Source organism: Brachyistius frenatus, unplaced genomic scaffold (genome assembly GCF_029030835.1).
Source record: "Brachyistius frenatus isolate BFR_SWC_R1_liver_20210118 unplaced genomic scaffold, ASM2903083v1 Contig_455, whole genome shotgun sequence".
Taxonomy (NCBI): domain Eukaryota; kingdom Metazoa; phylum Chordata; class Actinopteri; family Embiotocidae; genus Brachyistius; species Brachyistius frenatus.
The window spans coordinates 30,675-101,687 of NW_027211054.1; the positions used below are offsets into that span (position 1 = coordinate 30,675).

The 71,013-nt window shown below is 42.1% G+C and overlaps 6 protein-coding genes across 6 annotated transcripts in view; 2 read left to right on the top strand and 4 right to left on the bottom strand.

Moving 5' to 3' along the window:
* slc5a9 (solute carrier family 5 member 9) overlaps nt 1–7,524 on the bottom strand; it is a 21,613-nt gene extending 14,089 nt beyond the window's left edge. Inside the window, exons 1-3 of the mRNA XM_069725871.1 lie at nt 7,504–7,524; nt 830–948; nt 202–273 (exon numbers count right to left, since the gene is read on the bottom strand). Of these exons, the coding sequence (XP_069581972.1) occupies nt 202–273; nt 830–847 (90 nt within the window). The 5' untranslated portion in view covers nt 848–948; nt 7,504–7,524. The remainder of the gene's footprint in view (nt 1–201; nt 274–829; nt 949–7,503) is intronic.
* A 3,336-nt stretch (nt 7,525–10,860) lies between these two features.
* On the bottom strand, nt 10,861–13,874 carry ndufa11 (NADH:ubiquinone oxidoreductase subunit A11). Its single transcript, XM_069725869.1, has 4 exons — nt 13,763–13,874; nt 12,774–12,866; nt 12,093–12,215; nt 10,861–11,049 (listed from the first exon to the last, which is right to left on the bottom strand). Exons 1-4 carry the CDS (start codon nt 13,839–13,841, stop codon nt 10,937–10,939), a joined length of 408 nt encoding a protein of 135 aa, XP_069581970.1. The 5' UTR covers nt 13,842–13,874; the 3' UTR covers nt 10,861–10,936.
* An 807-nt stretch (nt 13,875–14,681) lies between these two features.
* On the bottom strand, nt 14,682–20,149 carry mrpl55 (mitochondrial ribosomal protein L55). The gene is made up of 3 exons (XM_069725872.1): nt 19,908–20,149; nt 17,726–17,939; nt 14,682–15,005 (listed from the first exon to the last, which is right to left on the bottom strand). The coding sequence occupies exons 1-3, from the start codon at nt 19,961–19,963 to the stop codon at nt 14,856–14,858; spliced, it is 420 nt and encodes a 139-aa protein (XP_069581973.1). The 5' UTR covers nt 19,964–20,149; the 3' UTR covers nt 14,682–14,855.
* A 1,708-nt stretch (nt 20,150–21,857) lies between these two features.
* On the bottom strand, nt 21,858–45,764 carry LOC138637318 (desmoglein-2-like). The gene is made up of 14 exons (XM_069687354.1): nt 45,674–45,764; nt 40,320–40,445; nt 39,338–39,493; nt 37,433–37,571; nt 35,250–35,419; nt 34,683–34,817; nt 32,954–33,139; nt 32,266–32,807; nt 29,218–29,360; nt 28,526–28,747; nt 27,571–27,807; nt 27,190–27,323; nt 25,780–26,100; nt 21,858–25,654 (listed from the first exon to the last, which is right to left on the bottom strand). Exons 1-14 carry the CDS (start codon nt 45,728–45,730, stop codon nt 22,379–22,381), a joined length of 5,844 nt encoding a protein of 1,947 aa, XP_069543455.1. The 5' UTR covers nt 45,731–45,764; the 3' UTR covers nt 21,858–22,378.
* A 10,870-nt stretch (nt 45,765–56,634) lies between these two features.
* On the top strand, nt 56,635–59,856 carry ttr (transthyretin (prealbumin, amyloidosis type I)). Its single transcript, XM_069687355.1, has 4 exons — nt 56,635–56,738; nt 58,455–58,594; nt 58,677–58,812; nt 59,636–59,856. Exons 1-4 carry the CDS (start codon nt 56,673–56,675, stop codon nt 59,741–59,743), a joined length of 450 nt encoding a protein of 149 aa, XP_069543456.1. The 5' UTR covers nt 56,635–56,672; the 3' UTR covers nt 59,744–59,856.
* Nucleotides 59,857–63,850: 3,994 nt separating this feature from the next.
* Nucleotides 63,851–68,724, top strand: LOC138637312 (transthyretin-like; the record flags this gene model as incomplete). The annotated part of the gene is made up of 3 exons (XM_069725867.1): nt 63,851–64,014; nt 64,097–64,232; nt 68,504–68,724. Coding segments are annotated over 3 exons (408 nt in total), but the record flags the coding sequence as incomplete, so codon positions are not given.
* Nucleotides 68,725–71,013: the final 2,289 nt, after the last annotated feature.

Below are 71,013 nucleotides of genomic sequence, written 5' to 3' on the forward strand. Positions count from 1 at the left end.
TGCACTGGACTGATGCGGAGCAGTAGGCTGCAGCAAATTGTGGAATCTCCTTTGCTGACATAGCTGTGAGGCAGTATTGGGGAACAATGCATCAAATGCAGGTTAGGTGCTCTTTGTCTTGATATCTGGCACACACAATATACAGTCTAGCATGTAGTGTACCAAATATAAATAAACATGATGCAAACATTAATTACTCACAGGCCACCAGGTCATTGAACGGCCGGCCAAAAAGTAGCCGCCCACAGTGCTTCGACTGGCTCGCATTGATGACTACAGAAAAGACAGAGATGAAGATCAGGACAATCATCTCATGAAACATCACACATTCACTTATGGTGGTCCTGTTACGGCCTTTTGGTTCTTTTTCTTGTTCAGATGCTTCCTGTTTCCCCAGATTCTCTGTTTGTGCCTGGTCTCCATCTTTCTACACCCACTTCAGATGAGGATCTGATTGTGTTTTAAGACAAATTTAGTTATACGTGCCGGAAATTCCAACGGGGCTCACTTACTTTTTCTCGTCACTGTATTCACAACAACTGCAATTGGCAGCTTGAATCAAGGAGGAATATATGACACCAACATTAGATGGTACATATTTCTAATAAGGAAAAACCTCGTGCTACTATCCTAATACAATACTAAACTTCTTAGGAACTTTTCTATTTAATTAACATTTGCAAAATAAAAAAAAATAGCTAGTAATTCATTTGACTTAAGTGTTAGCTCTCAAAATCATCATCACCTGTTCATCCCAAATAGTTGAACGTATTTTTAAGTTTAAAAATGATGACATCAGTGTAAATGTATAATTTGAGCCACTTCTTACCCAGATTCCAACGACCATGACAATAATAAAGTAGACGACCACCACAGCGATGTCAGCAGCATGTACCCTGAGACCACCGGCAGGAGGTTCTGCAGTGGAGAACCCAGTGGAGCTGCTGCCTATACAAAATAGAACTTTATTATGGCAGCATGTCGTTGTCTTTAAGAAACACACCGAAACAGACACAATGCGAACGCTTTGGATCCTTTAAACTTGTCAGAATTATCCGTAGTGTAGAACAATCCCAGTTTATTTCAACCTGGTGTGTTTCCCATATATCAGAGCAAAAAGCTCTAAAACTAGATTTTAACACAAATAATTTTAAACATAATTTTTTTTCAATCTGACTAAAATTAAGCTTTAAGTAGAAATCTCCAGGGAAATTTGTCATTTAGCAGATTACAATAAACAAATTATCCTTTAAAAAGATAATCAATATAGGAGAGTATGATGGGAACAATGTTGATACTTAAGGTAGGTAGGTAGGTATTTACTTTATTAATCCTGAGGGGAAATTTTTTCGCTACAGCAGCATACAGAAGCAATAAGATACTAATATAAATAATAGACTAAAAATAATAGAATAGAATAGAATAATAGAAAAGCAATAAAATAGCAGTAAATAGCAGTAAAAAAATATAAAATGCACAGTATATACAGTACATTATATATCTATATATATTATATACAACAAACCAAGAAACACAGTCAACAGTGTTATTGTACTGTGATGGATTTTGCCAGAGGTGAGTTATTGTACAGTCTTATTGCAGTGGGCAGGAATGATCTCGTGTATCAGGAATGATCTCCTGTATCAGGAATGATCTCCTGTATCTGGAATGATCTCCTGTATCTGGAATGATCTCCTGTATCTGGAATGATCTCCTGTATCAGGAATGATCTCCTGTATCTGGAATGATCTCCTGTATCAGGAATGATCTCCTGTATCTGGAATGATCTCCTGTATCTGGAATGATCTCCTGTATCAGGAATGATCTCCTGCATCAGGAATGATCTCCTGTATCAGGAATGATCTCCTGTATCTGGAATGATCTCCTGTATCAGGAATGATCTCCTGTATCAGGAACCATCTCCTGTATCAGGAATGATCTCCTGTATCTGGAATGATCTGTATCTGGAATGATCTCCTGTATCTGGAATGATCTCCTGTATCTGGAATGATCTCCTGTATCAGGAATGATCTCCTGTATCAGGAATGATCTCCTGTATCTGGAATGATCTCCTGTATCTGTCCTTGTGACAGCGAAGCTGGAGGAATCTTTTAGAGAAAGTGTCCCTGCAGCAGGTGGTGGAGAGGGTGGACAGGATTATCCAAGATGGATAATAGTTTGTTCAGCGTCCTCCTCTCCACCACCTTTTCCAGACTGTCCAGTTTGTAGCCGATGATGGAGCCGGCCTTCTTAACCAGCTTGTTAAGTCTGTTGGTGTCACCGGCTCCAATGCTGCTCCCCCAGCAGACCCCAGCGAAGTACAATGCACTGGCCACAACAGACTGGTAGAACATCTCCAACATCTCGCTGCACACATTGAAGGATCGAAGTTTCCTCAAGAAAAAGAGTCGACTCATCACCTTCTTGTAGACAGCGTTGATGTTGGTCTTCCATTTCAGTCTGTTGTCATGGAGACACCAGGTACTTGTACTCCTCCACCATGTCCACCTCATCTCCCAGAACTCTCAGCGGTTGTGGAGCCGTCGTCTTCCTCCTGAAGTCGACCACCATCTCTCTGGTCTTGGCCACGTTCAGGAGGAGGTGATTCCTTCCCGCCCACTCCACAAAGTCCTCCACTACTGCCCTGTACTCATCCTCCTGTCCATCCCTTATACACCGTCCACTGACTCCTCCTCCTGTCCATCCCTTATACATCCTACCACTGCAGAGTCATCAGAGAACTTCTGCAGATGTCTTGACTCTGAGTTGTTCTGGAAGTCAATGGTGTAGAAGGTGAACAGGAAGGAGACAGAACAGTTCCCTGAGGAGCTCCAGTACCACTGACCACCGTATCAGACAGCACACTGCCCAGACGGACAAACTGTGGTCTGCCTGTCAGGTAGTCATTGATCCAGGAGACGGTGGGCGTGTCCACCCCCTCCATCCCCCCACCACCCGCAGCTTCTCACCCAGCAGCAGTGGTTGGATGGTGTTAAATGCACTGGAGAAATTAAAGAAAGTGATTCTCACAGAGTCACCGGTTCCATCCAGGTGAGACTGAGCTCGTTGCAGCAGGTAGATGATGGCATCGTCCACTCCCACACGAGGCTGGTACGCAAATTGTAGAGAGTCCAGTGAAGATTTCACCAGCGGTCTGAGGTGGGCCAAGACCAGCCTCTCCAGCACCTTCATCACATGAGATGTGAGGGCAACCGGTCGGTAGTCGTTGAGGCCAGATGGAGTCATCTTCTTGGGGACAGGAACCAGGCAGGACGTCTTCCACAGCACCGGGACCTCCTCCTGCTTCAGGCTCAGGTTGAAGAGGTGTTGTAGGACCTCAGCCAGCTGGACGGCGCAGGTCTTCAGGACCACGGGGCTGATGCCGTCAGGTCTTCAGGACCCTGGGGCCGATGCCGTCAGGTCTTCAGGACCACGGGGCTGATGCTGTCAGGTCTTCAGGGCCCCGCGGCTGATGCCGTCAGGTCCTGCAGCCTTGCGCTGGTGGATTCTCTCCAGCTGTCTCCTAACCTGGCCAGTCGTCACAGAGAGGGGGGTGAGGGGGGGGGGGGTCGAGGTGTCGATGGAGGAAGAGCCCTTTGAGATTGATGGCTCTATGCAGTTCACCAGGGGGCGCAGAGGGGAGAGGGGGAGGCAGCAGAGGTGTTTTGGAGGTGTGAGGTGTGGAGGAGACAGATGAGGGTGGTGAACTAAACCTGTTGAAGAAACAGTTTAGTTCATTTGACCTCTCCAGGTTCCCCCTGGCTGTTCCTCTCCAGGTTCCCTCTGATTGTTCTTCTCCAGGTTCCCCCTGATTGTTCCTCTCCAGGTTCCCCCTGGTTGTTCCTCTCCAGGTTCCCCCTGATTGTTCCTCTCCAGGTTCCCCCTGATTGTTCCTCTCCAGGTTCCCCCTGATTGTTCCTCTCCAGGTTCCCCCTGATTGTTCCTCTCCAGGTTCCCCCTGGTTGTCTCTCTCTCCCCTTGAACCCAGTAATCTCCTTCATACCGGTCCACACCTCCCTCACATTGTTCTGCTGGAGTTTTGCCTCCAGATTCCTCCTGTAGGAGTCCTTGCACTCCCTCATCTTCTCCTTCAGGTGGCGCTGCACTCTCCTGAGCTCCTCCCTGTCCCCAGACCTGAAGGCTGCTTTCTTCTTATTAAGAAGAACTTTCAGGTCACTGGTGATCCATGGTTTATTGTTGGGGAAGCATTTTACAGTCCGGGATGGTACGGTGGAGTGTTCACAGAATTTGATGTATTCTGTGATACAGTCCGTCCTGCTGTTGATGTCCTCCCCATGTGGTCCAAACAGCACATTCCAGTCCGTGGACTCAAAGCAGTCCTGCAGGGCGTCTTTAGCCTCCTGTGTCCACCTCCTCACAGTCCTGGTGGACACAGGCTGCCTCTGCACCAGAGGAACATACCTGGGAGTCAGCAGGACCAGGTTGTGGTCTGATCTACCAAGGGGGGGAAGGGCAGTAGTACTGTATGCATCCATGGCATTAGCATACAGTAAGTCCAGAGTTTTATTGTTCCTTGTGGGGCAGTTAACATACTGGTGAACAGTTGGCAGAACTTTATCCAGACTGGTTAAAGTCTCCAGTAATTAACAAAAATGCACCGGGATGCTGAGTCTGCAGTTTAGACACAGTGGAGTGGATGGTGTCCACTGCTGCCTCTACGTCAGCTGATGGAGGAACGTACACAGCGATAACAATGGCGGACGTGAACTCCCTCGGTAAATAATAAGGACGCATCCCCACGGCTAGCAGTTCAATGTCCGGGCTACAGAAACGTTCCTTCACACACACGTGGTCGAGATTACACCACCTCTCGTTCACATAGACTTCAATCCCTCCACCTTTCTTCTTGCCGCTCTGCACAACGTCTCCGTCCCCCCGAACAGTCCTGAAGCCGGGTACGGCCGCGCTGTGGTCCGGGAGATGTGAGTGCAGCCATGTCTCGGTGAAACACATGATGCTGCACTCCCGGTACTCTCTCTGGGTCTTTACCAGCACCGAGCTCGTCCGTCTTGTTGGCCAACGACCTCACGTTCCCGTTAAGATCTCCGGTACCGATGGTTTATATCTCCTCCTTTCCGCCTTTAGCTTAGCTCCAGCTCTGCAACCCCGCCGTCTTCTCCGAAGTTCAACGGGGATCTCAGGCCTCGCTCCGGGCAGCAGCAGTCGAGGGCTACTCAGCGTGATCAGCTGATCACAAGAGTAAACAATAACAATGCCCCCAGCCAGAAACGTGGAAAAATTACGGTCCATTGTCTGACCGTTAACTTAACACACGAGAGAAAGAAAAAACAAAACAACTCCGAAGAGGAGAAAGGCTTAAAAAAATACTACTAACAACACACTCGGGGAGGAGCTGCTGCAACAGGCTGCCGCTAGCGCGGCGCCATCTTAGAGGCAATTCAGTTTCGAGTTGATGACTGCTGGTTATTGTACAATTCTGGGTGAGCCAGTTGATTGGTTGGACTGATGTGTACAAGTGGCTGGAAAAAGAAGTGTTTTGAACTCTGTTGTGAATGAGGTCAGCAATACATAGAGGGAAGTTAGGCGAGAAAAACTGATGATTGCAAGAGCTCTGCTTTACCAAACACAGTCCAACTTCAAACAGACAGAGAGGTTTGATACAATCTGACTCCAAATCTTTCATAGGCAGAACAAAACTCAGTCATTGAATGGTGAACATTTGTGCCACTTGCTGCAAGTCCTGTGCGATCATATTCTGAAGTTTAGCTGTTGATTGTATTGTACTTTCTCAGCCTCAGACTGCCCCGACAAACCTCACACCAACCGAGAGGAAGCCACCAACATTGATCTACATGCACAACAGAGTGCGAAAGCACAGTTGGAAATTGAAAAGATCAGGATAGTTTCCTTCAACGTCAATGGTACACTTAATCCATTAAAACAAAAGTGAGATACTTTCCTAAAGGAAAAAGGAGAAGGCACACCTTGTGTATTTACAAGAAACACGTTTAAGCTCACGTGGGAAGTGACTTCTCTTTAAGATGTTTTACATAATAATAAGTCATTCTGAAGGCGTCTTAATATGTGGAGGAGAGTTGAACATACATCTACAACCAAAACTAGGTTTATCAAATCATGCACACACCACTAAAGCAATTAACAAGTTCAATGAATTAATGAAAAACTTAAGCTTAATAGATATACAGAGAAAAAATATCCCCTAATGCACGGTGGTATGCACCAGAAACCTTTAGGTCACCGTTTTTAATTAATATAGGTCCAGGATCAGGGACTTATTGGTACAGTAGATTTAAGTGACCATGCCCCCCAAATACATTACCATCAACTCAGAGAACTGCCAAAGAAATACAATATGGAGATTTAATTTGAACCTTCTGAATGAGCTTTATATTTAAAAAGCAAATGAGTAATGAAATTAAAATGCACATAGAAGAATAAAGTAATATATAGACATGGGATGGATAAAAAGAAGCTTTTCACTAAAGTTACTCTGAGAACAGCTTGAAATTCACAAAATTATAGTATAAAAAAACGTGAAAAGCCAACAGGCAGATCTTACAGTGCATACAGTATGAGACTTTCATAAAAAATACCACAAAAAGCTAAATGGAAACGTGATCTCTAAATCATTCGACAAACAACTATATTCCAGAAAAATGGTGATAATAAGATTAATGGACACGAAACCAATTGTTCTCATACAGGACTGCAGTTGTTGATGAATTTATTGTAAACTTTAACAGATCAGTTTCAAAGCAATTTTCTCATGTAGAAATCTCAAGACTATCAACTATCATCAAAAATATTGTGTTGAATCAAAAAAATCTAAAGCAAAGTCTGATTTTTATTGAATGTGAATGATGGAAACTGATTACGTCAGTTTCAAATTATTTCAGAGAAATACAAGTTTCTTCTTTTTTCTTGGAAGTTTACCAACAAATTCATCCATGATGGTTTCTATAGAAGGAAAGGGATTCTCAGACGCAGCTCCGGATTTGATCTCGTCTTGTCTCCTTTGGGTGTGCTGCATTTATCGTCTGCTTTTTCCTTATCACAGACCGTGGCCAACACAGCGGCTTACGGTAAGACGGAATAAAACTGCCGTGGTGAAAAGTCCAGTTAGACAGAATGAGTTTTCAATTCCTTTCAGAGTTGATGAATAAACCTTTTTTTTTTTTTTTAAACTTGTGCAAAAACATGTATGTCTGGTGTGGTTCTGCTGCCTTTAACGCTCTGAGAAGCAGTTTATAAAACCTAGCTGGTGATGCCATGAAAACAAAACTTCATTCAAACATTCTGAACCCAACCAGGCTGCCTCACACTTTACAGTAAGGACTCTTAAAACGGGTCACGGGGACAGCGGCACATCTTTCCCTCGTGGTAACCTCCATTAAGGCAGCTGCATGTGGAGAGAGTTGTTTGTGTGAAGCAGAGAAAAGGTGGGAAGTAAAAATAACCTGAAAAAGCCAACAAGAATAAAAAGTGTAAAAAGGTTCCGACCTGTTGTGGGACTGGCAGACATGTTGATTCCAATCTTCTGGATGGTGTTGACTTCATATATTCCCAGTCCTCTGGCGAATTTGTCTACGTATGAGTTCTTCTGACTGGGTTAGTGTGTCCTGCTGATAAAACTGACATAGGCATGTTTATCTGTGAACTCAACAAGTCAATGATTGATCTGGTTATTAAAACAGTCAACCTTTACTGGTTAGCTATTATCTCTCAGGAAAGACTGGCGAGGGATAAACAGTTTGATACCGTGTCCACTTTGATTCCATGTATAATTTGGTAATGCCACACTGGTCAATGAAAACGGGAATACAAAACAATGTTCATAGTTTGGCATATTATTCAAAGTGCTTAAATGTCATATCGAGCTGCATAATAATGTAATCCCTCATATAAAGACAAATAAAAGATACAAAACTACCATTGCAAGCAATTCGATCAATTTCAGCCTTAAATAAACAATTTCTGGTTACTTCCTGCCCACTTCCAGATTAAGCCCCGCCCCCTCCGAGTACGGATACAGATAGTTTAGTTGCAGCAACAAGTCTTGTGATAATGCACTTCCTTATTTGATACCATTTTCTCTGTAACTACTTGCTCTCTATCTTTGAACTTTTTTATGGACATTCACACATCTAATATCAATTTGTCAGTGTGAATGGAAAAACAGGGTCTAGATTAAAAAAGCGTTATTTGTATACGCCACAATTTTTCAGAAAGCTCCTCGGTGGCAAGGCGCCGGCAGGGGGATGAGATCCGTCCTGAGATGCTGAAGGCGCTGGACATTTCTGAGCTGTCTTGGCTGACAATGTCTTCAATGTCACATGGGGGTCGGGAACAGTGCCCATGGACTGGCAGACCGGGGTGGTGGTTCCCACTTTCAAAAAGGGGGACCGGAGAGTTGCTCCAACTATCGGGGTATCACACTACTCAGCCTCCCGGGCAAAGATTATATCAGAGTGCCGGAAAGGACTCCGACCGCTTGTCGAACCTCAGATTCAAGAGGAGAAGTGCGGATTCCGTCCTCGTCGTGGAACGGTGGACCAGATCTTTACCCTCACAGGACTACTGGAGTTTAACCATCCAGTCTACATGTGCTTTGTAGAGCTGGAGAAAGCCATCGACCGGGTCCCTCTGGAGTTTTTGTGGGGGGTCCTGCAGGAGTTCGGGGTTCTGGGGTTGTTGCAACGGGCCAGCCGGTCTCTGTACAACCGCAGTAGGAGCTGTGTTCGTATTCTCTGCAAAAAGTCAGACATGCTCCCGGTGGGCGTGGCCTGCGGTGGGCGTGGCCTCCGCCAGGGCTGTCCTCTGTCACCAGTCCGGTTTGTGACCTAACAATGGTGCTCGGCTTGAAACCGGTGGATTGGTCCTTCCAGGTGGGGACGGAGTTCCTGCCTCAGGCGAAGGAGTTTAAGTATCTAAAGGGGAGGATGGAGGGTGGAGCGGGAGATGGAGGAAGGAGGATGGAGGATGGAGGATGGAGGATGGAGGAAAGAGGATAGAGGATGGAGGAAGGAGGGTGGAGGATGGAGGATGGAGAGTGGAGGAAGGAGGGTGGAGGATGGAGGATGAAGGAAGGAGGATGGAGGGTGGAGGAAGGAGGGTGGAGTGGGAGATGGAGGAAGGAGGATGGAGGGTGGAGGATGAAGGAAGGAGGGTGGAGCGGGAGATGGAGGAAGGAGGATGGAGGATGGAGGATGGAGGATGGAGGAAAGAGGATAGAGGATGGAGGAAGGAGGGTGGAGGATGGAGGATGGAGAGTGGAGGAAGGAGGGTGGAGGATGGAGGATGAAGGAAGGAGGATGGAGGGTGGAGGAAGGAGGGTGGAAGGGGAGATGGACAGGCGGATCGGAGGAGTTCACGGACCACAACGGGTGATGTGTGTTGATTGGTGAACTCTTTTGTCCACCACAGGATGGACAGGAGACACTGGACAGGAAATGATGAGACAACAGGGAGGCTGTAGCTCAGACAGTAGAGTGGGTTGCACACTAATCGGAAGGTTGGTGGTTCAATCCCAGCTCCTCCTGTCCACATGCCTAAGTGTCCTAGAGCAAGACACTGAACCCTCAAACAACATAAGTTGCTCCTGATGGTGAACCATCGGTGTGTTGAAAGTCTCTTTGCGTCAGCTAAATGAAACGTAACGACATCTCTCCAGCAGCTGAACTGTTCAGGGCGTGTCGCTGTCTTCCTCCTCCATGTCTGCACAATCTGAAGTGAGGCCTCCGTAGGAAGGGGGACGTGTCCGGTAGCGCCCCGTCCTCCACCTCCACACTGCAGGGTTATATCTCACAGGTGAGCCAGTTTCATAACGCAAAGTCATGTCTCACTGTTTTAAATGTTTCCTCCTCATCCTCATCGCCCGTTTGAGGAATATGCACTTACTCATACATCTGTCCTTGTGTGTATAAACAGGTGTGATGCTCCTATGAGTGTAACAAACTGGAAAATGACCCAACTTGCTTTTCTGTACTTGACTTGTCTTCATTTTATACAGCTGGTAACCAACCAGGTGTCGGAGGTCCGTTTTCTACTGCGTTGCCGGCATCCAATCTAGAACAAGTTCCACACATTTTAATAGAAAAAATAAGTGCCAAAAAAAGCTAGTCCATTATGTCAAACACAAATACAGTTTAAAATGACAGAAAAAGTCTTTTTCATAAGTCCTTGTAAACAGATTCTGGATGTAGAAACGTTGCATTCAGCACCAATCGTTTTATTCCTCCCTCTTCATTTTTTGCAGCATGTTGGAGTCTACAGTCATTAAACGTTTTTATTATCACACAATGACTGATTCTCAAAGGCATCGAGGGAGAATCAGCTTCACACCAGCACGTCCTGGTGAAAGACATAAAGGTGTGTTGTTGGCTGAATGCGCACGCATGCACACACACACACTTACACACACTTACACACACACACACAAACACACAGACTTACACACACACACTTACACACACACACACACAGAGCAGGTAATTCTGGCAACCATCCTCTTGCACACGATCCTTTACAGCTTCGTGTGGTTCATATTGAAAATACATCCTAATACAAACTAATATTGATATTGTGCCATGGATCGGCACATTTGGACATAAATAGGTGGCTGACTGATCATCTAAATGTTTGAAAAGGACTCTTCATTTTTGTCTGCAGAAGAAGCAGAACATCAACCTGCTGATAAACATTTAGCTCATGTCCCAGATTAGCTGCAGCAATCATTAAAAGAGATAAAAGAAATAAAAATAACAATTTAAAATGGTAGTTGTGTAAAATTCATTGTATTTTCTTTGAGTTCCCCGTTGCTTTTAAAAAAAAGTTGAAATCAACTGAACACGCCTGAAGTTTGTCATTTTCACAAGAACTTTTATTACATTAGGTCTTTTTACAACATAAACTTAATATTACAGCCGTCTTCCTCCTATAGTTCAGGAGGTCCTGCTAACTTCCAGCCCTCCGTCTTGCCAACTTTTGTGAAGAAGGCCAGTGTTCCCAGACCGAGGCATGCTGAGGTACCGGTCATAGCACTGTGGGCTGGACACACACACACACACACACACACACACACACACACACACACACACACACACACACACACACACACACACACACACACACACACACACACACACACACAGTTTCAGTGAGGCACAATTTGCAAAACAAAATGTAGTTTAGGTTTAGTCCATTTTTTAATGCTTTAATCTAAAAACTCTTACAGACTGCCCCTTTAACTATCTTTTGTTCATCAGTTATCCCTTTTAAAATCTAACTTTTTATTTTTAAGAAACAGCATAAAAAAGCGACCACAGAGCTGCAGACTCTAGAACAGTCAAAAAGGTGTTGATGGACAGTCTCCCTCCACAAGAAGGTTTTCCTGATTTTAATACACACGAGGCCTATTGCAGCTTTTTGATAATATAATACAAGAAAAAAAAAATCCTGTTTTGCTAAATACAAACATTTGAATTTCAATTATTTTATGAGATTTAATTGTTTCAACACTTATTTAAACAAAAATAAAAAAAAAAAACTAGTAAATTCAAATTTTCGTTAAGTAAATTTTACTCAAATTAACTGCATTAAATGTAGTTATTTTTATATATATACATATACATATATATATGTAACAAACAGTTACTGCATGGATCAAAAATTACAAAATATATCATGTATTTTTGATCACATCTAAATTTTGAGTCTTTGCACAAGCAAAAACACTTTTTAACTGACAGTTTTAGCTAACAGGCACTCCATCATTTTTTTTTTTCACAGACTTTTTAATTTTTTCACCCAATTACTGAAAATAAAATAAAGTGCTTGAGTCTTAAAACTTGATAGTCTTTTGAATTCACTTGAAACTATCAAACAAGTAAATTTCAAGTCCAGGCGATTTATTTATAGCGCTCAATATTCCAAATCACTAATTTGCCTCAAAGGGGGCTTTACAATCCGTACATACGACAAACACCTGTCTGTCCTCCCAGCGTCCATCTTTTTATTTCCTGTAACGGTACTTCCCTACAGAGCTGTGGCAGAAGAACGTTTTCTGGTGCTCTTCCAGGACTGATACTTACTTCTCGCTCCCAGGAAGATCCCGGAGGCGCAGCCTCCGATGAAATAGTTCAGAGGGTCGTCCGGGGCGTCACGAGCCTGAGCAGTGAGACACGTCGCCATGCCGAAGATCGCTCCCATCGTGGCTGGAGAAACACACAGAGACAATTTCACACCGTCATCACGAGCAATTAGTGGAATCCAAAGGTCGGTACTTCATCTTATTGAGACCAGAGGGTCGAGTTATACGACTGAAGCTTGGCCAGTGACACACTCATCAGTGTTATGACTCTGTACTTCTGTATTTGGATTTTAGAAATTAAACGAAGAAGATTGAAGTTTTCTACTTTAAACTTTAATTTCGTATAACGCCGAAGGATAGTATTAAAGATATATAGCCAACCAGCTGACTATTTGTTCTATATCTTCTATATATATTTTGTTATCAGTCTATGCTGTCCAAATCTTTAATAGAGACAATGCAGAGGTCAGCTGTGATTTTGTTGCTGCTTTGTTGTACATAGAAATAAGGTGAATGATTAGAAAGGGAACGTTCTGCTGGGTTTTTTTTATGCGGTATGTTGTAAAGCGCCACTTCGGGACACATTAGTTGTAAAATCTGTGAAGAAATGAGTCCCTATATTATACCGTAGGTGTTTCACCTGTGTCTATAACCTGCTTTTTGAACTCCAGTATATATTTACCCATGGTAACTGTTGCGTTGGTCGTCCTCTGTAGCGCTGCCAACGCAGAGTCCGGCTGGAAAGCCACAATGTGATAGGCTGAACCAACCAGGCCTGAAAAACACAGACGACCACACATAAATATATTGGACAACCTCACAGCAAAAACCTAAGAAGGTCACGAGTATCACTTCGGGCTGACTGTGGAATCACAATTTGAGTCTGGAGGACTAAGCAAGCGGAATATTTCTACATCCATCCATCTATATCTATACATCGAAATAGTGTGTTAAGTATAGACAGGATGAAGAACAATCATCAGTCACTACACAGTCTACAGCAGGGGTCTTCAACCTGAAAGAAAGTGTCCCAGAGCTACTCATGTTTAGTAACACACATTCACAAGCCACTCTACCAGCTCAGCGGCTGCTTTTACCATAATTACACGACTTTACATGTGTATCTATCTTTCAGGTCCTTCGTTGTCTTTACCATAATTACACGACTTTACATGTGTATCTATCTTTCAGGTCCTTCGTTGTCTTTACCATAATTACACTACTTTACATGTGTACATCTTCCAGGACCTTCGCTGTCAAATCTGTGAAACACCACCAGTTCAGCGGGTGGTGTTTCCTCCTTTTGTTCCTGCTACAACAGGAGCTAAAACTGGTGTTGGATCAGACAGACACATTCAGTCTGATCCAACACCACCCTGTGGGGACAGAGACATTAACCGCCCTGTGGGGACAGAGACATTAACCGCCCTGTGGGGACAGAGACATTAACCGCCCTGTGGGGACAGAGACATTAACCGCCCTGTGGGGACAGAGACATTAACCGCCCTGTGGGGACAGAGACATCTCGACGTCTCACCAGTGATGTCTCGGGCAGCCCGCCGGATGACGTCAGTATTTGCCCCCACCGTTTGTTTTTGTCGAGCTGCCCGCCACAGCTCCGTATTAACAGAGAGCACGAATCACAGACACGTCGTGGATGTTGGTATTTACCTAGAACCGTGCCCAGTTTGGTGGTGATCCATGTTTTTTCCACGCAGTCGGTACCCTCTGGTACGTCCCAGTACCCCATTTCGGACTTAGCAAGGACACGAATTGAAATCTCGCGAGACACTTCTTTTCCTTCTTTTCCTGGCGGACCAGCCGGTAACTATCCTGGCGAGTGCACGGCGCCCCCTGCTGTATCGGAGTATGTAACCTCATAACTTTATGTAGAAGTTATATTCATGGAAATGAACCCGTTTTGCCTGAATATGTGAATAAAGCCATTTTAATCAGTGGTTGTTTGTCCGCTGCCTCTTAAAGTCTTTGAATAGTACCGGTCTCTGTGAAGTTACAAATCATTTATTCTACAAAAAACCCAAACAACCTGTCTTTCTTTTAATGATGTATAAGGTAGCATTGAGTCCTGTAAGTCCTCCTCTCAGCCTCCAATAAATAACTTCCTCTTTCCAACATTTGCTTCCATTAAGTTACACTCTAAAAGACTTTGGACTTTTATGATAGCCTCTACCCTTTGTGTCGTTATTCCAAGTTTCTTAATGAATTAGTTATTTTGCGTCTGATCTCCCAAAGTCAACTTCTAAATGTCCTTTTTTAATTTCATCCTTTTTATTGAAATGCATTTTTAGACAGTTTATCTGCAACTTCATTGTTCTCAACTCCAACATGTGCTCATATCCATCAGAAATGAACATCTATCCAGAGTTGCTGTGGATGTATCATCATATACGGTACTTCTCTGGTTTCCACAAGCAGCACATTAGCAGGTGCAGTTTTGACTGATCCCAAAATGAGTCTTAATGCTCCACATTATATCCTGTCCAGTAATTACGTTTGACCGTTCCATTAGTTTTATTATTTTATTATCTGCAAATATTCAAAACATGTAAATGAATTTCAACCAGACCAATAAAACTGTGGATATTTTATTTGTTCCGTCCACCCACAAATATGTTTTCTGCAACTTTTTTCCGTAGAAACAATCAGTTGAACATGCTGTTAAATGGACAAATGGAAGTTTAAAGTGAGTCTGGTTTTCAGGGATTCTCGCCTCAGACATGTTTTCCATTCGTGTATGAAGAAGTTATTTCTTCTTCCACAGGTGGCTGTATGTGTCTGCTTTGAAGTCGTCCTCATAGTGAACCGCTGTCTGTCTTTTGGTCTCTTTTACTTCCCTCTTTTTCTGTCGGGCTCGACGTTCCTCCTCAGACAGACTGAACAGATTCACCGGCATCTACCAAAACACGAGAAAACACAGATCCACTCACAGACATGAATTATGGACATAATCTGACATTAAAGGACGTGTACGTCTCATAATGTCAGTGAAGATAGTGAGAGAGTAACAACATGAAGTATAAATTCATTACTTATGGGGTGTTTAATGTCCACGAGCAGAGGAAGGTCTGTCAGGCGTGAGAAATGATGACGTCCACCAGGGTTGTGTTTTACCACTGATTTCCAAAGTTGATTGAATTGTCATTCAGAAGATTAAATTTGATTCAGGTTGGGATATTTATATACACACAGTATATATATATATATTATATTGCTAATTCTGCTTGGATATGAAACACAATCTTTAAATTGTACCAGGATCTCTCTAACATTATCCCAAAATATGAATGTTTACATTAAGAATAAACCCAAAGCCGTTATATTAATGAATCATTCATCACCAACAACGAGTGCCGATCCCATGCATTAACCGTATAGACATATCTTCCTGAATGTGCCATGAATAACACTTTATATTCTGATCATGTTCACTGGAAGAAGTATCCGCCGACACCGATCACAGAGTCTATTTGAAACTTTTTATTTATCGTTATTTATTCATTCAACAACCCTTCAACAATGTGCATTATGTATTAAAATGAAGAATTATTCAAATGAAGAATGATAAAGTGTCCTTCAATGACATGTTTATTTCCCTCTCAGAGACAGAACTGGAACCTGATTACTGGGATGTGGTTGTTCAGAGAGACGGTGGGTCGCAACGCAAACAATTTATATTTTGACTTGATTTTTGAATGCAGTGCAAGAAATCTGAACTCAAATCTGGTTTTTGTTTTGTTTTTTGGGCATAATCAAGACACTAAAATCCCACCGAACTTCAGCGCCGCTTTGGAACTGAGTGGAATCTAATTTTGATCGTAGTCAGGCGATTTTAATCTGAAAATCGATTTTTTAAACCGAGCCCTCATGTCGTTGATATCATTGCAACTGTGTTTTGGAGAATTTAGATGAACATGATTATAAACACACGTAAGTAAACTTTTATTACATTTTTTATCAGGTGTGGAGTTCAGCACGGTTCAGTATCCATAACTAACCTACTAGTCAGCAAATAATTGACGAATCAGCAAAGAAAACAACGCAACATTAAATGGTCTGGACTTGTACAGTTTTATCACCTTTTGGTCTCAAAGCGCTTTAACATGGTATTTCCATTCACCCACTAATGAGACAGATCACCATGCAAGGTGCTGCCATCAGGAGAACATTCACATACTGATGGTTCACCATCGGGAGCAACTGAGGGTTCAGTGTCTTGCTCAAGGGCACTTAGGCATGTGGACAGGAGGAGCTGGGGATTGAACCACCAACCTTCTGATTAGTGTTCAACCCACTCTACTGTCTGAGCTACAGCCTCCCCTGTGACTGCTAGAGACTGAAAAATCATGATGTGGATGTTTTACAGAAAAACCCTGCTGGTCAGAAACTAAGGCAGCATGAGACATTTTAAATGACATTTTTCACAAATTATTGGTTATTAAAAAAGCAACTCAGAGCACAAAGTAGGGGAGACCAGGGACAGTTGTAACACTGTTTTTTTTTTTTAGCATTTTCCCAATAAATCTAAAAACATTTACACTGGATCAGCCAGTTTACTATGTTACAAGCTTTAACGTGTCAGCTGCTTAAACAAGGTATTTAAGGGGTTTTATGAACTATGTACAGCTTGCAAAATCATTTTAAGTTCTAACCTTCCCAAACTGTTGTAACACGACTAAAATAGACATAATTAATCAATCTAATATTGAAAAATGAAAGACATCATCTATCATCTACGTTATAGTGACCGTTTGATAAAATCAAACATCACTAGGCTGATTATTTATGACCAAATACCTTGATATCAATGTTGCAACGATACTGTAGGGATAAAAAAAAAAAAAAACATTGACATGATGAGCTCACGTGTGTTTCTACTGACTACTGTTTATTATTCATTTAGAAGGTAGTTCAGTGTGTGTGTGTGTGTGTGAGTGTGTGTGTGTGTGTGTGTGTGTGTGTGTGTGTGTGTGTGTGTGTGTGTGTGTGTGTGTGTGTGTGTGTGTGTGTGTGTGTGTGTGTGTGTGTGTGTGTGTGTGTGTGTGTGTGTGTGTGTGTGTGTGTGTTTTTGTGTGTGTGTGTGTGTGTGTGTTTGTGTGTGTGTGTGTGTGTGTGTGTGTGTGTGTGTGTGTGTGTGTGTGTGTGTATGTGTGTGTGTGTGTGTGTGTGTGTGTGTGTGTGTGTGTGTGTGTGTGTGTGTGTGTGTGTGTGTGTGTGTGTGTGTGTGTGTGTGTGTGTGTGTGTGTGTGTGTGTGTGTGTGTGTGTGTGTGTGTGTGTGTGTGTGTGTGTGTGTGTGTGTGTGTGTGTGTGTATGTGTGTGTGTGTGTGTGTGTGTGTGTGTGTGTGTGTGTGTGTGTGTGTGTGTGTGTGTGTGTGTGTGTAGGCCTTCAGGTGTTTCATATTAAACTGAGATGTATCAGCAGCCATGTTTCTAATAATGTTCGTTTGGGTTTTATAGACATGTGATCTCAGGACTATATCCAAAACAGTATACGAGTTACATTTTTACCTCAAAAATTACTTTTACATGTGGCTCGTTTTTGTTTTGTAAGGAAGAAGACCGTGGATCCGAGCACGTGCGAACTCAGTGAGGTGTTCTCTGATGATGTACTGACCGTGAGGATCCGTCTGGGCTCTTTGTATCTGATGCTGATGGTGGACCCGTCCGGACGGACCAGGACGACGGGGAACAGCCGTTCATACTTCTGCCGCCCGCAGCGGACCAGAGACGTCCTGTTGGAGCCGAACCGAGCGGGTCCGGTGTGAAACAGCGAAACCTCTCCGAGCACCGGTCCGATACACCTGCCGGTCCAAACAGGTCCGATACACCTGCCGGTCCAAACAGGTCCGATACACCTGCCGGTCCAAACAGGTCCGATACACCTGCCGGTCCAAACACACCGACACCCGCATCAAATATACTGCATTAGTGGAATTCCTCCTGTTTCTTTTCATTAGATTTTTTTATTTGAATTTATTTTGCACAAATTAAAAACACACAACATAAAAAAATAAAAATAATAATAATTCAGTGCTCAATGTTAAAAGTTTACAGTTATACAAAATACAAAGTTTACATGCAGAAATAATATTTCTACATAAAAATGGAAATATGGAAACAAATCCCAGCAAAATATAGGCTATAACAACCACAACAAAAACAATAAAGTCATTATAAAAGTAAAACGATATGAGTATGGTGATGGATGAGTGTGACATCTTTCTTTAAACACCTTTTCACGCATTTAATAGAGGAGCAGCTGTTTTCTGTGTTAGTTTAACGTTACAGCGCGTTGTAGTTATAAAAGCAGCCAACCTCCGCCATGTGATGACGGCCTCGAGTTAACCCTCCTCACTTAATATCACTGGAGTTAACCGTCCTCACTTAGTATCACTGGAGTTAACCCTCCTCACTTAATATCACTGGAGTTAACCCTCCTCACTTAATATCACTGGAGTTAACCCTCCTCACTTAATATCACTGGAGTTAACCCTCCTCACTTAGTATCACTGGAGTTAACCCTCCTCACTTAATATCACTGGAGTTAACCCTCCTCACTTAATATCACTGGAGTTAACCCTCCTCACTTAGTATCACTGGAGTTAACCCTCCTCACTTAATATCACTGGAGTTAACCCTCCTCACTTAGTATCACTGGAGTTAACCCTCCTCACTTAATATCACTGGAGTTAACCCTCCTCACTTAATATCACTGGAGTTAACCGTCCTCACTTAGTATCACTGGAGTTAACCCTCCTCACTTAATATCACTGGAGTTAACCTCACTTAATATCCTCACTTAATATCACTGGAGTTAACCGTCCTCACTTAATATCACTGGAGTTAACCCTCCTCACTTAATATCACTGGAGTTAACCGTCCTCACTTAATATCACTGGAGTTAACCCTCCTCACTTAATATCACTGGAGTTAACCCTCCTCACTTAATATCACTGGAGTTAACCCTCCTCACTTAATATCACTGGAGTTAACCCTCCTCACTTAATATCACTGGAGTTAACCCTCCTCACTTAATATCACTGGAGTTAACCGTCCTCACTTAATATCACTGGAGTTAACCGTCCTCACTTAATATCACTGGAGTTAACCCTCCTCACTTAATATCACTGGAGTTAACCGTCCTCACTTAATATCACTGGAGTTAACCCTCCTCACTTAATATCACTGGAGTTAACCCCTCCTCACTTAATATCACTGGAGTTAACCCTCCTCACTTAATATCACTGGAGTTAACCCTCCTCACTTAATATCACTGGAGTTAACCGTCCTCACTTAATATCACTGGAGTTAACCCTCCTCACTTAATATCACTGGAGTTAACCCTCCTCACTTAATATCACTGGAGTTAACCCTCCTCACTTAATATCACTGGAGTTAACCCTCCTCACTTAGTATCACTGGAGTTAACCCTCCTCACTTAGTATCACTGGAGTTAACCGTCCTCACTTAATATCACTGGAGTTAACCCTCCTCACTTAATATCACTGGAGTTAACCGTCCTCACTTAATATCACTGGAGTTAACCCTCCTCACTTAATATCACTGGAGTTAACCCTCCTCACTTAGTATCACTGGAGTTAACCCTCCTCACTTAGTATCACTGGAGCTAACCAGTTAACTGGAGTTAACCCTCCTCACTTAATATCACTGGAGTTAACCAGTTAACTGGAGTTAACCGTCCTCACTTAATATCACTGGAGTTAACCCTCCTCACTTAGTATCACTGGAGTTAACCCTCCTCACGGAAACAAGGCCAACATGTCTGCGGGTCTCACCGTGATAACAGTCCGTGTGGAGCACATAGCTTCTGTAAAAACACCTTGTTAGCCATCGGAAGTGCTGTTAAACAACACTCCACCGTTTATCCTCAAGTTCTTCCTCCTCCTCCTCTTCCACCTTCTTCTTCTTCTTCTGAGAGCCTTAAATCCAGCTGGTTTTTGTCCTACTGCCACAATTATTATTACGGACTTTGACAGGAAAGACTTGTCGAAAAGGTCAAACGCGGGAGTTCCCAACGCAAAGCTCCGACAGAAACAGTATTAAGGCGAGACTCGTTCCGACCCTGCTGCCTGCTGTCTATCAGTGAGGTCGGCGGTGCTCAACGCCTGCCACCAGAGGGCAGTGTTGTCACGTGATAGAAAGGCTGGTGGTGGGCGGAAGCTTTCTTCGAGGGGATCCAGGCCCACGTGGCTCCGTTTTTTCTCCTCCCAACCCGAAACTCCCAAACCTGACTTGCGTTCAGAAAGCTGCCTCACAAAGCATCGTGAGCTCGACCCTCAGGGGGCACCACCAAATGTGAACACGTTTATATCAATATCGGCTCCACGGATTCGCAGGAAATTCGGTTATGCACGATCATGACTCAGTCGACCTATAAAGGTTTGTAATGACGGGTTCAAGTCTGCGTGGTTTCTCACAAAACAAATCTACACTTCACTTTCTAAACTTAAAACAAGTAGATCTCCGGTACTTCCTCTTTGAAACACGGTCACTGACCTGTGGTCAGTTCTGAAGTCAGACTCGGCCGCTCTCTGGACTTTCAGTTTCACATGTCTTCAGTCCAAACAGAAGAAACAGTTCATTTCTTACTCTATTCTGTCATGTATGTACACGACTTTTCAAACCACCAAATGTCAAACTTCACTTACATATTTGACAATATATCAAATATCAGAATGATGTGCCATTTTTTTCTGAGCTTTATGATCAACTTTTTTTTATTTTTTTTATTTTTTTTTAACCGTAGTAAGCGTTTTAAGTGTGAATACAATTAATTGGTGCATGTGTGTGCGTGTGCAAGTATTTCAAAGAAAGCATAATCAAACAGTTAAATAATAATAATAAAGCTCACTGCTTCAGCGGATATTCTACAACCTCTTTTATCAACCTCTTTTATGATAATTATACGTACAATAACAAAACTGGCTGCCATCCAATACAAACGCTCAGTCGTTAGAGCACAAAGAAACACGCCTATAACTCCAAGGGAAAAAAAGTCAGTTATATTTTACATTATGGAGACAATAACAAGCATTTCTTTTCAGATAACAAAGTACAGAAGGGAAACATCATGTTTTATACTCAAACTCATTTTTATTGGTCAGTTTTACATCATTTGATGGTCCAACAGTTAAGCAGATATTACACATTAATGCCACGAGGGACAAAGAACATCTACTGTCCTGAAAAAGAACAATAATTAGTCAAACACAAATACCACACTCACACACGTACTCACACCGGGTCCTGACCTCTACAATACCAAAGTGACCGTACTCAGCATTCGCCTTTTTACATTTTTTTTTTTTTTTTTTTTTAAGTAAAAACAGTGATAGTTTCATGAATAGCGGTAACATGACCAGCAGATCAGATCATCTTCACCACACCGACTCCCACATGCAGGTGCAGACAGGAAAGTATGTCCACAAATTCCAACACCATTTCTCCGGCTTCTCGTTTCACCAGTTGGACTTGTGTTTGGTAACGATAAGATAACGTTTCTTTAGATGTCAGTTTGCAATAAGTGCAAAGAAAAACCTATAATTCAAATGTTGTATGGTAAAATGACATAAATTAGGTAGATATTAAAGGGTGAATATGCAATGTTGTTGTAAACCAAAGGCTTTACCTACCACCCAGAATTCAAAAGACAAAAGAAGAACCTGCTGTCATTCGACACCAAGTAACACCACACAACAGGTCTAATGGATCTATGATATATCCGGACGACGGTAACGGAGCCCCTCACCGATCCCGGACATTGCACTTGTTGTGCCTCGGCCTACTCTCAACCCTGAACACATGGTCTTCTCCACTGCTTTACTCTCTGTTGAAGATGAATTGAATCCCTCTCTAATCTCTTGGTTAAAACTCAAATTTGCCCATTTCCAAAGTGAGATCTCCGCCCTCACTTTGTTGAACTTGAACTGCTAGTGGCCCCTTTTGACTGCAGTGGACATGCAAACCCGTCCTGTGGCCATCTTGGATGCTTATAGTGCCACTGAAGGTGTGGCATCATTATCCAGAAGCCCTCACTAACTCTTCATTCCTCTACATGGTACAACACACAGTTATGTCTCCTGTCTGAGAAGAGTTAACCCTTTACCCCACCTAATGAGGCATTTCTGTTATCATGACCAATCTGTGATTTATCTCTGTACATCGACTCGTTAAATGAAGCTCTTCCTCGGGTATCTTCAGTCAGTGTCTTCTTTACTGAGATTTCTTCCTCTGTGCGACAGCTTTTTCATGATGCTTCTTCTTCTGCGCTCTCTTCATCTTGGTCATCCGGGGTGTCTTTATTTTCCTTTAAAGGTGACATCACAGTAGACTCCTCTGATCCTCCGTCATGCATGTTAACTGAGCACACCCACTGATTATCCACATGAGGGCTCGACCCCAGTACACCTTCTGTTTCTGTCTGTGCGGGTGACGCCTCCTCACCGTCTTCCTCTCCGTCTTCCTCACCGTCTTCCTCTCCGTCTTCCTCACCGTCTTCCTCTCCGTCTTCCTCTCCGTCTTCCTCTCCGTCACCTACACTCTCGTCTGAGAGGATGTCGTCGTTTACTGTAGAATCCGTGTGGACTGGATCTCGTATTTCTCCAGAGACAGAAGTTCTGTGATGTGCAGGAGACTCGTCATCCTCCACAACAGCTTCCTCTTTCACTCCGTCGTCTGAGATGGGCTGATCCACTAGAGAAATCACACTTGCAGCATCTTCTCTTTGAAGTCCTTCCTCTCCGTCATTTGACATGCTAAGGTGTTGTACAAGTGATGCTTCTTCCTCCGTAGTATGCTCCTCTTCCTCTCCAATATCTGCATCGTCATCTGCAATGAGCAGATTCCCCGACGGAGAACTAGTTTCTTCTTGGTCATCTGAGGAGCTTATATTTTGCTCTAATGCTGAGCCCATTTCCTCTACAACATCACAACTCTCTACAACTCTCTCCTCATCACCAGTGTTGTCATCTGAGATGAAACTGTACTCCAGTGGAGAACCAGTGCTCTCTGCATCTTGCGTGTCATTACTAAACTGTGGGTCACCGTGATCTCCTTCCTGCTCTGTTAAAAGTGTGCTCACAGGTTGCAATGATGTTTTCTTTTGAGCGTCATCATCATCATCATCATCATCATCATCATCATCATCATTATCTGTCTTTGCATGATCTTCTTCCGTTACACCTCCTTCACTATGATTCACAAGCAGGTCTGGCATTGCTTCCTGATCCAGTAGGGATCTCTCTTGGGACTCATTCACAGTGTCGGTCGAAACCTCATCTGAAGAAGTCACAAACTCTTCATCACCCGCAGCGCCGAGTCCTTCTTCAGAATCCATCACCTCACCGGTGACAGTAAACATCTCCACTGTGTTCTCTTCAGCCTGGACATTACAGGAAGCAGTGACTACCGCATGTGTCTCTAAGTCTGAGACAACCTCCTCCATTATTAGACCGATGTTTTCCTCCTGCTGCTTTTCAGTACCATCGTCTGGGACTTTGTTAAATTGAGGTTCCGACCCAACTTCAGAGCTTTTATCCTCCAGACTGTCCACTATGAGCGGAACAGGCTTTCCTTCTTCTGTCGAAGCAGCTGTTTCCTGCGTCTCCACACTTTCTTCTGTCCTGTTGTGTATTTGACCCTCTACATTGTCGAGGTTGTCTGAAGTAGAAGTGGGTTCTTCTTGAAGACATGTGGATTTCTCTTCTTTTTCTTCGTCAGTTTTAAGTGAATCGCTGACCTCTGACACAGGAAGGATAACTTCTGTGCACGAGACATGATTGTTCTGCTCTGCTGATTCTGGAGCCTGAGCTTCTTCTGCATTCTCTTGTGGGTCGATGGGTTCTGTTGTCACATCTTCAGGTTCTGTTGTTGGAATTTCAGAGATTTTATTCAATGCATCAGGCACAATTATGTCTTTTGTATCTCCTGGTTTCTCCACCAGTGTGTCACACTGCTCAGCTGATATCTGAAATACATCTGGCCCTGGTGAGGATTTCCCAACAACTTCCTCCAGATTTATAATGAAAGACTTTTCTGATGTTTGTATTGGACGCTCTTGGACATCCTCACTATCATCTAATGCAACGTTGGTCTCCTTTGTAAGACCCTCAGCATCTGGTGTGTAGGTGATCAGATCTTCTGAATGTTTTTCTTCAACTGGATCGCTGTTGTCCCCAAACAGATTTATAATATCCTTCTTCTTTGGTGAAGCTTGACTACAGGCTTCTGGAACACCATTTTCATTAGTTGTTGGATTGAATGGATGACTTCCTTGAAACTGGTTTATGCTCACCTGCCCAATTCCAACTGTTCCTATCCCAGCTTCCCAAGGTTCAGCCTGTATGTCTTTGGGCTGCATCGTCGCCACATGTCCCATCCCAATTACTGACTGCCCAAAACCGACTCCCAAAACAGTGACTTGCCCTAATCCCATGTGCCCTGGCACCTGCCCAATACATGTTTTCCCCAAATGTGTATTCACAGCTACAACACCCCCCAGCTTAGCAAAAGCGTGGCCACTGAGACTGCTGTTTTGGGCTGCCAAGTCTAAAACCCCCTGAGGGGGAGCAGCCCCTTTTTCCAGGTTAGCACCTCCTGGCAAAGTGCCCTGAGGTGAGCCTGGGTTCAACCCCTTTGCCTCATCAGGACCACTCTTAATCAACACATAATTACCATCAGGATTTGGCCCCATTATTTTCCAGCCCTCCACAGGGACTGAACCCTGGGAAATAAGTGGGCTACCAGGTAACAGCAGCATAGGCCTGACTGGACTGGCAGGGCTTGTGGGGCTTTGGGGGCTCTTACTATCCTGTACAACTATCCCAGGAGGAGAGCCTTGGCGTCCACCGATTACATGTCCTGAAGGACTTTGGGGTCCACCGATTACAAGTCCTGAAGCACCTTGGGGACCACTGACTAGGTACAGGCCCGGAAAATTGGCTCCATGGGACCCATCTGCCAGCAGAACCGTGTTCTGTAGCTGTGGCTGGACTGCATATTGAAGTGGTTGCAGGACAGGGCTTGTGGTGTAGTAAATTGGCTGCTGTTGTAGTAAAACTGTCTGAGCTGGATAGGGCAGAGTCGCAGAGTGACCAACGGTAGAGGAACGACTGATGTTAGTAACCTTGGAGCGAGGAAGTGTCACGGATGGTGGGGCAGTGCTGACAGTATTGACAGATGATTTGAATATGTTAGTAGATGACATTGATTTATGTACTTCTGTACTTTCTCTTGTCTTGATGTCAGTGCGCTTTGTCTCAACCATGCGCTCAAGTTTTGGCTTAAGAACCGGTTCAACCACATCAACTGCGGTTTTGTATGTCAGGGAGTGTTTGGGTTTCGGTGTAGGAGGGGAACATATATCAGCCAGAGTCTTGAACTTCAGTCCGAGGTCATCGAGGAACTGCAGGTCATTGTCCGACTCCAGAAGGCTGCAAGAGCCCACTGAGCCAGCTGGAGAGCCCTGGCCCTCATAGTCATATTCCAACAGACCGTCCTTGACCGGTAAGGCACACATGGCTTTCTGTTTGGGGCAACAAAAAAAAACCCACAATAAACAATGGTGTCAATAAGTTTTCGACAAATGTGTGAATGTGAAAGTCCTGTGGTAAAAAAAAAAAACAGCTGCATGCACAGCCAGCATATTACCTGTGAGTAGTAATCATTGAGGACAGTGTCAGGGAGTGCTATATCCTCAAATAGAGCTTCCGTGTGTTGGACACCAAATGTTTTACTGCTGAAAGCACTGCTGGTGCCATGGTTGAAGGACTCCCTTGAAAACCTGTAGGGATTGTCCATCTCCGTCAAATTGAATCCAAAGTCTTGAAACTTATATACGGATTCGTTGTTGATTGTTGTCAGATGAGTTTCCGTGTTTGTTGAATGCATATTTTTGAAGTTTGATGCTTTAGCTGACTGAACTTTTTTGTGGGTATCCAGCATAATCGGGGCACTTTGGAGTGGCACGACCTAAAACATAAAAGAAAAAACAGAATATTACCAATGAACACATGATATTATGTATGATTTTGACTTTGGGTGGGGTAGCAAAAAAACATTGGTCTGGCATTAGAATCCAAATTCCAAATCACCACCAGCCGCTTTAAAGGTTGAAGAATAGTTTTTAAGAAGAAAAGTTTGACTAATCACAGAGTAGATTTAACAAGCTTCACAACTACCTCTCTTGCCAAATTGTAGGTGTTTGTTATATTAGGTAGGTAGGTAGGTAGGTATATACTTTATTAATCCCCGAGGGGAAATTTTTTCAAATATTAGTCCAAAGTTGAAGCTCCCTGTTTGTCTTTATGTGGATCTGTGAGAGAAGATTATCTGACATCCCAGTGACACAAAGTACTGTCTTCAACCCTCCTCCCCTTTAACATCACAGCTTGGTTTCTACCACATATTGTATATAAAAGTGTTCGTAGCTTCCGGCTCTGAAAAATAAGACAGATGCAGAAGTGTCTTAAACTGCAATACCAGCGAGTGCCACTAGAGGTCAGCTCCAAAAAGCCTCCGGCTCCATAGACTCCCATTCAACTTCTCTCATCAAATCCAAAGTGAATAAAATGTGTCCATCAGTTCTCTCGGTGTTGTTAGCTAAAGTCACTCCTTCTTATTAGTTTTCTGGAGGTCCATCTGAAAATAATCCCTCATTCATTAGAAAAGAAGATTCAAGAAGACCTGTTTTGGGGGCGTGTCTGTTTGATTGACAGGCCTGTGGTGCAGTCAGGTTACAGCTATCGGTGGGCGGGACGTAGTATCGTCAGCTTTCCAATCAGATCAGTCAGATCAAACTCTGGCTCCTCCCCCAGCTCGTCCAAATATGGTCACTTCCTGCTCCAAACCGCTCCGAACTAGCTAAGATGGTGACGGACAGAATCTGAACTGGAGGCTTTATAACGTTCACAAACCAATGGGAAACGTCACTGCTGGTTGCTGCTTGGTTTATTTTCAATAATACTGGAATTATATCTGATTTTGAGTATTGGTAAAATAAGACACATTAATAAAAGTTTATAAAGGTATACTTTTCTTCTTAAAAACATGCAGACCCACCTTATCCTCGCCGATTCCCTCAGTGTGATACGATATGAGGTGCTCTTTGGTGTCAAATGGCAGATCACTGAACATGTCAGGAAAGACAGTGTCTGGTCCTCCACACTGACAAAACAGCAGGAGAAGTGGGATGACTGCATGGAGAAGAATAGAAGAAACAATTTAAGCAAAAATAAGGTGTAGATCTGAGTGGGGGTCTCCATGTTGTTGTGTCAGTAATGAAGTAACGCTATAGCCAAAGGTTTCTTTTTCATTTAAATACACTTAATGGCTTGCAAAAAACTAGCATTGCATGTAAACAGTGAGAACATATTTAGCATGTGTTTGTAAGACAAAGAAGTAAATATTATACACAATAGTATTTGTTGAAGTGCAACTCACACAGCAGTAAGCACATTGCGGTCAACAGCAGGCCGATAGCTGGTGCAGACAGCTCAGATGATGTCGTTACTAGTTTGGCTGTCCTTCTGCAGTCTTCTGCTCCCTCACAGGAACAAACATCCACAGTGAAAACCTCGTTGACCGGGCAGGACAGACCCTGAGCATCAGACACTTCAACCTGCAGCTTGTATGTGCCGGGCCACAGCATCTCGAGTGAATGGAGAGCAGCACTCGTCTCTGGAGACAACAAAGCATAGAGAGCTGTCAAACACACAGCACTTAGTTACTACTGACCCTAGTAAAGCTCGTAATAATAGTGATACCTATAACAACAGTGAGCAGATACAGGCACATCAAAAAGAGATTATAGTATTCATCTGGAACTTGTCTGTCAGATTTTACATGGAATAGTAGAAATGGTACAAAATGAAGGTCAAACTATTGCAGCACTCAATAAATACTGTTGTTCTTGAAATTATTGACATTAAAATCCAGAATATTTAAATTTTCAATTAGATTCAAGGATTGATCAGCATTGTACTTTGTGAAAAATGAATTTGTTGGTGTGATTTTAAAATTTGACACCCTGTTTGTAGTTTCATGTCACATATAGGTTACATGCTTAAGTTATTTTATACCGCTTCACTGAATAATTTCATATTGGCTGTTTATGTCTTCCTCACTCTCTATGGTAGGCAAGGCACGTTTATTTGTACAGCACATTTCAACAACAATTCAAAGTGCTTCACATAAAAGCAACAAAGCATGAGGCAAAAGAAAAGGACATTTAAAAACAGTTATTAAGACATTAAAATAAAAGAAATAAAGCAAGCTAAAAGTAGGATCTAAGTTACAGTATGCGTGTCCTTAAAAGATAATTGTCACAGCAATCACTAATGCAAAAGCAAAGACAATGAGTCCATTTAGTCTTCAGATCTAAAACGTGTTTTCTCACCGTTGATGACCTCAACATCCCAACTGCCTCGAGTCCCCTCAGGGACGATCCTGAATGTTAACGGAGCAGAGTTTGGATGCACATCTTCGTCAAAGCCAGTGACGTAAACAGTTTTTTTATCAGCACACGTGCTGGTTTGGCTGGCGGTCAGGGTGGGACAGTGGTCGTTGGAGTCTATTACTTGAATGGCGATCGTTCCCGTGGCGGTCTTCGACGGCATTTCTGAGGAGGAGAACAGCTCAGTTAGTTAAACGGCACACAGACGGGGAAGACACAGCACTGTAGACATCAACTCTGTGGTGGATAGCTGTTTCCTGCTGAAGGATTTCTGATGACTATTCCATACGTTAAATGCCGTTTTGTAACCATTTCAAAATGTTTTCTTCTCATAACTTCTTCGGAGGTCTGTTTAAACTGGCAGGGGATGTAAATTCGTTTTGCTCTGGGGCTCCTCACTCATTCTCCGGCTGAGATGCCTCCAGTCACAAAGTGGTTGGACAGGTTTTGTCACGATCGGTGTGCTTCATTTTATAAACCCCATTTATGAGCCGCTCGTTCAGCTCATTAACGTACATGTGGTGGGAAGAAGTTAAATGACGAACTGCAGTCGTTCGGTGGGGAAGGCAGAACTCTTCAAACAGAAACGTACCAAGAAAGCAGAACGGAAAGCTTTGTTGTGACCGTGGTTTTACCTTTAGTTATTGCCAGTATCTTGCCGATGTAGGTACCGTTCACCAAGAATGACGACTCTCTGTCTGGCGCCTTTTTGAGTCGAATCTCCGCTGTGTCTTCATCAATAGTAAACCAGTTGTCTGGATCGTAGGTTTTGGCATAGCTGGAGCACAACAGATACGTAAAGCAAAAAAAATAAATAAATAAATAATAAAAGTAACAATAAGAACTATTAAAGCAGGGGTGTCAAACATATGGCCCGCGGGCCGGATTTGGCCCGCCCGGGGGTCCAGCTCGGCCCGCCGGATGACTTTGCTAAGTGTGACAATTACAGAAAGACATAAATTGCATTTCTATGAGAATATAGAGGTTTATGACGTTTTGTAATTTTTTTTTTAATAGATCCAGTAATTGCTTCCAAAACAGCGTAAATGCGACGTCTGCTCCGGAGGCAGCAGCGCTCGTTGCCACAGGCAGCAGCGCTCACTGCTCGCTTTGTGACATCACAAAGCGAGGGAATCTGCAGAGGAGAGCCCAGGCAGATAAACAGTGGGCTGATGTCTGAGTTTTTGGTCTTTATGTTTCTAGTTTATTGTAGAAAGACCTTAAAATAGGGTTTATCATCCAAAAACCTTCACCAATGATTTAAACAGAGAGAAATATTGTCGTTATGAATGCGTTATTATGCTATGATTTTACTGGTCTGGCCCACTTGAGATCAAAGTGGGCAGTATGTGGCCCCTTCACTAAAATTAGTTTGACACCCCTGTATTAAAGAGTCTAATCAACAGTAGTGACTTGTTTAACAGAATAGTTCACCATGAGGATCAAAATGTAAATTCACTCCGTTGATGAGTGTAAGTCGTTAGGATGACTTTAATACATTTCACTTAAACAGGGAGACAACTAGTCAGTCTGTCTTAAATAAAGTCAAATAAATATTTCTAAAGCTCACTGACACATTAACCCGAACTCCTTCCATTTTTTTTTTTTTATTGGGAAGCAAATTTTCTCCTGGCTTGAGTTACACTTGTAAAAATCCTTTTATCTCACTGCTACCCCTTGTTCTAAGGGTCCCACATTTTCCACTTCCCTTTGTCAGGATTTTTGTTTGGTTTTCTGTCTCACCCCTGTGTCTATGCTTCTGGTGTTTCTGTTTGTGTGCTTGTGCTTGTGTGTGCATCATGGGGGCAGATAAGGACCGAACTAGAAAACACTAGGCACCGTATTCACAAAGATTCATCGGACTAAAAGTTCCTCAGAGTGACGAAATTCCAGGAAAATGTGACGTTTTCTCAGAATTTCCTCTTAAAGTTAAGAGTCAATCTTTGTAAAGATAAAAGTTATTCACAAAACATCTTAACCCTTCAGAGAGCTCCTAACGTGAAAAAGTGTTATGATCAGGGAGCAGGACTTTTAAGAGGATGAAGAATTTCTTAAGCAGAATAGAAAACAGCTGAACTACAGCGAGGTAAAAGAAATATTCTTCAGACGCGGAATGACGGAACATTAACGAAACTATGAATTATATCTGACAGAGATGATGTTTGTGGTCGATCTCAATAGAGACGCTCACTTCTCCCACTCAACACGATAACAGACATGAAAGTGATGGCAGGTGACTCTGAACTGTCGCAACCATCACCAACAAAAACAACCTCGTATTGGCACGCAGTTAATTTCAGTTCAAACTTTTGGAAGTCCAAACAGCACACAGAGAACAGTCTCTGAGCCAGATTCTGATGCTTTCATAGTATTTATAGTTCAAAGAACTGCTTTATAAACAACAAAGAAATAGAGGTCTGAATTTATTGAATATGGGACCTTTAATTATGAGGGACAATATGCTATTACTGCCGTGTCTACCATGCTGTTGGCATAGCTGTAGGGATGGGAGTTATATATCTCAGCAATGTTTTCCTATAAAATTGGATTAAAGCATTCGGGTTTCCGCAACTGCTCCTGTTGTGCGGGAACAGCAAGCAGCAGTGTGATGTACAGGGAGCAGGGAAAGCCGTAAGGTTGGTGAGTAAGTAAAGTAAGTGTCACTACTTGATCGTCATCAACACCTGAGTCATTTTTGAGAGTGCCGATCGAGGCGCATGTCAACTTCTTCATGCACCTGTAACTGCAACGGACGGCGCACATTAAAATGTGTCGAGTGAGTCACAGGCGGCCAAACACGGTGGCGTTGGGTTGGGGGAAAAAAAATTGCCCTTGCGCCACAGTTCAGGTAGTTTTGCAGCAAATGTTTTCCCTCGGACGCCTCTGAAAGTCACAGTAGAAATCTGTGTTGATAGTCTGATACCGGGGGGACGAGTTCACGCAGCACAACCCAGAAATGTCCAGGAAACCAACTCGATGCGGTTTCTGACCCAGTGCGCCTCTTTCCATCTCTCACAATGACGTTCTGCCCGTCCTGAAACGTAGATTTCTCCTCAGAACACCTCGGACAGCTCATCGCTTCATGGCCGTAGGCTTTCTGAAGCTTTTCGAGGGTCTCTTTTACTGATTCCCTGAGTTTGACACAGAATTTGAAGTGCCTCCCCTGGTCCTGTCCAGGGTGAAATTGTTGTGTGCCCGCCGGGACCAGCGCACACATAAATGTGTGTAACTTGGGTGGTAATGATGATCAAGTGATGAATTATTGAATACTTACTCAGGAAGGTTATAGCTTCCTCCTGCTTAGTGCACGTCACAGTCCTACTCACCGTTTACATGTAACAGGAGCAGTTTCTGAATTTTTTTGGTGGTCCTTTCATATGGCTAAACATTGTGTATTTGGTTATAGAGTGGAATGTCTCATAAACCATTGGGTCAGTGTCACAACCTGAACATGTCAGTGTTGTACAGTACTTTGGTTCATGACAACATTCCCGCCAATCTACAAAACTGTTGGTGTTCTCATCATCCTCAGCTTTACATTGTGCTTAATAGCAATTAGCAAATGTTAGCACAGAGCCAAGATACTAAACCTGGTACAAGTTACAAACATGTTCAAGGTCATGGGTTAAGTCCTGTCTCACATAGCTGCTAGCTTGGCTGTAGACAAATGCAACTTGACTAACCTGACATTTTCAGCTGGTTTTCCGGAATCTGGATCGATAGCACCGAACACAGTGATCACGCCATTTTCAGAGGCTTCATTGGGGTCCTCAGAAACTGGAACATTCTTGGTGGGGGGTAAGAATGCTGGACCCTCTGGTACATTATTCACTGAAATCTTAATAGGATAACTAGGCCTCCCCGTTTTTTTGGGCTTCGGCTTTTTCCCTGGTCCGAGTTTGATGCCTGGTTGAAGTCCAATGTCCACTCCAGGGCCAACACCAGGCTTAAGCCCAATTCCAGGGCCAAGCCCTCCTGCAGCTTTTAGTCCTGCATCCAGGTCAGCATCTAAATCTACATCCAACCCCAAGTTGACTCCCAGGTGTACTCCTGCACCTACACCAGCTCCGACTCCAGCTCCGGCACCAGCTCCGGTGGCTAAAGAGCCACTCTCTCCAACATCAACGTCCACGTCCATGACAATAGCGCCACCCGTCACAAAAGGAGCTTCATTCCAAATCTGAAAGCTGAGCTCAAGATTCTGGATTGATTCAAAATCCACAGGCTGTTTGGTCCGAGTTGGAAGATGAATTAGGTTGAGAGAGAAGAAAGCAAGAAAAAAGAAGCAGGGAAAGAGCAGTTTCAATGATTAAAATAAAGACAAATTCAAATGAGAAAATATTTGAAGCCACGTCACACGTAGCTGAATACCTTGATCAACTTCAGGATGCCCTCATTGGTCTTTTCATCAGTCTCAATGGAAAAGAGTTCGTCCTCATTTCCTTTTTCGATTTTAAAGACAGTCAGCCAGTTATCAGTGTGTTCAAGGTCTTTATCATGAGCTTTGATTTTCATCACGATGACATCATGAACATTTTCATCCACTGAGCCGGCATACTGCAAACAGCAAAATTTAAACATGCAGCCTGGAGTGAAAAACTGTTTCTGTGGTAAAACCGTGTAGTTTTACAGTCAGTTCTGTCATTTTCTGTGTACAAAACTTATGAATACAGTAAACAGATGCCAGTGGCTGTCTATGGCACCAGATGAAAACGTCACGTGAGAAACAGTCATTGACCAGAATTCACAGGAATTCAGATTGAGAAGCAACTGAAAGCCAAGGCTACTAAACAGATTCAAGTTTTATGTTACGTACTCCATCCTGTTCCCAAAGATCAACAATAAACTTTCATTCTCAGATATTTGAAGCAGCTCCACTAAACTGTGGAGATTTTGCTCTTTACATCCCGATCATATAGGATGTTGTCCTGACACTAACTCCTGAACTCCTCAGACCCTCAGTTATCAAACAGTGCAACCATCCCCCTGACAGTTTGCTATTTCTAACCTAAACATTTTCTTATTTTCATGACTAGAGTGCACAGATATGAGGAGAGGGACGAACAAATTAGAAGGTCATTCAAATAATAAATCAGTCTAAATATACTGTGAACTATATAATATAACAAACTAAACATTCAATAATAAATGAGAACCAAACGAATTTAATAAAAGACCAAAACAATCCGAATTAATCTATAGAAGAATGATTCTTACAGTAACTATTATCCATAGATGAACATATCTATATTTTTATGTAGCAGACAATGTTTTTTTTGGATGATTCAAACCGGATCTTTTAGTGCAGCCAATGACAACACAAACCATGTTGAAAAACATTATGAATAGCGATAAAATATGGTTTTGGCTGTTTTCTTTCTATATGATTTGAGATAAACAACCAATAACAATAACAAGTTCTCTGTTAAACCGGTCGATATTTTTTTGTCTCTTCTCTACTGGGTCCATACAATCCAAATTCACAATTATCAGTTACAAAAAAAAAGAAAAAAACTTTTAACTAATAGCAAGACAAGAATGTCTAAATTATATTCTACCAACCCGCAGAACGAGTGAGAGTTGGTGTTGCACTGAAATCTGTCCCCCTTCAGATTCCAAACCAACCCAATCAACACTGCCAGCCACATGACCTGATGGGTCACAGATTTCAGTGTAAGGTTCAACAGACTGCCTGGCGCTACGGTGACTCTCTATCGCCCCTGAATGTGCACAGTGGTATTACAAGATGGGATTTAATTCTTACAAATTACACTTTCTAAGAATTTTTTTTTCCTGCTTTTGACCGTTACTTAAAACTGCTTCTAAAACTGCATTGGTGAACTTGATGCCAGCAAAATAAACAGGTTTAGCCCAGTTTTCAACCTGATGTTCTTGAGTTAAAAAACAGAAGGATAAAAGATGAAGTTTGAATACCAGAAGAAGAGTTCAGGCTTGGGTCTCATAATTTTCTATCCACATGTGGCATTTGGGTCAATTAGCTCCAGACATAGCAGCTGTTTCAATTGTTATTCCCTCTCTCGTTTTCTGATGTACTGCATGTTCCTGAACTGTGACCGCTGTGTGTGGACAAATTCTTTACCTCAGATTTTTCCAGAGTGGGATGGTTGTCATTAATGTCCAGGACCTTAATCTCCACAGTTCCTGTTCCTGACAGCCCGTCAGGTGCTCCTCCCATATCAGTTCCTTTGATAACCAGTTGGTAGAAATCATGAGTCTGTCAGTAGAAAACAGGAAACCAAAGCATGAATTACACCCACATTTTTAACGTTAACAGACAAACTATGATAATTCTGTAAATGTGGTGACATAAACTCATTAAATTAGGTGTTAATCCCATTTAACAGTGTGTTCTTCCTCAGGTGAAAATATAGCTCAGGGTAGCGAAGTGCTGCTGTAAAACCTTAAATACTTTGATTTTCAATTTCAATTTAACAATTTTTCAATTTTATTTATACAGCGCCAAATCACTACACAGGTTATTTCATGACACCTAACACATTAAAGTCCTTACATCAGAACTTTACAGCGTTATACAGAGAAACAATTCACGAGTAAGCTGGGAGGAAAAATAATAAAAAATAAAGAAAATAAAGACGCTCATATGTGCAATGTGTTCTGTTGCATGTGCAGTGAGTGGTAGCTTTACCTCTCTGTCCAGCGTGGGCTCTTTGATGTACAGTTTTCCTGTCTTTTCGTCTAACGTAAACATCTGACCTGCGCCTGCTGGCTTCTGACTGATGATGGTGTAGGAGATGCGAGAATTAATTGTTTCGGGTTGGTCATCATCGTTACCCTCGATCTGCATAACAAAGGTTCCTGCAATGGAGAGTGTGCAAACCGTGTTTAAATCGAACAGAAGGAGGTCAAATCTGTCATGAATCTCAAAATGAATTTCAACTGTACTTACAGGAAGTTGAGAGCAGTTTATGGTTCACCAGTCCTTTCAAAATGCTGTCATGTCCATTTCAGATCGATAAACTGCCTTTTTAAATACCCCAAATTTAAAGTTTGGACTTAAAAAGATTTAAAAGCTTTAAGATTATTATTGGATCATCCCAGTTGCTAAAGTGTTTGTATGCACAGCAAATTTTGTAGCAGGTGTTAAAGAAGAAATTATAAAACACCATTACGGTGGCACCACTAAATTGTGGTAGTACTCACCAAGTAGCAGATTACACATTAAATGATCTTTTCTGGCCATAAGGTACCTTACCCGTCCCTCCAGGATTTCTAGGAGTTTTTTGTGATTGTTGTGATCAAAAATGTTTGATTTTGCGCCGGGTTTTCTGAAAATGTTGTTCTAATTTTTAGAGTTTTAAAGAATCTCTTTGTGGAAAATTGCAGGAATTGATTGACAAAGAAAGATTCGATTTATATTAAAGCACTACCTGATAAAAGAATAAATATGTAATCACTTGCTATGATAATGATTATGCTGCACATCAGAAATATTGTAGTTTTATAGTGACGTACCTTCACCTGCTGTCAAAATAAGAGCTTTAGATGCTGTTTAATTCATGTTCATTCAACACATAGATCTGCTGGATGAAACAAACAAAGAGACGGCTCTGACAACTGGACGTGTGGATAAATGTTTTTAACATACAATAATATGTAATCATTTCTATTTATAATAAGCATTTAATTAGAAAATTTGATTGTGAAGGCCACATTTTCCGCAAACCCCACCACTTCTGTTTTTTCTGCTTGTTGCGGCTTCCTCTGTTTACTTTATATCGTAAAAATATCAGCACAGCTTCAGCTGACTACATTTTTTGTGGAAAAATTGCGGGAATTTTAAACTATTGCAAGCTCTCGCAAATATTGCGGAGTTTGCTTGAATTTGTGTTAATTATTGCACTCGCAAGATTGTGATTTCCTGGAGGGACTGATTTACATCTTAAACACCTTTGGACACCTTGTGGGTCTCTGACGCCAACGACAAATGATAAATCAGCGGTATTTGATGCCGTTCGGTCTGCTTCTTCGTAGGATAGTTCATTATAATTAAGGTTGTTGTTGTCAGGAAAACAAACACAGGCTGCTTAAACCATTTCAACAAACAATACAGTTCTTCAATGTGTGAGCAGTGTATGGAAAAATATTACAAGATCCTAACACATTATACATGACTCCAGTGTTTAGGAGTGGGACATCATTTAAGTAAATGCACAGAAATTCAAACATTTCATCACCATGTTAATATCACTGAAACCTTGGTCTCAAATCTAAAGCATCTTTTCAGTAAGATTAAACAGTCATGACTGAATAACTAACAACTGCACTATGGGAAAAACGTCTTCCTTATGAGTTACATGTTGTAAAGAGTTTAATAATAAACTATTAACAGTCTGCTTTCATGCTTATTACTCATTTTGATTGAAATGTTTCTGACCTCTGATTTAGTCACAGAAAAATGTGACATTATGTTTTTCCAACAAGACCAAACGAGAATACACAGATCTCCAAAGGGAAATAACCAAAAGTGTAGAAGACAGTTTGTGTGTCCCATCATCACAGAAGGAGGTCGATGGTGAAAAGGTGTATAAAGTTAAGCATTACGATCTTGATTTGTACAATATGTACGTAAAATAACATAATAATAGCTCAGAGTGTTTTTCAGCGTACCAGAGACGTACAGGTTCTGCTATAAGGAAGGCAAACTTTGCACATGCTGTGTCTGTACTGACAAACTACCTGCTTACTATGAACCAATCGCAGTGAAGCAGGATTCATCATCCAATAGGAACAGTTGTAACCATCTCATCACTCTCATTTTGCTATTAGCATGTTTCCCCGGTATGTTCTGTGTGAATATATTACAATTACCTTTCCTGCTTGACTCTGAGATGTTCCCAGTATGCAGATGAAAGTAAGGAGCGTTGTCGTTCAGGTCCAGGACTGTGATAGTCAGCGGGATGTCATCTTCTGCCGTGGTCCCATTCTGGTATTTAGCAACCCCTTTTAGCTGCACGAACATGAGGAGATAAAGACTAAATGGTATGCACATACGTAGCACCTTTTTACCTCAACTGTCTACAAAGTGCTTTACAATATTTGACACACGACAGAGGTGCTCGCCTGCTGCCTCAGGGTTTAGTGCCTTGCTCAGGGACACTTTGGCATGCAGAGAGGAGAAACCCGGTATTGAACCAACCTAATGCCTAATTACTAGGCAACCCGCTCTAAGTCAACCCAACTGAAATGGATTCAGTCGGTTCCTACAACCGGCTCTGTGCTCGCTGCAGAAGCTCAAAAGGCGGAAGACATCTTTGAACATGTTGAGCAGTAATATAGTACGACAGTTACACATTCATATTTTTCTACATGCAAAAACACTTTCTTGAATTTTGATAAAAAATATCAACTTTCTGAGATTCCTTGCAGAGGACTTCTTGTGGCACTAAATAGCAGTTGTAGTTTGTTCTGAATAACACAGCGACACCTGAAGCCCACACACAGCATGCAACCAAAGGTGATGGATAAGTTGCCAAATGTCCTGCTAATACCGGCACTGCGTCATCCAGCTCAGGATACTTCTCCACCTCGATTCGTCCTATCTCATCAATCAAACAGACACGCCCCCAAAAACAGGTCTTCTTGAATCTTCTTTTCTAATGAATGAGGGATTATTTTCAGATTGACCTCCAGAAAACTAATGAGAAGGGGTGACTTTACCTCAAGTAACGTTTTGCTTGTGACAAAAAAAATGTGTGTATTAAGATGTAGTTAAATTATAGTTTGTACTGAATCAAAAATTTAACTTGAGAAAAGCTAATAAATTTGCTTGTACAGAATTAGAGTATTTTAATTAGTTTATTCTAAAGTAGAAAATATACTTGCAACAATTTTTTTTGTATGTGTTTATCTTAAAGTAAAAACTTGATTTAGATCAAATTGTAAATATTAGTTTTTTTCTGAATTGAAAGAATTGATTATAACAAAGGGAAAAATGGTGTATGGTCTTTATACTAAATCATCTTTTTTACTTTGTATTAAAGTACATTTGTTGTCTTGGGTAAAAGAAACATTTCTGATTGATATTAAATACAAATTTTAAGTTTTACCAAATCATAAATATAATTTGAGAAAAATGTAGCTGTAACGAATTAGAGAATTTTTTTGGCTGGTCCAAAGTATAATTTTTTTTCAGTGGAAGTACACCAACATGACTAGTGGAAAAAAATGATTGACTTTGTATTTGATGAGAGAAGTTGAATGGGAGTCTATGGAGTCGGAGGCTTTTTGGAGCCGGCCTCTGGTGGCACTTGGTGGTATTGCAGCTTAAGGCACTTCTGCATCGGACTCATTGTTCAGATTTGGCAGCTACGAACACTTTTATATCCAGTCTGTGGTTGAATGATCGGGAGGCTGTACCAGGTGTTTTATTTTGAAAATCGAACGGATACTCTTTGCTCTACTCTGTTTGACTTCCTGCCCAGCTGATCCACCTGTGCAGCTTGTCATGATGTTTGTCCAGCTTCTCAGAAATAGAGTTGCGCCTATCTTTAGTGCAGCAGCTTCTGGGATGCTGCTGACGCAAACTGTTGCGCATCCAGTGGGATTTGAGCCATTGACTTGAATGTTGGAAATCAGCTCCAGTTGGGGTGTCGGAGTGAGTATTTTTGAATATAGTCACCTCTAAGTTTGGAGCTTTGGCTATGGACAACACAGACATCCATCATCACGATAGCAAATGAGAGAAAAAAAAAATCCCCTTTGAGAAATACTTACATGGTAAACTGATGTTTTTTCCCGGTCCAGAATATCATTGATGCGTACAAACCCGGTGTTATGATCCACCACAAAGAGGTTGTAGGGAAATCTGTCAGCTCCTGGTCCAGTGAGATAATACTCCACCTTTTGCTCTATTTCTTTGTCAGAGCGAATCTAAAAACAAAAAAATGAGTGAATTTAAGAAATACACTTCTGATGCAGTGTTCATCTTGGTTTCTTTCCTCATTAACAGTCTGAATATGGGATTCATTATGAACTACATAATTAATTCCCTCATACCAAACACATTTAATACATTATAGCTGCAGTTTGACTGCACCATAACAGCCTCTTCAGCCATTGGTGTAAAAAAAAAGAAAAAAGAAGCCCAATACATTTTTCAGAGATCTACCAAAACCAAAGACATACGTTACAAAATATCTACTACGAGCTTCATGTAATAAGGTAACTAAATACTAATAGCTTCATAGCGTCAACTTTTTATCTAACTCTAGGCATGAAAGTAAATTTGTGTTCCAAACTTGAAGTGTAACGCTGCTGTTGGCCGATAGCCTGCCTGAACTCTGGTACTGTGTTGAAGCTGCAGTTTTAGAAACCCACACTGCCAGAGGTTCTGCTCAGCAGTTCATTTAGTCTCCTTTTGAGGTGTAATCAGTAAACTGGGGGCATTTTTGCCAATTGGTATACAGTTGGTAAAAGCAGTATGGTTTAGCTTGTTCCCAACCATTCAAAAAACATGTCTTTGAGAGTATGTTTTAGCCTGTAGCCCAGTGACATCACCACTATGAGGCACAGATAAGGGCTGGGAACAATGAAAATGGGGAAACCGGTATATTCGCTGTAGGGTACGAGGGAGAGCAGAACTCCGTAGGATAGACAGTAATTCTTTGTTTGACTTTTTAAGATCTTTAAAGCACATACAGACACTTTGGCCACCATATGCTAAATCTGGGACTTTAATGAGTCAAATCCAAATGACCTTTGCGATGTATTCCCAATTGGTGTAGTTGGTGTTCTCATTCAGCTTGGCTGGAGGAAGGACCCACTCTCTCTTCTTCCTCGTCAGCGTTTTCGTCCTCTTCCATCGTGCCTCTGTGCCGACCGTCTGAAACCACAGAGGAGATATTTGCACCATGTCACACAGGAGGCACGCAAGCACAATATTTTTGTCGTTTTTTTTCACGATGTTTATGCACATAAAAAAATTTTTTTTTAAACTTGAAGTGCAAAAAATACACTTCTGGGACGTCTTTATTTGTGTGTAGCTGCAGGCTGTGATGCAGCTTGTGTTGATGGCTGGATTGAGTGAATTCAGGCTTTGTCAAAACATATTCAAAAGCATATTCTGTGTAGAGAAGCCACCAATCTCAGAAATGAAGGAAAACTAGAAGCCCCCTGAATACTGGAAGTGAATCTACACAGCCAGAAGGCAGTGTGCTGATTAGCTGTAGGAACATAAACAAATGTAATAGACGATAAAATGATAATAATCAGCAGGTCACGCCTGGTGTGTGCAGTACGTTCTGCGCGCGGTTCTCCGCTAGAATACACAGGGAAACAATCCGAGGTCATATTTGTACTGTATAATCATAGTAAAAACACAGTGTTGGCTCTAATTATATCACGACGACACTCCACCAGGTGAAGGGCAGGATTTCTCCGCCGCTCTCTCTCTCCCGCTCTCGAAGCATCTCGCTCTGTACGCGGGTGAACAAAAAACACCTGCTTGCTTTTTGCTTACAAGTCATCACTTATCGAGCTCAAAACTTCAACACTGATGATGTTGTCAAAGAGAAACCCATCGATTCAATGATTTACACACACGCGCAGCCGAGCCGCAGCAGAGCAGCATAAAAGGTGACGACACGCCGGGCAGGCCGCGTGTTGCAGGCCAGCTTGTCTACACACATCCACACTTAACAATAATGACTGGCTCATCCTAACTATATAAACATAATATAATTAAATGTATTTAAGTACTTTACTACTAAATACTTTAGATCACCACACCAACAGGGACACATATGATCTGCCCAAACTTCTTTTACAGCTCGACAACCTTTGGAAACACGCAGCCAGTCCGACTGCATCGACTCACCAGCTGACTGCTTCTCTCAGAGGTTCATAGTTCTTTGTCCTGCTTGTGTGTTGTGTTTTTAGGTTAGGTTAGGTTAGGTTAGGTTAGGTTAGGTTAGGTTAGGTTAGGTTAGGTTAGGTTAGGTAGTTACTTTATTAATCCCCAAGGGGACGTTTTTTTTCGCTACAGCAGCATACAGAAGCAATAAGATAATAATAAAATAATAAAAAGCAATCAAATAACAGTAAAAAATATTAAATATAAAATATACAGTATATACAGTACAGTATATATATATTATATATATATATTTATATTTATATATATATATATATATTACATACAAACAACCAAGAAACACAGACAACAGTGTTATTGTTATGTGATGGATTTTGCCAGAGGTGAGTTATTGTACAGTTATTGTACAGTCTTATTGCGGTCGGCAGGAATGATCTCCTGTATCAGGAATGATCTCCTGTATCTGGAATGATCTCCTGTATCTGAAATGATCTCCTGTATCTGGAATGATCTCCTGTATCTGGAATGATCTCCTGTATCTGGAATGATCTCCTGTATCAGGAATGATCTCCTGTATCTGGAATGATCTCCTGTATCTGGAATGATCTCCTGTATCAGGAATGATCTCCTGTATCTGGAATGATCTCCTGTATCTGGAATGATCTCCTGTATCTGGAATGATCTCCTGTATCAGGAATGATCTCCTGTATCTGGAATGATCTCCTGTATCTGGAATGATCTCCTGTATCTGGAATGATCTCCTGTATCTGAAATGATCTCCTGTATCTGGAATGATCTCCTGTATCTGGAATGATCTCCTGTATCTGGAATGATCTCCTGTATCAGGAATGATCTCCTGTATCTGGAATGATCTCCTGTATCTGGAATGATCTCCTGTATCAGGAATGATCTCCTGTATCTGGAATGATCTCCTGTATCTGAAATGATCTCCTGTATCTGGAATGATCTCCTGTATCAGGAATGATCTCCTGTATCTGGAATGATCTCCTGTATCTGGAATGATCTCCTGTATCTGGAATGATCTCCTGTATCTGGAATGATCTCCTGTATCAGGAATGATCTCCTGTATCAGGAATGATCTCCTGTATCTGGAATGATCTGTATCTGGAATGATCTCCTGTATCTGGAATGATCTCCTGTATCTGGAATGATCTGTATCTGGAATGATCTCCTGTATCTGGAATGATCTCCTGTATCTGGAATGATCTCCTGTATCTGGAATGATCTCCTGTATCTGGAATGATCTCCTGTATCTGGAATGATCTCCTGTATCAGGAATGATCTCCTGTATCTGGAATGATCTCCTGTATCAGGAATGACCTCCTGTATCAGGAATGACCTCCTGTATCTGTCCTTGTGACAGCGGAGCTGGAGGAATCTTTTGGAGAACGTCCTTCTCTGTCCCTGCAGCAGGTGGTGGAGAGGGTGGACAGGATTATCCAATATGGATAATAGTTTGTTCAGCGTCCTCCTCTCCACCACCTTTTCCAGGCTGTCCAGTTTGTAGCCGATGATGGAGCCGGCCTTCTTAACCAGTTTGTTAAGTCTGTTGGTGTCACCAGCTCCAATGCTGCTCCCCCCCTCCACCTCTCCCCCTCAGCAGACTACTAGAAGTACAGTTCACTGGCCACAACAGATGGTAGAACATCTCCAACATCTCGCTGCACACATTGAAGGATCGAAGTTTCCTCAAGAAAAAGAGTCGACTCATCACCTTCTTGCAGACAGCGTTGATGTTGGTCTTCCAGTTCAGTCTGTTGTCATGGAAACACCAGGTACTTGTACTCCTCCACCATGTCCACCTCCTCTCCCAGAACTCTCAGCGGTTGTGGAGCCGTCGTCTTCCTCCTGAAGTCGACCACCATCTCTCTGGTCTTGGCCACGTTCAGGAGCAGATGATTTCTACCAGCCCACTCCACAAAGTCCTCCACTACGCCCTGTACTCCTCCTCCTGTCCATCCCTTATACACCGTCCACTGACTCCTCCTCCCGTCCATCCCTTATACATCCTACCACTGCAGAGTCATCAGAGAACTTCTGCAGATGTCTTGACTCTGAGTTGTACTGGAAGTCAGTGGCGTAGAAGGTGAACAGGAAGGAGACAGAACAGTTCCCTGAGGAGCTCCAGTACCACTGACCACCGTATCAGACAGCACACTGCCCAGACGGACAAACTGTGGTCTGCCTGTCAGGTAGTCATTGATCCAGGAGACGGTGGACGTGTCCACCCCCACCACCCGTAGCTTCTCACTCAGCTTATCATTTATGAAAACAAACTGAGGCCCTCAGGGCTCAGACTCACAGCATGCTGTTCCACTTGGCCCTGTTAAGGACTCATGTCAGTTCTCACCTTCAGGTTTTGTGGCCGAGGCAGCAAGCAGTCTTTACCGTAAAATAAATCACAAAATCATGTGAGAATCAATTTTGTCCAACTTCAAGTTGCGTTTTTTTGTATCCAAATCAGGGGAGGACCAATTAGTGTCTTTTGAGGACCTGCTGGAAGCCATAAGTGTGGTTTATGTATGACGACCACATGAGAAATTCATTCAAAAACAACAATGGGCCTCATCCATCAACATCCAGCAAACGTTTTTTCCTAAATTTGTTCTTAGGGAAGGTCCTTTAGAAAAGTCAACGTCAGATTCATTGCCTGTTGTTAAACTGCAGATTTGTTCGGACCTGTGGTCTATATTAATGATTACCAGTGTCCTCGTCAGTGGAAAGCGTGTGCTGGTTCTTCCATTAATGACCTGAGGACTCAGAAACAGTGAGGTCGAAGAGAGAAACTGAGAGAAACATGGAAACAAAAATCCAAAGACGATGAAAAAGCTCAAGTAGTTCTGAAGTTTAGATGTTGCAGCGGAAAGTGAAAAGAACAAAAAGCAAAAGAGCTGCCCGGAGTAGTCAGTATATGATTTATAATTTTAAAAGCTGCACTGAATGCATTGTCAGTGACTGATGTATCAGGAGAACTTTGCACAGCTGATGAAATTTAAGTGGTTTGATTTAAATTCTGAGGCTAAAAAAACCACCAACTACAGAAGAATAAGAAGGAGACCGCTGGAGGTGGCACGGCTTGTTGGGGCCATGTTTAATTAACATGTATTCTTTTTTTCAAAATAAAGATGCACTGAAACCTGTTTCCTTGATGAGATTAATGGTAAGCTTTAAACATTCACACTGTAAAAGTCAAATAGATTATTTTTGCCTTTTTTTTTTTAAACCAACAAGCAGTTAATTGCTGTTAAACTTGGACAGCAAATCTGTCGTCCGGCCCTTGTAGTGTGAGTGGAGTGTTTATTTAAAACCACAATGCTTTGCAAAATAATAAAAATAAATATTATGAAATATTTAATAAAATATAATTTAAATCCTTTAATATTATATAACTGTAGAAATTAAGAAAATTCAATAACAAATTGTTTTGCACAAACATGTCAGCACTATGTGCAGAAATGTACTTTTGAGTGTGCATAGATACTGTTTGTTACTTAAGATCAAAACCATAATAATAAAAACATTATAGGTGGCTTTAAAACTGATGATCCCAAGTGTTTTTTAAGAATAAGTTTTTTCTTAAAAACAGCTGGTGATGAGGCCCACAGATCAAACATGATTGCGGGGATAGATGGTTCTTCAAATCACCTGCTGACTATTTCTTTGCCTTTTTAAAGGTTCCTGAGTTCCTGTGGAAAAGTAATTTTGCACGTCAAGCTAAAATGTGTTTTTACTGAGTGAAACATCCTGCCTGACGAAAACAGGTGTCATCTTTAGAATCTATTGTGAAACTGCAAAAGTTTATTTGCCAGAGAAACGTGAAACACTGCTTCTTCACAGATTTACATGAAAATAAATAAAAATTAATATTTTAAGAGAAATTATATCTGCTGAGATCTAATAAACAAACAGATAAAGTGACAACTGATTGACATGCATCGTTGGATTGATTGATTTACTTTATTGATCCCACAAGAGGATTTTTTTTTTCGCCACAGCAGCATGTAAAGTTACAGGGTAAGCAATAAAAATGGCAATAAAAATCAAGGTAAAAATATAAAATGTAAAAATGTAAAAGATAACAGTATATACAAAATAAAATGAAACAACAACAGTGCAATGGTCAGCAGTTTAGTGCAAAAAAAATTGTCAGTGATGTAGGACAGATCTGGCCAGAGGTAAACGATTGTAATTATTGAGTAGCTTCATTGTTTACTCACCAGGACCAGCACCAACAGAAGCAGCAGACCCACTTCAGCCAGCGAACACCGAGCCATGAGTGCAGGGAAGCTGCTGCGTTGACCGGCCCGGCGTCTCTCTGAGGACTTCTGAGTTTGGTTACCAGAGAACAATAAACTGATGAACCCTTCGGAATTGTTCTGAAAGACACACCTAAGTCTGCTTCATCCCCCTCCCGGCTCATGTATATGTGTCCCCCCACCCCCCACCCCACACACACACACACACACACACACACACACACACACACACACACACACACACACACACACACACACACACACACACACACACACACACACACACACACACACACTGTATGTATGCTTGCATAACTTCATAGGCTCAAAGGTGTGTCTGTTCACGGCTCTGAGGTTTCAGAGGTTAAAATAATGCCTCAGGACTGAATGTTCAACAGGGCTGACAGGCTCATACAGGCAGAGTGCAGTGATAAACACTTTCTCTGAAAATTCCTCTCTTTTAAAAATATATATATTTAACTTGTTTCAATGTCAGCGGTGTTTCCACAGAACGGATTTACAGTGGCAATCCCCGACTCCGGGAACAAGCAAATGTGTTTGGTCAAAAAATGATGTCATTGCTGCTCTTGATCAAACATCACAGTCCTAGATTAAAAATGAAGAAATAATACAATGCACAAGTACACAGGTCTGAGTGTTTGAACAATGAAGGATGAGCAACATATCATAAAACTGTAACGTCAAATATGAACTCACAACTTTCTAAACATAAAACAATACTCGAAAACAGCCCCACACACACACACACGCGCACACACGCACACGCACACACACACACACACACACACACACACACACACACACACACACACACACACACACACACACACACACACACACACTGGGGAAGACAAGTGCTGTGGGCCCTTTTACCCACATTTTACTCATACTCATACAGAACACATTTCATTAGTTTTAAAGTTCCTTTCCTGGCGTTGATTTAACCCTGAAAAACTGAATTAATTCAATTCCATTTAATTTAATTACATTATTTATAATCTTTTTTCAAAAGGAACAGTGGTTCTTATTCACCTGCAGCCACTTCATTTCAAAGTTGCTAACACTTTAGCATTCACAGCTTCATTTCTTTGGTTTCCATTTGTAGTTGGTTTTGTATAAAATGATCTTTAGAACATGAATAGCATGATATACACTCAGAATACACTCTGCATTGCCCTATATGTCCTCAGGCATTAACTGATGCACATGATTTTATCAACCAGTTTCTGGCAGGAAACTCCAAACTTACCACATGGATCAGCAGAAAAAAATGTCTGAACTCCAGCTGGTGGACTCGACCCATTACCTTAAAGTCTGTTGTTAATTTATTCCCCAGGATACCTAATAAACAAGGAAGAAGATGTCTCACTGTTGAATTCAGCATCTACCAAAAGAAACCAACATTTTGTTGGATAATATGAGTCCTGTCTTTTCTAGAGAAGACTCACCTGTTATTCTGAAGTAAGCCTTTGTATCTTTTACTATATGCTGGTTTACAAAAACATTTCTCTATCCTATTTATATTTCATTTTACCATCAACATTTGAATTATGAGCAATTATTTTCACTTACTGTGAACTGAAATGCTAAAAAAACATTTCTTATCATTGCTAAACAGAACAAGTCTAAATGGTTGACCTGGGATGGAACATACTTGTCTGCACCTGTGTGTGAAACTAAGTGTGTTAAAGCAGTAATATGCAAATGTAATCTGCTTGATAGCAAGCTCAGTTTGAACCTTAATGTTATTCATATCTTAATCATCTGTTCATAATACAACTTTTCATGAATGCTTTAAGCAGATGCTTGTGTATTTTCAATATAAACATTGCTTCTTGAGTGACAAACATTTTATGTGTGCACAGAATATCGTGAACTTTGTGTATGATGAGTTGTTTTTATGTCCAATAGATTGTCTTCATTGTGGAAGTGTATATAAATTAATTAAACTTATAATATTCCTCATTTTAATACCACATAAGAGCACATTTCCCACAAATCCCTTCACTTCTGTTTCCCCCTTGTTCCGGTTTTCTCCTTCATTTTGCTGATAAGAGGAGATGAGCAGAGGAGTTATTTGTCTTAATAAAGGCAGTTTGTTAATAAAGTGAGTTTTTTTTGGTAAGTTTTTTTTGATGTCGTAATACTTTCCGCAGAGCTTCTGTTGTGACCTTTTTTTGTGGATAAAAGAAAAATGGGATTTTTGCCAAATTGGAAGCCCCCACAAAAATTACAGAGATTGTTTGAATTTCCATGAATTATTGCGATTGGGACTGTTTGAAATTGTTTCCCAGAAATGCTATATGTTGAATTTGTTGGTACCCTTTCAGAAAAAACCAAACAAAAAACTAGTTTCTCTAAAAGAATTTTGAAACTGAAGAAAGTAATGATTTTGTATTTAATATCAAATAAAACTCAGACTCTACTTTTGATTTTTGATTCAAATTTTTAGCATAACGATATTATAGGTCTATAGGATATATTGTCGGCTACATCTGCTAGCTAGCTGTGTCTCCTGCCATCCACAAATGCATCTTTCCTGCCTGGATGCAAGAATTTGACAAAACAGCTCGGTCCCCTTTTTTAAATTTCCAACGGATGAAGAAAGGAAGAAGAGGTGGCCTGAATTCTTAGTATCAACACCAACAGTCGCCTCTGCAGTGACCATTTTACTCCGAGTTGTTTTACCAACTACCACCGGAGACGGCTGGGGTTCACGGACGCACCACTTCTCCTGGTGAGCAGAGCCGAACCTACGATCTCCCTCCCTGGCCTTGTATAAATGTCAGTGTTCTTCAGTGTGCAGGTGTGTCATTAAACCAGGTCCTCCGCAGCCAGCCACGCCCACGCTGGCGCACTGACAAGGAACTAACTGACAGCAAAAGCAGTTTAGTGAAGAACAGCAAACTAACACCAACAAAAGTCACCTAACTGAACAAAACCACAGAAATAAAGAAACACAAAACAGTAGCAAGAGAAAACAGCTGTGGCTTTCACTTCTGGTCTGAACGTTGTGCCTCCTCCATCAGGCTCGCACCAGGTTTGGGCCTCCCAGAGTCTGCAGTACCAACAAACTAAAGGGAACCAACAGCAGCTTTACTTCAAGACTGAACCTTAAAACCACCGACCAGATCACTGCCAGTCACAATGTATGTAGCACTCAGACACCAGAAGGGAAAAGCAGGCTGACAGCAGCTCATCTGGTGCAGCTTTAAGACCCGGCCTCATGGGTGACCCAGGAAGTAGGAGGTCCCAAGGCCGGCCTGAACCTACAGTAGCTGAGGAGGGACATTTCCTGGCTGGATACACATTGTTCTCACCGGAGTTTCCAGGAGTGACATGTGGTTCTGTCTCGTTGGTGTTGGCCACCATGGTAACTGTCATGACTCCAGAGCTGTGTCCCTTGAAGTTCACACAAGTTCACAGGTAAAGAAAAAAATGGTTCGACATTAAAGTTGAAGCCAAGAAATGCATCACGGACCAAAAGAAAAATAAGGAAACAGGTGGAGGACAAGGAGCACCTGATCTGACGGACAGGATGAGACACTGGCAGCAATTATTGGACAAACGTCCAACATAAGTGGAATATGTCCTAGAAATGAGGGTGAAAGTGATCAAATCCAGCAAGAACCATCACCCACTGGTAATTTATTTCATAATTCATATGGTATTTGAAATTATCTGTGTTTATGGTAACTATAAAAGAGCACAGTCAATCAGATTAACATTTTATTTGAACAAAAACAACAATTCTGTTTGAAAAAATGAATAGACCTAATTAAACAAATTCTTTGGTCGGTCCAGATGATGCTGAAGGTGAGAATGAAGCACCATCCACCTCTTACTCCCAGCTGCCAGCCACACAGTCCACCTCACGAGACCATCCAGAATCAGCTGGCTCTCCTGAATGCTGCGACGGAAATAGCCACGGCTAAACAAAACAGAAATGTCACACTGAAACAGTTTTTGGATATCATTGCAAATAAATAAGTGAATGTTTCAAGTGTTGTGTGTACAAAAAGTCAAAAGGAAAAGCCACATAACTTATTTAGTTCATATATTCATGGCACTGGAAAATGGTGCGAGTGGATGATAATTAGAGGGCAAGAAATAATTATGTAATAGCCCATTGCATTGACTGGGACATTCACTTGGTAGAGTTACATATTTTTATTAAGAAACTAAATGATGAGGGTTAAAAGGCATCAATTTCATGGTTAGCCTATTCTACATTTGGCCAATGCATTAGTAAATTAACAGTTTTAAATAGTTATCAAAGCTTTTATAATGCTCAGAACGTGTTAGGTGACTTGTTCTCATGTTGTCAACAACCTGATCTGTTTGGCCTTGAGGGCCATGAGACATAAGTGTTTACGCCACGGTATCACGCTAAACCAGATTTGACATGAGCATCGATGCATTAGATTGACAGGGATACCAACATCGGGCCAAAATAAATACCATCTGTTCACAGCTTCTCTGTTCATCCATTGATGACTAACTCTTTCGTCTTTTAGTTGAAGGATGACACCTCTATTAAACCTATCAAACATGGTCAAACTTTGAATCACAGAACAACTACACGTATCAGTCCTCAGACCGCTGTAGGCCATGGGGTTCAAGCTTGTACTGCACACAGTCTGCTGAGAGGTAAAAAAAAAAAAAACGATGACAAGTTTCATAAGTCAGTTATGGTATGTCAGCTGCCTGAGCTTCAGAGATGCTTTCCTGTATCATCCTGATGAAGCAAAAGGTTTCACCCTCCTGTACCATAGTAGGCCTTGCAACACTGCTGTCCTCTTCCTTTTGTTCACTGCCTGATGAAACAAAACACACGATACAAGTTCAAAAAGTTGCTATCTAAATGATATAACTGACTAACACAAGACATTCTGGTGATTTTAAAAATATTGAATCAAAGTACACAGTCTAAAGATTCGGTGAATAGTGACAGAAGGTTCTCTTGCTTTAAGAGGGGCGGAGGCTCTCCATCGAGGAAGTCATTTCTTTAATCGCCTCAAGGTGCTTGGACCACATTGATTATCAGCCTGGTAAATCTACAGTAATATCGGTATTACTGTGAAACTATTTTAAAACCATATAAATATTTCCATTTAAATGAAAAGCAAAAATGAAATATAATAATATCAATCAACAACATTGCCCCAAACACACCACAGAGTTGCTATAGTAACACACTGAACAAAAGGGACTGTTAACAACGATCGCTGTGAAGAAAAAGGCACATTTCATAACTAGTTGTGTTGAACCACAGATTCAGGTAAATTATGTCAATACAGTGTCGTCATTGCAAAAGATATGAACCAGCCAATATAACATTAACAACTTCAACTGAGCCAGCTATCCATCAGACATGCCCCAAATCATTGTCAAAAGTACAACCCGCTTCCAAAAACAGTGAGACGTTGTGTACATTTTAAACAAAAAACTGATTGTGATGAGCTCAAAAATCATGTAAAACCACATTTGATTTAAAATAGAACAAAGACAACAAATCAAATGTTGAGAAATTGTAATGTTTTCATAGAAAATAAAATTGTATGTCAGCAATATTATAAAAAAGCCGTTAGAACAGGAGCCTGTTTACCACTTTGCTGGATCACCTCTTCTTTTAATTACACTCTGTAAAGGTTTGAGAACCGAGGATTGCTGCCAGTCCCCCTCAGCCAGAGTTTCAAAGGATTGTCTAAATTACCACAACTGAAAGGAATTGATTTATTGAGACTGACATGTGAGGGTGGATCAAAACATTCCCACACTGCTCCTGTTGCGTGTGAACATTGTGCGGCATTATGAGATAACACTGAGCAGAGGGAAGGTAGACGCCTTATGAGGAATTATTCCAAGTTCTGTCATTTATGCACCCGAGTTATACACCTGTCCCCCATCCTGTTTTGAGCGCCAGTATTTGACTCGCTCACCTGAAAGTTTGTGCCCTCACCACAGTTCCCCAGCCCAGCTTCTGGACATGTTCCCCTTTCACTGTCTGCCCTGGCTTCAGGCTGTCCTCCTCACGGGTCTCACCGGTGAGGTACGGCCTATTTGTCTGTTCTTCATGCCACCCACCTCAGGTCTGGCTGATTGGTTTAGGTTGTTTTTGTCCTTCCTTTCTTATTGTGTTTTTTTCTGTTACTGTCTCTTAGTGTCAGTTTGTTGTTTCTCTCTGCAAAATTCACTCAAAACGTGGCCCCTTTATAGGTTATTGGCAGGTTCCCTTGACTCTTCATGCCTCAAATGTCTGCATTTGGGACTCCAGATCATTTTCTGCAATACAAAGTGATGCCTTTTGGCCTTGGAAAGACCCCAGCCACATCGCAGCAGCATATTTCAAAGGACCTCTCTGGCATCCAGAATTGTGAAGTATATCTAGACGATGTCGTGGTCTCCTCCTCTACCTGTTCAGAGCATGTTGCAACCTTAGTGTGACTGGGCCACCTAATAGGGCCTCAGACTACAAGAACCCACAACGCCACCCAGTGAATACTCAAATACACAAGCTCTAAAAGAAAGATGGAACAGAGATGTGCATTTCTAGTTATAAATTAAATATTTATTGAAAATTATTCAAATTTAAAAAAAAAAAAACCTCATCATAAAGCCAAGTTAAAAGGGAATGTCAGTATTAAACAAAAAAGTGGCATGCAAGAGATAACCCATTGCAAGAAAAGGAGAGCTCCACCTAGTGGCCAACCACCTGCAAAGCTGTAGCAGCCCAAGCTTCGTTTTACTTAGCAAATGGATCGGCAACCTGCAACAGTTGGTTTAAAAATAACGATCGTGAAACTCCCTCGTAGGATGAACAATTGATTAAAACTGCTTCAGATGATGTTTGAACACACACACAGATACAAAATAACCAAGAAGGCCAGCTGGTTAAATGGGCCATAAACACAAATCAAAGGAAATCAAGTATGCAACATGAGATAACAAAACAAAGAAACCAAAGTAAAGGAACTAACTAAGGGACAGAAACACAGTGGCAGTGGAGTGAGCTCCTCCTAACAGGGCAAATAAACCAAATATTAACAACCCAAAATAGTTAGTGGGAAATAACCAAGTGGACAGTCATTTTGATTACCTTCACCAACAGCACAGCTACTTTACATGGAAGCCAACACCATGTTCCTTGTTCCTATTACAGGAGGCACACACGTCGAACAAATGAAAACAAACTGCGATTACAAAAAAATGAGAAGAACAGCATACTCTGAGCCACGGGTTTCAGTGACCAAACCATTCTAATCAACCAGCACTCACACACACTGTGCTTTACTTTACAGTGCTGTTAGAGTAAAAGCTAACACCACCTCCAGTTTGAGGTCAGCAACAAGGCAGTACAACCTTTCCCTAGCTGCACATGACTCCTTTTGAAGCTGAACCAGGGAAGAGTGGGATCATCTGTTCTCAATCAGTGATTACTAGGTGTGGCAGGAAACACAGGAGGGAGCCTCATTCATCACACTAGCAAAGATTTTCAGTTGTTTGCATGATGCTTCCCTGACACTAAATCTGGCAAAGTGTGAGTTTGGAAAGGCGGTGGTAACATGTCGAGGCAAGCAGGTAGGACAGAGGCAGGTGTGCCCAGTCACCGCGAAAGTGCCGGATATTGTAGATTTTCTCGGACCACGGTCCAGACGGGAACTCTGCTGGTTCTTGGGGATGTGTGGGTTCTATCGGGGATTCTGTAAGAACTTTGCAGATATAATTGCTCCCTTGATTACTCATACCAGCCCCTCTAAGCGTTTTATACGGCCGTCCTGCTGTCAGGAAGCTTATGAGTCTGCCAAGGCTCTTCTTTGTAGCGCTCCTGTCCTTGCCTCCCCTGACTTTCTGCGTCCTTTCAAACTCGAGGTGGATGCAGGTAGTCATGGCGCAGAGGTGGTGCTGTGGCAGGAAGATGCTCAAAGTGTTGATGACCCAGTGTGTTTTTTTTCAAAGAAGTTCAACAAGCATCAGGTACACTACAGCATGATTGAGAAAGAGGTGTATGTCGGTTTAACTTCCCTGCCCGTTATTGTGTATTCTGATTACAATCCTCTGGTGTTTCTATCCCAAATGTGCAACAACAATCAACATTTAATATGCTGGTCTTTGTTGGTGCAGGACTTTAATATTGAAATTCAGCACAAAAGCAAAAGATCATGTTCTGGCTGATGCAAAGTGTGTGATGGCTGCAGGTGAGCTCATTGACTGTGTGTCTGTGTAAGTGTGTTCCAGGAACCTGCCAGGATAAAGACCCAAGTTCCTCAGTTCAGTTCAGTTCAGTTCAGTTCAGTTCAGTTCAGTTCAGTTCAGTTCAGTTCAGTTCAGTTCAGTTCAGTTCTCCTCTCCTCTCCTCTCCTCTCCTCTCCTCTCCTCTCCTCTCCTCTCCTCTCCTCTCCTCTCCTCTCCTCTCCTCTCCTCTCCTCTCCCCATCGTCTGAACAGAAGAATGTGAGGAGGCCTTCCTCAGGTTAAAGGCCGTCCTGTGTTTACCTCCGGTCCTTAAGAGCCCCGACTTCAGCAAGCAGTTCCTGGTGCAGGTAGATGCATCTGCTGTCGGCCTTGGTGCTGTCCTCGCACAATGAGACTAAGGAGAGGAGCAACCTGTTCTGTACCTGAGTCGCAAGTTGCTTCCCCGGGAGGTACTCTGTTGTTCAGAAAGAAAGCCTGGCCATCAAATGGTCTTTGGAAAGTCTACGGTACTGCCTATTGGGCAGAGAGTTTGATCTGGAGACTGACCACCGTGCTCTTCCCTGGATAAAGTCCATGAAGGACCACAACAGTCATCTTACCCGTTGATAACTCTCCCTGCAACCTTTCAAGTTTATCATTCGACACCGATCAGGGAAGACCAACCTGGTAGCAGACTACCTCTCCAGATCGCCGTACATCGTCAACTCCGGGAGGAGAGGGATGGTGTGATGGAGCGGCCACGTCACTGACCGTGTGAGGAGCATTCAAGACACACACACACACTGTTCATTCACACTCTATACAGATTACTACGTTGGCACACGGGACATTTCACAGTTATTGAGCCTGCCTGATAGATTACCAAGGGTGCACACTTAGGGAAGGTCTGCTTATCTCTGTGTTTGTTCCCGGGGCTTCCTGTTCAAACTGAGGTAATGGTGCGCAGTTTTGTGACATCATCAGCATGCGACGGCTCCCATTTATTAAAAATACAATTTCTACCATAAAGAGCTATTTGTTGGGCTCAATTAATGACATTTTTTTTTCTGTTTTGTTTTTCTGCAGTAAGCAGATTCATGATAACTTCTGGTTAATTATTTGCATCATTGTGTGTATTATTATAATCAATTAACTTGATGGGAGTAGCTTTCAACATTTAAAGGGGCCTCCTCAGGATGGAGGAGTCTGTATGAGCCTGGTTACAGAGAAGGTAAAAACAAATTTGTTGAAATACCGTTTGCTTCCTTTTGTAACTTTTTGGTTTAGAATTTTTTGGGGGGGAGGTAATTTTTCTGTTTGTAAATATATTTTTGCCACAAATCTGCACTTTTCTGGGACTACCTGTGACTACGCCATGTTTTGTTTGATCTGAGGGTCACTGCGATCGGATGTATTTTTGGACTTTGCTTTTTGGATTCCAGCCCAAGCCAGGCCGTTGTGTTTCTGTTTGAAGGTTAGTTTAGCAGTGCTTGGATATCAGGTTTTTTTTTGTTTTTTTTTGCAAAAGTTCTCCTGCTTTTTATTAGAAACGTTTTTTGTTGCTTTAATGTTCTGCCTCCAGTGTCATAGTATGACAAGCAACAAGGTAATGACAAAGTTATAGCATATGGGTCATTGACAATAAAAGAAAGAGCTACATGTTACATTCTTGCTTTCCTGACAATTTCTTTCATGGACCTAATGTTACTTTGTATAGTGACAATAAAAAAAATAAATTAATAAATTAAAAAAAAATAAAAAAGATTTATCACGTGTGTACCCTTTCCTTTCTAAAAGGGGCGGCACGGTGGTGCAGTGGTTAGCACTGTCGCCTCACAGCAAAAAAGCTTCCGGGTCCGAATCCGGTCCTGGTCCTTACTGTGCGGAGTTTGCATGTTCTCCCTGTGCTTGCATGGGTTCTCTCCGGGTTCTCCGGCTTCCTGCCATCATCCAAAAACATGCACCTCAGGTCAGGTTACCTGGCGCCGCGCTAGTGGCAGCCTGCTGCAGCAGCCTCCCCCTGAGAGCCCCCCTGCTGTAGTGAAGACATTTCCCCTCGGGGATTAATAAAGTGAAATAAAAAAATAAAATAATAATAAAAAAAAAATCTATTGCGAGTGTCACTAAAAACTATAGACCCATTCTAAATAAATAGAGGGGCAGATGTCACTGCACACAGGAGTGCGACTAGGGAGACAAGTAATCCATAAAAAAAAAGACACGGACTGACAAAAGAACTGCAAGTGGAGTACAGGCTCATAGAGGTACAGGTTGATAGAGGTACAGGTTGATAGAGGTACAGGTTGATAGAGGTACAGGCTCATAGAGGTACAGGTTGATAGAGGTACAGGTTGATAGAGGTACAGGTTGATAGAGGTACAGGTTGATAGAGGTACAGGCTGATAGAGGTACAGGTTGATAGAGGTACAGGTTGATAGAGGTACAGGTTGATAGAGGTACAGGTTGATAGAGGTACAGGTTGAGGAATGTGCATTGTTTGCATGTGCAAGTGATTCAAATGTGAGTTCCAGAAAAAACAAGATAAAGGGAGAATCCTGTCTGTTTCAGAGTGCAACCGAAGCGTCTGTTCCTTTGTGATACAAAGATAATTGAGTTATTTATTGTCCTTGTATGGATGTTCACAGAGCTGACAGCAGGGAAGGTGAGGGGGGAGGGGTTGGAGGGGTGGGGACAGGAGGGTTGTTATAAGAGGCCTGAGACTGTGGAGGTAACACCAGGGACTTCTGTCTGTCAGTGCGTCAACCATGATTCATCCAGTGCACTGTCTGCTGCTTGCTTCTGCTGTTCTACTCTGCAACAGCGCCCCCACGGTCAGTGTCTTTGTGTCTGCATAATAATGTGTCTATGTTAGTAGGTGTTACAAAATTATAGTAAACATAACTGAGTTACGTTCACATTCTGTACACATGTCAATGGACTTTGAGGTTCAGTTTGAGTGTCCACTCGGTTCAAGAAAAAGGAATATCTTATCTATAGATGAAGTTAATGTTTAAAGTGTAGTTTACATCAAATTCTTTCAGAAATGTTTAAATTCTGATTTGAATTTGTTTTTATTTGAGTGGAAACTGTATAGTCCTGGAAACGGTAAAGGAAACCATGGTTCCATCTCAACACTTTTCAGTACTCTGTAATGTTTCTCACTATTAGCTCAACTTACTTGTTGTAAAAATGAGTTATGACCTGGACGAGAGTGCAGGAGCTAAACGTTTGGGTAAATGTGATGTATCTCAGAAGCCAGAAGCAACTCGTTTTTAAACAGTTTTAACTGTATTCAAATGTTGTTACTTGACTGAGCTGTGAACAGAGAAACTTCTCTGAACGCTCAGAACAGACCAGCGAAATACATCGATTTGTGAAGCAAAATTTAGGTCATTGACCTGCCTGTTCCGAGTTCATCGCATGTGCATCGCTGACGGTCAGCACACGAGATAACAGCTAGGTGAAATGAGTTAAGTAAACAATGCTAAATACACGGAATTGGAAAGGCACAAAGCTAAAGGCTTTGGCTTGGAATTCAAAATGATTATTAAATTAAAGTGCTTCAGCCTGAATATTTATTAAAGGACTGATGTGAGACTAACACGTTAAAGTTACAGTTCTTGTTTCAAAAATAATTGCTTTTCACTTCAGTTCAAATACTTTGTCCATGTGTGCAAAAGTAAATACACTTTGTGGAAATTGAACCCAAAATCCTCAAACAGCACCTTTTTCATTATGGTGAGTGGTTAACTACCACAGACTTTATATAAAAGAGTTCGTAGCTTCAGGTCTGTAAAATGGTTCTGATCCAGAAGTGTCTTCAGCTGCAATGCCAGCGAGTGCCACTAGAGGTCGGCTCCAAAAAGCCTCCGGCTCCATAGACTCCCATTCAACTTCTCTCATCAAATCCAAAGTGAATAAAATGTGTCCATCAGTTATCTCGGTGTTGTTAGCTAAAGTCACTCCTTCTTCTTAGTTTTCTGGAGGTCCATCTGAAAATAATCCCTCATTCATTAGAAAAGAAGATTCAAGAAGACCTGTTTTTGGGGGCGTGTCTGTTTGATTGACAGGCCTGTGGTGCAGTCAGGTTACAGCTATCGGCGGGTTAGTCCAGAAGTATTGTCAGGTTCAGCACAGCTGAAATGGGAGATTTTTCAATATATCTTTATAAATTGTTTCATGACTGCTTTTTCCAAAATAGCACAGAATCTTCTTGGTTTGGATTAAAATGTAATAAATGAAACAAAACCATTGGCTTAGTGTTTCAACTTTTGACCTATTGATCCTTTGTTTGCTGCTTTGTTGTGGTACTTTCAAGAACAACACATTCACAATTGCACGAGTTATCATCCGGTATTACTACGACTAATAATAATAAGCATGGTGTGGTGAAAATGTAAAGTTATTACTTTAGTCTAACCATTAAATAGGGAGTTTATGAAATATAATGTTTAAAGCTAAATCACGGTCTCATAATAACAAGGTGGTCCAACATGATGTGTGAGGGTGGATGTGGAGGATGAAATGCAGTCCTGTCTGTGTTGCAGGAGAAACATGGCGGCTCAGACACAGAGTGTCCTCTGACCGTAAAAATCCTGGATGCAGTCAAAGGAACTCCAGCTGGACCCATGTCGATCAAAGTGTTTCAGAAGGCTGCTGATGGAGGATGGACTCAGATCGCTAACGGGTATGAAATATAAACGGCCCCACTGATTATCTGTGTATTATGTATAAAGCAAACAGATTGATGTCACTGTTCCTCACTGTAGCATGACGGATGCCACTGGAGAGATCCATAATGTGATCACAGAAGAGCAGTTCTCAGCGGGGGTGTACCGGATTGAGTTTGATACCAAAGCCTACTGGAAGAATGAAGGCAGCACGCCGTTCCACGAAGTAGCTGATGTGAGTATAAAATGGGAAAAGACAACTTTGTCCGCTATTTCAAGAATTAATGGAAAAATGGAAAACTGTACAGTGCATAAGACAGAAATACCAACACAGACTACCGAGTGAGAGCATGAGATGTCCACCACATCAAACTTCCTTGTCCATTCTGTCAAAAGACAGAAACAGCAAATTATTATTGTTGTCTTTTGTACCAGTTTAATAATGCACAATTATTATTATCATCATTATCCTATTTAGTTGTTTGTTGGCAGCTTAAAAACAATTCCCTGTTATCATTATCGAACCGCCTCTTTCTCTTTTATATTCACTTTGTCTAATGTGGCCATCAGTTGGATATTTTCATCACTTTAACTGCAGTCCACTCTAGTTGTCATGTCCGCCACTCTTCAATTCAATTATTTTAAACAACGCCGAATCACAACACAAGTTATTTCAGGGTCCTCAGATCAGTGAAGTCATGAAAATAAAACACAATGATTCAACAATTTCCACGTAAGTCAGGAGGAAAAAAAACAGAACCAGGCTCAGAGGTGGAGAACATCTGTTAACAGAACCAGGATCAGAGGTGGAGAACATCTGTTAAATGAACCAGAACCAGAGGTGGAGAACATCTGTTAACAGAACCAAGCTCAGAGGTGGAGAAAATCTGTTAACAGAACCAGGATCAGAAGTGGATGGCCGTCCGCTGGTCACTATCAAGTTAAAATATTGCAAATATTATTTACAAATGTGTGTGTGTGTGTGTGTGTGTGTGTGTGTGTGTGTGTGTGTGTGTGTGTGTGTGTGTGTGTGTGTGTGTGTGTGTGTGTGTGTGCAGGTGGTGTTCGAGGCCCATGCTGAAGGTCATCGTCACTACACCCTAGCCCTGCTGCTCAGCCCGTACTCCTACATCACCACAGCCGTGGTCACCGACGTACACCAGTGAGCCTCATCACAACACGTTCAATCTGAACAAGTACATACATGTGTAAAGTGATGAGATATGTCGTGAGAACAAGACAATAAACGGAAAAGGCCTGCCAGGTTTTCCAGAATATGGCAACGTGTTTATTTCATCTTTCTGTTGGCAAAGAAAAAAAAACACTTTACAAAGAATTAAACTGGTTTATAGTGTCAACTGAAGTCTGACAATGGAGCTGGAAGTGTGTGTGTGTGTGTGTGTGTGTGTGTGTGTGTGTGTGTGTGTGTGTGTGTGTGTGTGTGTGTGTGTGTGTGTGTGTGTGTGTGTGTGTGTGTGTGTGTGTGTGTGTGTGTGTGTGTCTGGGGGGTTGGTGGGCTCCTGCTTCTGATCAGTGAGTGGGTATTACATTATCGTGTTCACGAGCTTCATTCTCCAACGTGGACCACGGAGAACGGATGCGATGAACAGACGAACAGCAAACACAACAGATCCCCAAAAACAACACAACGATGTGTCATGAAGTCGACCCGGACAGCTGATCCTCTTTCAGTCTTCACTCTCATTTCAGCTTCGAGAAAAATGTCCCCAGCCAACGAAAACCAGCGTGGCCATTAATCATGTCGAGACCAGCCTCTTATACAGCAGCAAGAATAGGAGGGGAAAAAATACAAACACTGAAAAAGGTCAACTTACTTGGAATCTTCTGGGACTTTCAGTCACATTTTAATGGCCTTCATGAGTCAAAGTTGATTGTTCAGCTAAAACCACCCGATACTCAGATTGAAGGCCGATATCGATATTATTTTTGGAGTTACAAAAAGCTAATTTACGACACAAAGAGCGTACTGAAGATTGATTTTGAATAAATTAATTTCAGACAAGGTCTCGTTACGGTTGTGATACCAAAAGTGTTCAATTCAATTTATACGGCGCGAAATTACAACACAAGTTATTTCAGGGCACTAAACACAGTAAAGTCCTTACGACAGAACTTTACAACGGTGTAGAGGACTGCAACGAGTCAACATGAGCAGCACCTCAAAGGAAAAACTCCCCTTTAACAGGAAGAAAACCTCCAACCGAACCGCACTTAGAGGCGGGCCGGGATCTGGTGAGGAGAGCAGAGAGTAAAATCTGATGATTCATTGCATCTACAGTTACCTTCATGTCATATGTTATCTCCATCTGCGGATAAGAGGCCGTAACATGTAGGTAAAAGATCTTCTCCGCTGTCAACCTCGTGATAACATCTTCTCACTGATCCCTTGAATGGGACTGAACTGTGACCCAGACGTGTTTGAAGCAGGACAAAAGGCGTGAGCACCCTCTGGTGGTTGAACTACGTCACATCGACAAAGTTTTCAAGTCATTTCTAACAAATCTCTGGCATTTGTGGACGCTCATTATTGTCTACCTGCCAGCGTACACGTGGTTGACGACACATCGGTGAGAAGTCAGGTTGTAATTATTTCAAATGAAACTAAGTGATGAGAAACTTTGGGGCCTAGATCGTTCTTCATGGGACTGAATGTGTCATGAACGCATCAGAACATCATCACTGAAAGCTGCTTCCGTGTGCCCTCTGATTTAGATGAGACTTAGACTTTATTAATCTCACAGTGGGGGAATTCAGTCGTCACAGCAGCGTAGAAAAAACAAAAGGTGCACACAGTATGAAAAAAATTTACAAATACCTATAAGATATAAGATGGATAAAAAAACACTGTCAGTCCAGAAACATGCAGGACACTACAAGTACCAGGATGAAGCATTTAAACAGTCCAAAGAAGTGTCCCTGCGTTCCAGTATCCAAACTACCAACCTATTAGTACGCCAGAACAAGATTTAGTATGTCTCCATACTTAGTGTGTTAAATGTAGTGTACCAAAAGTACCAGGATGTTCTACTACATCCGGTCGTATCCCAGTCTGCAGGTCAGCCTGCTGCTCTGACCCACAATCCTTTGCGCGGCGGAAGTTACATCACATCGACTGAGGCGCCGAGAAAGTTGGTGGCGCTGAAGCTCCGCCCACAAAAAGAAGGAGAAGGCACATTTTGGTGAAGAAGTAGTATGTCCCAGTTGAACACATACTACATGCAACAGTACATACTTGTTAAGGGAAGCTGCAGTGTGAAAGTACTGAAAGGAAAAAATAAATAGTATGTGATTCGGGACGCAGGGTTCCCACCCAAACGGTCGCCATCTTGAATACGTAGAGGAAGGGGCGGAGCCACTGATATAAAGATTTTAAAATTAAGGCAGCGGAGGAATCAAAGTGTTTCCTTTCCACTGCTGCTGCTGGACAGAAGAATCAGAGGACACAAAAACACGCTGATTTCTGGGTAAAATAATTAAAGCTGCAGATATCTCGGAGGCTGATGTGTTCACATGATGAGGTCATTTCCTGTCGGTGTGTGATTTGGAACAACACTACTCAAGTACTAAATAAGTAAGAGTCCTAACACGTAAGAGTACTATGTGTTAGTGTACGTCTGGGACACGGAAAGAGGTTTTAGGGTGCAGACTCAGCAAAATGTGCTTGAAACAGCTGACGACATGTGGTTGTGTTTATTGCTTAGAAACAAAGTGAAATTTGGTTTGAATGGATTTCTTGGTAATAAAACCTCAACTGCAACGTGCATAAACTGCCCTCACAGCTCAGTGTCACATGTTGGTGAGAGTCTGTCACACCGGATCATACGTACACCATGGCATGTTGCCAAGGCAACCATAAACACCGGAACGGACACGATAACCGCTCCGTCCGTTTGATCCATGAACATCACAACCATGTTGTACACCGACTTGGTGTGATTGACATGAAGGGGGAAAAAAACACAGTTGAGTAAAACAAACCATTTTAATAACTTCAATTAGAATGGAAAGTGAAAAAGAAAGAAACAATAACTCAAGGCACAAATACTGCAAAATGGAATATAGTCGTCCAACGGTGAACACAGAGCCGAAGTGTCGTTGATACTTTTAGATGATAGGTTTGTTGTGTGACACCAGTTGGTCACCAGTCGTATCGGTGATCGATCACATCATACAGGGCTGCTCATGACATGTCTTTAACTCACTGTTTTTCTATTTGATTTCATGGCGTCATGTTTAAACTGACTTCAACAATGAATCATTGATTTTGATAACTGCAGGTGAACTGTCGACCAGACAAATAGTTTCATCTGCAGGACTGATGTGAGACTAACACGTTAAAGTTACAGTTCTTGTTTCAAAAATAATTGCTTTTCACTTCAGTTCAAATACTTTGTCCATGTGTGCAAAAGTAAATACACTTTGTGGAAATTGAACCCAAAATCCTCAAACAGCACCTTTTTCATTATGGTGAGTGGTTAACTACCACAGACTTTATATAAAAGAGTTCGTAGCTTCAGGTCTGTAAAATGGTTCTGATCCAGAAGTGTCTTCAGCTGCAATACCAGCGAGCGCCACTAGAGGTCGGCTCCAAAAAGCCTCCGGCTCCATAGACTCCCATTCAACTTCTCTCATCAAATCCAAAGTGAATAAAATGTGTCCATCAGTTATCTCGATGTTGTTAGCTAAAGTCACTCCTTCTTATTAGTTTTCTGGAGGTCCATCTGAAAATAATCCCTCATTCATTAGAAAAGAAGATTCAAGAAGACCTGTTTTTGGGGGCGTGTCTGTTTGATTGACAGGCCTGTGGTGCAGTCAGGTTACAGCTATCGGCGGGTTAGTCCAGAAGTATTGTCAGGTTCAGCACAGCTGAAATGGGAGATTTTTCAATATATCTTTATAAATTGTTTCATGACTGCTTTTTCCAAAATAGCACAGAATCTTCTTGGTTTGGATTAAAATGTAATAAATGAAACAAAACCATTGGCTTAGTGTTTCAACTTTTGACCTATTGATCCTTTGTTTGCTGCTTTGTTGTGGTACTTTCAAGAACAACACATTCACAATTGCACGAGTTATCATCCGGTATTACTACGACTAATAATAATAAGCATGGTGTGGTGAAAATGTAAAGTTATTACTTTAGTCTAACCATTAAATAGGGAGTTTATGAAATATAATGTTTAAAGCTAAATCACGGTCTCATAATAACAAGGTGGTCCAACATGATGTGTGAGGGTGGATGTGGAGGATGAAATGCAGTCCTGTCTGTGTTGCAGGAGAAACATGGCGGCTCAGACACAGAGTGTCCTCTGACCGTAAAAATCCTGGATGCAGTCAAAGGAACTCCAGCTGGACCCATGTCGATCAAAGTGTTTCAGAAGGCTGCTGATGGAGGATGGACTCAGATCGCTAACGGGTATGAAATATAAACGGCCCCACTGATTATCTGTGTATTATGTATAAAGCAAACAGATTGATGTCACTGTTCCTCACTGTAGCATGACGGATGCCACTGGAGAGATCCATAATGTGATCACAGAAGAGCAGTTCTCAGCGGGGGTGTACCGGATTGAGTTTGATACCAAAGCCTACTGGAAGAATGAAGGCAGCACGCCGTTCCACGAAGTAGCTGATGTGAGTATAAAATGGGAAAAGACAACTTTGTCCGCTATTTCAAGAATTAATGGAAAAATGGAAAACTGTACAGTGCATAAGACAGAAATACCAACACAGACTACCGAGTGAGAGCATGAGATGTCCACCACATCAAACTTCCTTGTCCATTCTGTCAAAAGACAGAAACAGCAAATTATTATTGTTGTCTTTTGTACCAGTTTAATAATGCACAATTATTATTATCATCATTATCCTATTTAGTTGTTTGTTGGCAGCTTAAAAACAATTCCCTGTTATCATTATCGAACCGCCTCTTTCTCTTTTATATTCACTTTGTCTAATGTGGCCATCAGTTGGATATTTTCATCACTTTAACTGCAGTCCACTCTAGTTGTCATGTCCGCCACTCTTCAATTCAATTATTTTAAACAACGCCGAATCACAACACAAGTTATTTCAGGGTCCTCAGATCAGTGAAGTCATGAAAATAAAACACAATGATTCAACAATTTCCACGTAAGTCAGGAGGAAAAAAAACAGAACCAGGCTCAGAGGTGGAGAACATCTGTTAACAGAACCAGGATCAGAGGTGGAGAATATCTGTTAACAGAACCTGAGGTGGAGAACATCTGTAAACAGAATCAGAAGTGGAGAACATCTGTTAACAGAACCAGAGATGGATAATATATGTTAACAAAACCTGAGGTGGAGAACATCTGTTAACAGAACAAGAGGTGGAAAAAATCTGTTAACAGAACCAGGCTAAGAGGTGGAGAAAATCTGTTAACAGATCCAAGCTCAGAGGTGGAGAACATCTGTCAACAGAACCAGGCTCAGAGGTAAAGAAAATCTGTTAACAGAACCTGAGGTGGAGAACATCTGTTAACAGAACCAGAAGTGCAGTACGTCTGTTAACAGAACCAGAGGTGGAGAACATCTGTTAACAGAACCAGAGATGGAGAATATCTGTTAACAGAACCAGAGGTGGAGAACATCTGTTACCAGAACCAGGCTCAGAGGTGGAGAAAATCTGTTAACAGAACCTGAGATGGAGAAAATCTGTAAAAAGAATCAGAAGTGGAGAACATCTGTTAACAGAACCAGATATGGAGAATATCTGTTAACAGAACCTGAGGTGGAGAACATCTGTTAACAGAACCAGAAGTGCAGTACGTCTGTTAACAGAACCAGAGGTGGAGAACATCTGTTAACAGAACCAGAGATGGAGAACATCTGTTAACAGAACCAGAGGTGGAGAACATCTGTTACCAGAACCAGGCTCAGAGGTGGAGAAAATCTGTTAACAGAACCAAGCTCAGAGGTGGAGAACATCTGTTAATGGAACCAGGCTCAGAGGTGGAGAAAATCTGTTAACAGAACCTGAGATGGAGAAAATCTGTAAAAAGAATCAGAAGTGGAGAACATTTGTTAACAGAACCAGATATGGAGAATATCTGTTAACAGAACCTGAGGTGGAGAACATCTGTTAACAGAACCAGAAATGGAGAACATCTGTTAACAGAACCAGGCTCAGAGGTGGAGAATATCTGTTAATAGAACCAGGCTCAGAGGTGGAGAACATCTGTTAACAGAACCTGAGATGGAGAAAATCTGTAAACAGAATCAGAAGTGGAGAACATCTGTTAACAGAACCAGAGATGGAGAATATCTGTTAACAGAACCTGAGGTGGAGAACATCTGTTAACAGAACCAGAAGTGGAGAACATCTGTTAACAGAACCAGAGATGGAGAATATCTGTTAACAGAACCAGAGGTGGAGAACATCTGTTAACAGAACCAGAGATGGAGAATATCTATTAACATAACCTGAGGTGGAGAACATCTGTTAACAGAACCAGAACCAGAGGTGGAGAAAATCTGTTAACAGAATCAGGATCAGAGGTGGAGAAAATCTGTTAACAGAAGCAGAACCTGAGGTGGAGAAAATCTGTTAACAGAATCAGGCTCAGAGGTGGAGAAAATCTGTTAACAGAACCTGAGGTGGAGAAAATCTGTAAACACAATCAGAAGTGGAGAACATCTGTTAACAGAACCTGAGATGGAGAAAATCTGTAAACAGAATCAGAAGTGGAGAACATCTGTTAACAGAACCAGAAGTGGAGAACATCTGTTAACAGAACCAGAGGTGGAGAACATCTGTTAACAGAACCAGAAGTGCAGTACGTCTGTTAACAGAACCAGAGGTGGAGAACATCTGTTAACAGAACCAGAGATGGAGAATATCTGTTAACAGAACCTGAGGTGGAGAACATCTGTAAACAGAACCAGGATCAGAGGTGGAGAACATCTGTTAACAGAACCAGAAGTGGAGAACATCTGTTAACAGAACCACAGATGGAGAATATCTGTTAACAAAACCTGAGGTGGAGAACATCTGTTAACAGAACCAGAACCAGAGGTGGAGAACATCTGTTAACAGAACCAGAGATGGAGAATATCTATTAACAGAACCTGAGGTGGAGAACATCTGTTAACAGAACCAGAACCAGAGGTGGAGAAAATCTGTTAACAGAACCAGGATCAGAGGTGGAGAAAATCTGTTAACAGAACCAGGATCAGAGGTGGAGAACATCTGTTAACACAACCAGAACCAGAGGTGGAGAACATCTGTTTACAGAACCAGAACCAGAGGTGGAGAAAATCTGTTAACAGAATCAGGCTCAGAGGTGGAGAAAATCTGTTAACAGAACCTGAGGTGGAGAAAATCTGTAAACAGAACCAGAAGTGGAGAACATCTATTAACAGAACCAGAGGTGGAGAACATCTGTTAACAGAACCAGAGATGGAGAATATCTGTTAACAGAACCAGAGGTGGAGAACATCTGTTAACAGAACCAGGCTCAGAGGTGGACGGCCGTCCGCTGGTCACTATCGAGTTAAAATATTGCAAATATTATTTACAAATATAAATATCAAAACATTTTGCAAAGTTCACACAACAGATTACTTTTATGTTTGTACAGTGCAAACCTCATCAGTTACACTTACACTTACATCAGTGCTGAGTTTCAGCTGAGAAGGAGACCAGTTAATACATCAGAGAGACTGCATTCATACCCCGTCTGCTGCAACCAACATGAAACCAGAAAACTTCACAGTGGAGGATTCAACTTTCCTCCAGTCACTGATCAACAATAGCACCTGCAAAACAACATGGATTCAGGCAAAAATACACCCGAGCCATCCGAAAGGACAAAAGAAAGCTGGACACGACGTCGGCAGCAAGCGGTCGAATGACAACCTGCTGCGAAACATCTGATCAGGAAACGGTCCAGAGAAAACTACAGTCACACATTGTTCTTGCAAAGTTACACACTGATTCCACGATTATTTTAGTGAGTATCAATTCAACATAGCCCGCACCGGGCCCTGGAATATGTTTTAATATGGTCGCTGACTATGTTTCTCAAAATAGAGCTGCCAATGACCACTTGCTTTCTGCAGCTGCGTCACTGAGTGGGGAAAAGTCGACTTGGAACTCGTCGGGCTTCTGCTTCCTCCGTACTGCCACCCAGGCTTCCTGACGACTCGGGACAGGCAAGAGGGCAGCTAACGGGGGCGCTACTACATCCAGCCCACCAACTACCGTGTCCTGGTCTTTATGGAGCGGGGATTTCAATTCATTGAGCCTCTTCTAAAGTCTCATTGCTGCTCTTACAGCCAGTCAGCAAGCAGCAACCTTTCAATCTTTGACCATTCAATGTTCACAACTGAGCAACGGAGGAAAGAGTTGCTTCTATCGTCGTCCCAGTTAAGTAGATCCAAGAAAATAAACGTCCAAGAGACGCATCCAGAAAGACGAGCTCTTCGCTCTGATTCTAGTAGTGTTGGTGTTTCTCATGTGGATTTTTGTTCATGAATGGGAAGCTCAAAAATGAGACGACACATCAACCAGTCACCTCGTTGACAGCAGCCTCAGTGCAGGCGCCAAGTTGTAGCTAAAAATGAAGATTTAGAGAGCAGTGAAAGCATTACTGGTGCAAGAGAGCTGCCTGAAGTGCAGACGAGAGGTGAGTGCTCCGGGAACAACAGCGTGACCGGTCATGTTGCCTCAGAAAGACAGTGCAAACAGATGTGAGTGAGTGGGTTCGTGTTGACACTGACAACAACGCAGAACAAACTGACACAGCTGCAGTTTGTGTTTGTGAAACAAGTATGAGGAGATAGAGAAGAAATGTTTCTGTCACTGATCCCGCCGTGACATGTGTGTGTGTGTGTGTGTGTGTGTGTGTGTGTGTGTGTGTGTGTGTGTGTGTGTGTGTGTGCAGGTGGTGTTCGAGGCCCATGCTGAAGGTCATCGTCACTACACCCTGGCCCTGCTGCTCAGCCCGTACTCCTACATCACCACAGCCGTGGTCACCGACGTACACCAGTGAGCCTCATCACAACACGTTCAATCTGAACAAGTACATACATGTGTAAAGTGATGAGATATGTCGTGAGAACAAGACAATAAACGGAAAAGGCCTGCCAGGTTTTCCAGAATATGGCAACGTGTTTATTTCATCTTTCTGTTGGCAAAGAAAAAAAAACACTTTACAAAGAATTAAACTGGTTTATAGTGTCAACTGAAGTCTGACAATGGAGCTGGAAGTGTGTGTGTGTGTGTGTGTGTGTGTGTGTGTGTGTGTGTGTGTGTGTGTGTGTGTGTGTGTGTGTGTGTGTGTGTGTGTGTGTGTGTGTGTGTGTGTGTGTGTGTGTGGGGGGTTGGTGGGCTCCTGCTTCTGATCAGTGAGTGGGTATTACATTATCGTGTTCACGAGCTTCATTCTCCAACGTGGACCACGGAGAACGGATGCGATGAACAGACGAACAGCAAACACAACAGATCCCCAAAAACAACACAACGATGTGTCATGAAGTCGACCCGGACAGCTGATCCTCTTTCAGTCTTCACTCTCATTTCAGCTTCGAGAAAAATGTCCCCAGCCAACGAAAACCAGCGTGGCCATTAATCATGTCGAGACCAGCCTCTTATACAGCAGCAAGAATAGGAGGGGAAAAAAATACAAACACTGAAAAAGGTCAACTTACTTGGAATCTTCTGGGACTTTCAGTCACATTTTAATGGCCTTCATGAGTCAAAGTTGATTGTTCAGCTAAAACCACCCGATACTCAGATTGAAGGCCGATATCGATATTATTTTTGGAGTTACAAAAAGCTAATTTACGACACAAAGAGCGTACTGAAGATTGATTTTGAATAAATTAATTTCAGACAAGGTCTCGTTACGGTTGTGATACCAAAAGTGTTCAATTCAATTTATACGGCGCGAAATTACAACACAAGTTATTTCAGGGCACTAAACACAGTAAAGTCCTTACGACAGAACTTTACAACGGTGTAGAGGACTGCAACGAGTCAACATGAGCAGCACCTCAAAGGAAAAACTCCCCTTTAACAGGAAGAAAACCTCCAACCGAACCGCACTTAGAGGCGGGCCGGGATCTGGTGAGGAGAGCAGAGAGTAAAATCTGATGATTCATTGCATCTACAGTTACCTTCATGTCATATGTTATCTCCATCTGCGGATAAGAGGCCGTAACATGTAGGTAAAAGATCTTCTCCGCTGTCAACCTCGTGATAACATCTTCTCACTGATCCCTTGAATGGGACTGAACTGTGACCCAGACGTGTTTGAAGCAGGACAAAAGGCGTGAGCACCCTCTGGTGGTTGAACTACGTCACATCGACAAAGTTTTCAAGTCATTTCTAACAAATCTCTGGCATTTGTGGACGCTCATTATTGTCTACCTGCCAGCGTACACGTGGTTGACGACACATCGGTGAGAAGTCAGGTTGTAATTATTTCAAATGAAACTAAGTGATGAGAAACTTTGGGGCCTAGATCGTTCTTCATGGGACTGAATGTGTCATGAACGCATCAGAACATCATCACTGAAAGCTGCTTCCGTGTGCCCTCTGATTTAGATGAGACTTAGACTTTATTAATCTCACAGTGGGGGAATTCAGTCGTCACAGCAGCGTAGAAAAAACAAAAGGTGCACACAGTATGAAAAAAATTTACAAATACCTATAAGATATAAGATGGATAAAAAAACACTGTCAGTCCAGAAACATGCAGGACACTACAAGTACCAGGATGAAGCATTTAAACAGTCCAAAGAAGTGTCCCTGCGTTCCAGTATCCAAACTACCAACCTATTAGTACGCCAGAACAAGATTTAGTATGTCTCCATACTTAGTGTGTTAAATGTAGTGTACCAAAAGTACCAGGATGTTCTACTACATCCGGTCGTATCCCAGTCTGCAGGTCAGCCTGCTGCTCTGACCCACAATCCTTTGCGCGGCGGAAGTTACATCACATCGACTGAGGCGCCGAGAAAGTTGGTGGCGCTGAAGCTCCGCCCACAAAAAGAAGGAGAAGGCACATTTTGGTGAAGAAGTAGTATGTCCCAGTTGAACACATACTACATGCAACAGTACATACTTGTTAAGGGAAGCTGCAGTGTGAAAGTACTGAAAGGAAAAAATAAATAGTATGTGATTCGGGACGCAGGGTTCCCACCCAAACGGTCGCCATCTTGAATACGTAGAGGAAGGGGCGGAGCCACTGATATAAAGATTTTAAAATTAAGGCAGCGGAGGAATCAAAGTGTTTCCTTTCCACTGCTGCTGCTGGACAGAAGAATCAGAGGACACAAAAACACGCTGATTTCTGGGTAAAATAATTAAAGCTGCAGATATCTCGGAGGCTGATGTGTTCACATGATGAGGTCATTTCCTGTCGGTGTGTGATTTGGAACAACACTACTC

Bases quoted from the DNA above. Each gene is read 5' to 3' on its own strand.
- ndufa11 (XM_069725869.1), bottom strand. From the start codon at position 13,841: ATGGGGTACTGGGACGTACCAGAGGGTACCGACTGCGTGGAAAAAACA. The intron at 12,216-12,773 runs GTAAATATATAC...GTGTTTCTCCAG, and splicing joins CAACGCAACAGTTACCATGG to CCACGATGGGAGCGATCTTC. The intron at 11,050-12,092 runs GTAAGTATCAGT...GTGTGTGTCCAG, and splicing joins GATCTTCCTGGGAGCGAGAA to CCCACAGTGCTATGACCGGT.
- mrpl55 (XM_069725872.1), bottom strand. From the start codon at position 19,963: ATGGCTAACAAGGTGTTTTTACAGAAGCTATGTGCTCCACACGGACTG. The intron at 17,940-19,907 runs GTGAGACCCGCA...TTGGACCGGCAG, and splicing joins CCACACGGACTGTTATCACG to GTGTATCGGACCTGTTTGGA. The intron at 15,006-17,725 runs GTCAGTACATCA...GTGTTTTGGTAG, and splicing joins AGCCCAGACGGATCCTCACG to ATGCCGGTGAATCTGTTCAG.
- LOC138637318 (XM_069687354.1), bottom strand. From the start codon at position 45,730: ATGGCTCGGTGTTCGCTGGCTGAAGTGGGTCTGCTGCTTCTGTTGGTG. The intron at 37,572-39,337 runs GTAAGTATTTCT...ATGTTCGTGCAG, and splicing joins AAAAAACATCAGTTTACCAT to CTAAAAGGGGTTGCTAAATA. The intron at 27,808-28,525 runs GTGAGAAAACAC...TGTTGTCTCCAG, and splicing joins GGATGTTGAGGTCATCAACG to AGACGAGTGCTGCTCTCCAT.
- ttr (XM_069687355.1), top strand. From the start codon at position 56,673: ATGATTCATCCAGTGCACTGTCTGCTGCTTGCTTCTGCTGTTCTACTC. The intron at 58,595-58,676 runs GTATGAAATATA...TCCTCACTGTAG, and splicing joins TGGACTCAGATCGCTAACGG to CATGACGGATGCCACTGGAG. The intron at 58,813-59,635 runs GTGAGTATAAAA...GTGTGTGTGCAG, and splicing joins CGTTCCACGAAGTAGCTGAT to GTGGTGTTCGAGGCCCATGC.